Here is a 69,453-nt window from a genome sequence, read left to right as displayed (position 1 = left end):
CATCAAAGCAAAAGCAAATTACATTTTCATGGAGAACCAGTTACACCTGCCGTATTAAGACACACATATAATGAGTTTCAGTCATGACTCTTTTAATAACAGCTGTCGCTCGAAGTAAGTGTATTTTAAGGCTTATATGTATGGCTGTTACAGTCGTAGTATGGCATGGTATCTGATAAACATGGCAAATAACTTGTTAATCGTGAAATAGATGAATGTCATGACTTTAAAAAAAGGAAATAGATCAAGTTCAAATTACTCTCTCTCTCTCTCTCTCTCTCTTCCTACACCCCACAACCACTCTCTCTCATGCCCACGACAATTACTTAACACACGGAGAATATTAAGTCAACTGTTCATTTCATTCTATACAATTTTTATGTTAATCTGCTTGAATTGTCGTCAATTAATTTGTATCGAGTTCAAGCAAAATGTGCCCTTACACATTCCATGCAGTATCTGTCATGACTGGTGTGTAGTTGGCTACCTCGCATGTGTGCAATCAAAGAGCTGATGCTATTTTTATCATGTATGTTATTTTCAAACAAAACAGCCGATGCTGACGTTACTTTTAATCAAACGGTCAATATATATGTTGTCACAATCGTGTTGAAACTCTTATATGTAGTATTGAAGAAGTTGTCCTTGTGTGCATTTGCCGCTCTTGCCCTGCCCACACCTGCTGTTAGAATTGTGGATTGGTTTGGTCTCTCCCGTTTAATTTTCGGAACTATCTCAGCTTGCCCATCCATATTGATTTTTTTTTTTCAATGTCAGTGTATTCTTTTATGCTTCAGGTTTTTGTTACTTTGTGTTTGAATGTGTGTTTGTTTATTTGCGTTCGCACGAGTGTGTGTGTATGTGGTTTTTTTCCCCCCAGCAGTTTGAAGAACTGCTGTACTCCCGAATCGAGTGCCATATCTCCGGACATATATCAAACGGATTTGTACATAGCAGTTATATTGAAATAGTGACATGTTTGTATAAAAGAGGTCTGATTTTTGTATATATATATATATGTGTATGTAATTTTGTACAGTTTGAATGTAAATAATGTATAATTGTTAAACAAAAAGGTCTGGGAGTAGTTGATCCATTGTACAAAATGTCTTAGGTAAATGCACATGGAAGGTACACATTTTGTTCAACATTATACAGCTGATATATGGGAAACGCTGCATGCCAGGATTAGGGTCGTGAATGGGTATCGGCATCATGACTGCTGCTGAACAGAATGCAACAGTCATACTCCAAACACAACGCATATCGGTCATCCGGGATGCAGTTCCCTTTCCTTATATCCATTCATGTCCAAAACTGTAGAAGTGACGTTTAGATTCTTCTTCTTCTTATTATTATTATTATTATTTTGTTTATGTTCACATGACTGACGGCATGTTTGGCCGCGACTGAACCCAAGTCCTGGGTAGTCTCCAATTCTTGTAAAAAAAATATTGGCGATATTTTCCATCGATACACAGACATGTTGAACATTAACTGAAGCGCGTGTTAGCCGTATCTGTTGGCTTGAGTACCCTCCTGCAGGCATTGTGACAAAGGGCAACGGATAGACATTTTTTGTTTTGTTTTTGCTTGTTCACGGAAGATTTATTCCCAGACAACACAGAGGTTCTTTTACTCCGAGACCCGCTGTTTAAAAAGAAAATAAAAAGTGCTCGATGAGCCCAAAGTCGACTGGGTCTACTGAATAGTCAGTCTCCCCAGCTGAATGGCATTGTAGGGGCTCTTCGTTATGAGCCCAGGAAATGTAAGAACAATTTCAAGTCTCTGGGGTCCACAAACGCAGGCACTGAAGACACAAAGTGTCGAGGTCGCACATGTTTGCTTGTTTTGTCCATGTCGATCGCCTTTGCCATTGCTCGCATTTGGGTTGTAAGTGAGATGCGCATGCGCAAGATCCAAGATGCCCTTGGAACTCTCCAGGGGTCTGTTCTGAACAGTTAGCAACCTGACAGGATTTCAGATTGGAACCCGTTTGGAGATTACCCAGGACTGCGCGGAGTCTCGCTGGACCAACCATTGACGTGGTCTAAAAAAAAGTAGAAAACGGTGACGTAAAATGGCAGTGTCATTTCTCAGCGAAACTGCGTCGGCATGGCGATGACGTCAGACGTAGGCCCTCCTGGTGCTATTCCGCTTTTAAAATTTTTTTGTTTTATAATGATACTCAGCAGCCGCTGACATGAAGACTGTTTTCCGTGTGGATACAATGAATAGCTTCTTGCTTGCAGCGGTTCTTTTCAGTTTTGTTCCAAACCCCTTCCGACAGCACACGCACATACACACTTGCTCTTTCGCATTCCCGTTTATGACCAAAACACAATATACTGAATGTACAAGCTCGTAATGCAAGAATTAGCTTTTATGTGTGGGTGGTGAAAGGGAAGCGGATGTCATGAATTATCTCGATTCTCCAGGGGAAAGAAAAACTTTGGCTCAAAAAGCACGCACGCATATTTCGGTCCTCGAATGATAAGGCTATTATCCATCAGAACCCGAACATTTATTTTCCATTGATTCTTTGCACCATACTTATTTCTCAGTGATGTTTCTCTGCTTTTGGATATTTTTGTGAACGAGATGTTGGTGTTGTCACTTCCTACACTATTATTTAGTGATGCGGCCCCGCTTTTTTTGTTTTTGTTTTGTTTTTGTTGTTTTTTTAGTTCTCGCTCGAGTTTACATTCGTAGCATGAAATAAGAATGTAAGCGCATGAGAATATTCATGGTGTACATAAACAGCGTTCGCAGTTAGGTCAGTGGATCTCAATAGTTATGTTTGAAATACGATTCTTATAATGTTTAACTCTGATGGGACTCGCAATTGTCTGCTTAAAGGTTTAAGGAATTCAGTGCTTTCTTTAATAAGGCATCTTGTTGGTGGTGTTCGTAAGCGAAAATTCCAAGCATCTTTGATATCTTGTTAACTGCTTCAACTGAGGAAGCGCTGCACGTCCTACTCCACCCATTCTTTTTCTAGACGTAATATTTTCCCCGAAGCAATGTTTCTGAAAGATTAAACAACGGATTTTTAGACTTAAATCTCTCCCAATGTCTGTCTGTCTCTATTTTAATATAGCTGAAGTTTCTGCACTTGGGTATTTGCACAGTCCCACTTTCAAATGAAAGTCAAAGTTATTGCAAAAGAAAAGCAAAAGAACGAAAGTAACGAAGTCGTCTTAATCAGTTATTAATTTTTCTTCTCACCGACCGACTCGAACTGACGAACAAAAAAACCCTGCAGCTCCAGAGGCAGCAAATAAAACGAATCAGGTGTACAGAACACAAACATTGAATGTTTGTGGAATAGACCATCCAGACACGTCAAATCTGTGCTGTAACGCTGGCACTGCGTAACGTAGTTGTTCGTGCTTACCGCGTGGCACATTTAATTGTGCGTCACCAAGATATGACGTCAATAACTCCATTGTCTTTCTGAGAATGCCTTGGCCGTGTGAGTGTGGCTTTTTTCTTTCTGTTCTTCCTTTCTTCTAAACCGATTGTCCAGTAATCTTGCTAAGCTAGATATCCAAGATTATACTTATATTTGGAGGGATGGGCCAGGAAGTGCGCATGGATATCAGTAATAATGTAATCTCCATCGTCCCCTCAATGTTCTGATACCCATCACTGTCAGAATATAGCCCGTATTTTAGCCAAATTTGGCGACAGTAGATTTGCGGAAGGGTACGGGGAGTGTCAGATATGCGTGTTTTCGGCACATGTTCTCAGTTGTTTGTTTTGGAGGGTACAAAATGGGTGAGGGTGTGGATGTCGTGAAAATGACATCTGAATACTGTTGAAAATATATTTTACTTTAAATTTTAATGAAACCAAACAAAAGTTTCAGTTTCAGTAGCTCAAGGAGGCGTCACTGCGTTCGGACAAATCCATATACAAAACAATGTCTGATTTAAGCCACAAAGAATGTTTATCAGTTCATGACACAAAGTTATCTTGTCTCTGATTTTATTCTCTCTCTCGCTCTCTCTCTCTCTCTCTCTCACGCGCGCGCGCGCGAGAGAGAGAGACAGAGAGACGAGCACTTGGGTTGTAGAGGACAGGTTTTAATGACTTGTAATGATATGATTTAAATTGCTCATCCGTCGATTTTTAATTGCCTGTTTAGTGATTTCGGACTGTCTCATTTACCATTTCAAATGATTTGTGTCCTCTCATACTTTACGTCATCCTTTGGTCAGTTACTTTGAAATAATAACACAAATGTTGCGGGAGTTGATTTTTGGGATAAATATTGCTTGGATATTGTGAATGCTGTTGATTTGGTCTTTGTATTATGGAGTGTTTTACTATTTCTGGATTGTGTGAAATCGACTGGGGAGCGATGGTAAAGATTTGTCTTGGGGGTTATGATGGCAGATCTCTGTCCTGTACGGAGTCCATTCATTGCTTGATTCGTGGCATTGATTCATATGAGCTGGGAAACGTTTTGAGGTGAAAGAGTGCTGTGGTATGAATGTCGGTCCTCGTAATGCTTGGTTTTGTGGTGCCATAGGTTAAAGGAAAGGTGAGAATGTCAATTGGTGATTTATCATAGTTATTTTGACGGCAGATGCGTCTTTGCGTGTGACTTGATGATTGAGCGATCTTGTGGAACTGCCTGGGTCATGTGTGTCGTGTCAATGTTGGGAAAGTTTTGTAGTATTTGGTACCTAGTGTGTAACCCAATGGTTTGCTTGATTGTGTTGTACTCCTCCAAGTGAATGCCGAGGAAGTGTACTGGTGATGGGTTTTGTGGTTTGAGACTCAAGTGTTTGTGTATTGAGTGTTGTCCGTTCAAATTATGCAGACGTCAATGTCATGATTCAGGCTGCTGGCAGTCTGCGTTTCACACCGAAAGTTCTGTTGCTTGAGTAGTCAGAGTGTGCACTGGAGAGATTAACAGTTATTGTCAGTTAAACGATTTTCAACCCCGAACAGCGGTATCATAGGAAGATTTTCATCAGGGTGTAAATATGTCCCAGATATAAGATTGTCATCAGGGTGTAACTATGTCCCAGATTTGCTTTTTGGTAAATTCCTTGTTGAAAAATGGTCGAGACCTCCACTCCGACGTCAGCAAACAACTCAATCATGGTAAAGGAAAATATGTCAGTATAATTTGTTTTTCGTCTTTAATTAATATTCCCCAGGTAAAAAAAAAATCCAAAAACTTCCACTTCTGTACATGAAGAAATAAAACCAGGGACAATTTTTAAGTGGCCACAGTTTGCCCTTCAAGCGCTATGGAATGATATGCAGCATTACGGGACCGTCATTTGAATATTAACCTGTCCAATGTTGGCATATTAACATTCTGTTCTCACATGTACAGTTGTCTCAGTCGAAAGACTGTATAACACTCAGTGAATCCGAACAGAAAATCTAACCCTGGTTGTCCTTTCTCGGCTGAACTGGGAACGAAGGTTGTTTTCTCATATATTTTTAAGGCAAGATTCTAGCGCTGAGTGACCTTGCCGTGCCTAATCCACTCGATTTTATGTTATTTGAAAATAACAGTTTATGACCCCCTGATGACAGTGATCGCAGCAGAAGAAAATGCGTTCTCTCTCCGCTGCACTCTCTGACCCACTCCAGCAGCAGGGACGGATGGTTGTGCTGTCGCTGATTTGCCCTAAGCCGCTTGCGGATGAGTATCCCGGTGCGGTTGCTCTGTACAGATCACGGACTCCATGAAGTGTTGTGATGGTCTATGGTGCACGTCTGTCTCCCGCTGTGGAGACAGCTATCCATCCCCCTTGTGGAAAGAGGTGTAGCTTCTATCTCCACCCCCTTTTGCTTGGATTAGCTAGACATGGGCTTGGGGTTTCTTCACTATCGAAGGAATTTTTCTCCCCTCGAAGAGGGGAAGTTGCAACCCAGTCTTTTGGGGAGGGATTCTGAATTCCACTTTAGAGATAAATCATTCGTAGTTTTTTTAGGCAAGTTCCTTCCCCTTCTGTATCTCTTCTGTTGTATGTTGATGTTAACACATTGTCGAATTTCGTTGTCGAATTTCAGTGTGTGTTTTGTTTGAACGGACCATTGTAAACTGATGCGGATCAGCTCTGCTTTGTTCCGGGTTGGAAAAAGAAAAAGAAAAAAAGACGGCCGTAAAATAGCCCTCTTTGCAATAGTTCACCCAGAAACGTCAGATGTACACCGTTCAGTTCACGATCTGTTATTTGAAAACTTATTCACCTGTTTTCATTGTTCGTTTTGTGTCACATATGCGTTATCCTTTGTAACAACTCCTATCACTTCCCCCCTGTTTTTTGTTGTTGTTTTTTTTCTAAAGAATGACATACCGGTGTTCATCCAGTGTGCGTGCGTGCGTCGTGTGTGTGTGTGTGTGTGTGTGTTCATATTTTTGGAGAATAAGGAATAGAAGATGCGCTTTCATTTCAGTTATGTTTCATATTTCATTTGTTTGAAATGAATCATTCTATAAATATTTTGTTCTCTTGACATGGATTCTTTTTTCCCCCGTCGGTTTGTCACAAATGCTTTGCATCTGCCTGTGTACAGTGCTTTGCAAAACGATTTAGTGTTCCAGTTCCAGGAAAAAATAAACGTATTTCATGATAAATATAGTTGCATCCCCGCCCCCCCCCCTCCCCCCCCTTTTTTTTTTGGTTGAAAAAGAATGACATACCGGTGTTTATCTCTGTGTGTATGTGCGTGCGTGTATGTATATGTGTGTGAATGTTTTCTTGATGTGAGTGTAAAGAAGTGTGGCTTAGTCTTTACCCCTGTAGTTTGACTGGCTGGACGCTGGCTTTGGGTTTTCCCCAAAGCAGCAGCTTGATGTTCCCCTTGAGAGAACGTCAGAGACTATTCTTTTGGTCAGGGAATCTGGATTCCCTTTTGGGAGGAATCATCAGTGGTTTTTAGGCTAACAGTTTTTCCCTCCACAATCTCCTCAGTTAGTGTTGCTGTCCCATTTTTTAGGCACATTTCAAATAATCAGCGTTTTCAGTTCCTGTATATATTTTGTTTGAATGGACTGTTGTATAGTGATGGTTAGTTTACCTTTTGTCGGATTCACTAATGGCCGTTAAATAGCTCCCTCTACAGTTATTTCCCCAGTAACGTCAGGTGCAGACGGTTCAGTTCATAGTGTGTTGATGCCTTGTTGATAGCTTGTTCCTTATCTGTTTTCATTGCATGTTGATTCACGTGCGATACATAATTGCAGTTACACATAGCCCCGACTCATTTATTTCTTTTCAAAGAAGAATGAACTACTCTGTGTGTGTGTGTGTGTGTGCAGTACTCTGTGTGTGTGTGTGTGTGTGTGTGTGTGCAGGTTTTCTTAATGTCAGTGTAAAAGAGGCATGGCTAACGGTCTCCACTTCTGTGGATACATAGGTTGGTGGGGGGAGGGGGGTGTTGGTGGTTGGGGAGCAGGGACGAAGGGGGATTATCTGGATTCCTTATTATGGAGAAATTATTCGTAAGTTTTCGACAAAATCAGTTACTCTTTTCTATCTCATCTGTTGAATTGATGTAACTGGATCACCAGTCTGTTTAGGAAAGATTAACTAGTTACATATTTCTCTTTTTTTTTTCTTTTTAAAAAAAAAAGGAGAATGACATACCGGTGATTATAACTCTGTGTGCCTGAGTGTGTGTGTGTGTGCGCCTGGGAGAGAGAGTTTGCGTGCGTGCTTGTATGTATATATTGCTCTTCCCCAACAAAGCGATGTGGTGTGTTCCCTTGGAGAGAACACTGAAGCCCAGTCTTTTGGGGGTTGAGGGACAGGGACAAAAGGGGGCGGGGGGTGTACTCTGGATTCCTCATTATGGAGAAATCATTCATAGTTTTTAGGCAAACTTCTTCCCCTTCTTCTGTTGAATTGGTGTAACTGCGTCATCAGTCTGTTTAGGAATAATTACATAGTTACAGTTACACACTTCTCATTCTTTCTGAAAAAGGTGAATGACATACCAGTAATTATTACGGTGTGTGTGTGCCTGAGTGTGTGTGTGTGTGCTTGAGGGAGAGAGAGAGAGTGTGTGTGTGTGTGTTGCTCTTATCTTCAACAAAGTCATGTGGTGTTCCCTCGGAGAGAACGCTTAAGCCCAGTCTTTTTTTGGAGGAGGGTAGGGGTTGAGGGACAAAGGGGGGATCATGTGGTTTCCTCATGGAGAGATCATTCGTAGTTTTTAGGCAAACTCCATCCCCCTCTAAAATCTAATCTGTTGAACTGGTGTAACTGCGTCACCAATCTGTTTTGGAATGATTACATAGTTACACACTTCTCATTCTTTCTATAAAAAAAAAAAAAAGAAGAAGAAGAAAAGGTGAATGGCACACCAGTGATTATTATGGTGTGTGTGTGCCTGAGAGTGTGTGTTTGTGCTTCAGACTGTGTGTGTGTGTGTGCCTGGGAGAGGAAAGTGTGTGTGTGTGTGTTGCTCTTCCCCAACAAAGCCATGTGGTGTTCCCTTGGAGAGAACGCTTAAGCCCAGTCTTTATGTCTTTTTTTGTCGGGTGATGGAGATCGGGACGGTAGATTGAGGGACAAAGGGAGGATACTCTGGTTTCCTCATTATGGAGAATTCATTCATAGTTTTCAGGCAAACTGCTTTCCTCTCTTATATCTCTCCTGTTGAATTGATGTAACTGCATCACCAGTCTGTTTTGGAATAATTACATAGTCACACACTTCCCATTCTTTCTATAAATAGAAAAATGTGAATGGTATACCGGTGATTATTACGGTGTGTGTCTGTGTGTGTGCTTCAGGCTGTTTGTGTGTGTGTTGCTCTTCCCCAGCAAAGCCATGCGGTGTTCCATTGGAGAGAACGGTTAAGCCCAGTCTTTTTGTCTGTCTTTTGCGGTGTGATGAAGTGGGGGTGGGGGGGAGCGGATTAGGGACAAATGGGGGAGGTGTACTCTGGATTCCTCATTATGGAGAAATCATTCATAGTTTTTAGGCAAACTCTGTCCCCCTCTTCTATCTCATCTGTTGAATTGGTGTAACTGCGTCACCAGTCTGTTTAGGAATAATTGCATAGTTACACACTTCCCATTCTTTCTTAAAAAAAGAGAATGACATACCGGTGGTTATTCTGTTTTGTGTGTGTGTGTGCTTGAGAGAGAGAGAGAGAGAGAGTGCGTGCATGCATGTGTGTATGCGTGTATGTTGCTCTTCTCAAACAAAGTGGTGTGTTCCTTTGGAGGGTACACTGAAGCCCATTCCTTTTCTTGGGGTGGGGGGGGGGAGGGTCGGGAGGGGGGGGGGGGGGCGAAACGTGGATACTCTTGATTCCTCATTATGGAGATATCATTTGTAGTTTTTAGGCAAACTGCTTTCTTCTCCTCTGTTGAACTGGTGTAACTGCATCACCAGTCTGTTTAGGAATAATTACATGGTTACACAATTCTTATTCTTTCACGAAAAAGAGAGTGATATACTGGTGGTTATTATTCCATGTGTGTGTGTGTGCGTGCTTGACTGTGTTTGTGTGTGTGTGCCTGAGAGAGAGAGGGTGTGTGTGTGTTTGTGCATTAGTGTTTTAAGGTTCTCTTGTTGAAAAGTATTTGGTCGAAGTGCTTAAATTTAGGTATAGGCAGGTTATACACAGAGCAGAAGTTACAGGATGTGTTGTCTGTCAAACCCATGCCGCGATATTTGTATGTATTCTTAACTGAAGAGCGCTTAATTCACACAGGATTTTCACACACGATTTCCAGTGTTAAGAAGTGTGACCTCGGCTTCCGCCACTGTTGGAGATGCACTTTGGTTTCTTCCCTTGCCGTACCTTTGGAGAGGAAGCTGTAGCCCAGTCTTGTGAAGAGGAATTCTGGGTCCCTCTTTGGGGAGGAATCTTCCGTAGCTAGAGATGAGCTCTCATTTCCTTCAATTCCCCTATGTTTTGTTTTGTGTTGATTTAACTGAGTACATTATGTCAGTCTGTTAAGCTCGTTTCCTTCGACTATCGTTTTGTGTAAGTTTTTACTGTGTTTTGTCTGAATGGACAGTTTTGTAAACTGGCCATTAATTAGTATTACTGATCATTAATACCTTGTGCCGGATTCACAAATAATTGCTGCACCCCCTCCCCCCGCCCCGCTCCCCCCAGGCACCCACATCCCCAGTAACGTCAGGTGCAGACCATTCACTGCATGGTGTAATATCTTGTGGCTTGTTCCTTATCTGTTTCCATTGCACGTGATTTCAGTGTCGCTTATTAGTTATATAATTTAGCAAACTTCCCTCATTCTTTAAAAAAAGGAAAAGAGAGAATGACATACCGGTGTTTATCTGTGTGTGTGCGCGCGTGCGATTGCTTTTGTGTGTTTGTGTTCGGGTCCTTTTGTAATTTGAAGAACTGCCGGATGAACGATGTGGTTTTATTTTGTGCTTTTATTCTATTTCTTCTTCTTTTTTTCGGGAATAATTTTTGCAAAGTGTTTTCTTGTGTTATTTTGTCAGCAACTTGCTCCAGTCGCAATTCTTTTGAAGCTGCATATTTTCAGTGCTTTGTAAAACGCTTTTGTCCTCTTGTAATGCATCGGTACGGAAACACACCTACCTGATGTACATAGTATGTGGCAAGCCTAAAAAAACAACAAAAACAAAACAAAAACCACGGTGTCCATTTTGGTTAAAATATATGTACGCTCGCATGAGCTTTTTTTTGGGGGGGGGCGGGGGGGTGTTGGGTGTGTGGGGGGGTGTTCCCTAAATATTGGAGCATGTCGATCTATTTTGATGGAGAAAAGCGCCTTTTTGCTTGTACATATGTAGCTGTGGATGTAGTCATTGTACCTTCTTTGTCTAGATTAGTTCAGTTGTCAGTGGAGAGTTATTAAATTATACTTGTTGATTCGATATAACCTGTGATATAACTCAGCTGTGACTCCAGAGTTTTGCTTTAAACACCCTGGAATAATGTATGAATTGTGATCCAACTTTACGTATGTTTGTACATTGTGGCGGACATCAGTACATAGTTAACTATATATATATGTATATATATATGGGACACGGACAGTGAGGGACAACAGCTACAAGGAGATGGGGGAAGGAGGAGAAGGGTACTGCGTGCAGAGGGGGGAGAAGGAGAAGAGAGGTGTTCATGTGGGCTTTCCTTCTTCTTCTTTTTTTTTCATTCCCCAGCGACCTCCGTTTCCTCTCGGAGGGAACAATAAATCTTTTCTTCATTCTTTTTTTCCCCCACCTAACTGTGGGTGTTTCAGTGCACACACTAGAGTCTTTCAGGCGTTGACTTGAGAAGCCACGGCTTTGTTCTTTTTCGGGCGCTGAGGTACAGCTGGTTCGTTGTGCTTTCTGCATTGCCACCACCCTCCAGTTGTCTTTTCCTCTTTATGATTTATTACGTTTGTCGATCTCTGTCACATTCTATTTTAAGTCGTGTTTAATTTCATTTACCCCCTTTTCTGCGGCAGTGACCCATAATATGATGTAAGGGGAATACTCATTTTAGATTGTGATGATTATACTGGACTTTTCATGTATAGCGTGGTTTGAGGAAAGCAGTTATGTAGTGTTGGACTTCTATTTATTGGTTTGTTTGTATGTTTCTTTATTTTATTAATTTCTTGATTTCTTTCTTTCGGAATAAAGTTCGTTTGCAATCCATTCAAAAGACACTTTGAAACTGCTGCTCATGCGAGGTAGATTTTACTTGACAGTTGTGATCGACGCATTGAGTGATTTAACTACATTTTCCACGACAGTCTGTGATTCAAATAATACTGCACACTTGTAAATAGACAGTCCAACACGGATCTTAATGCATTGCACTGAAGTGCGTATATTTGATCCGATTTCGGTTGGCTCAGCGGAATAATACGGAGCATTGCAAAAACCTATTCACCTACCTTCAAACAATATACATATAAGTGCATTAGAACTGTACATATTTTCTTCAGTTTTTCCTTTAAATTTTTTTTTTTTTAATGTTTGTGTTGTTGGGAAAATACATGCGTTAAGTCAGTTGCTTGTTTGCCTGGGACTTTCAGCAATCACGACGACGACTGTAATGATATCAAAGAGGTGAGCAGTAAGTAAACATATTTCTTTTTCTTTTTTCTTTTCATCACAACAGATTTTCTGTGTGAAATTCGGGCTGCTCTCCCCAGGGAGAGCGTGTCGCTACACGACAGTGCCACCCATTTTTTTGTATTTATTCCTGCGTGCAGTTTTTATTTGTTTTTCCTATCGAAGTGGATTTTGCTACAGAATTTTGCCAGGAACAACCCTTTCGTTGCCGTGGGTTCTTTTACGTGTGCTCAGTGCATGCTGCACACGGAACCTCGGTTTATCGTCCCACCATTCAAGGTCTAGTGGAGGGGGAGAAAATATCGGCGGCTGAGCCGTGATTCGAACCAGCGCGCTCAGATTCTCTCGCTTCCTAGGCGGACGCGTTACCTCTAGGCCATCACTCCACTCCCAGATAAATATATAAACGCTTAGACGTTTGACTGATCACTGGGAGGACGTGGATCTGTTGGAGGGGGTGGGAGGTCAGTGAATTGGAGGTGGAAGCTATATATATATATATATATATATATATATATATTATTTCACTGTTTATTCTCTGTTTGGATTTATCCATGTTCTTGTATTATATCCTCATCAAAATACTGTCGATTGCTGTAATGACTAAATGTACCTATTCAAATGCATATATAGAGAACTCAAAGTTGTTACTGTTGCAGTTTTAAAGATTATCTCTGTGTCTGTGTGATACGCTTCGGAAAGTTCATCTGAGATCGAACTGAAACATTTTTTTTTTGTGTGTTGCCCACAATTCTTTTCTTTTTGTACCCACTTCCATCATTTACTTGACTTGCTTGATATTTCGTCTTTTTTGTGCCTTTTTATCATTATGTTAAAATCTGTTTTCTCTCTCTCTCTCTCCCATATCCTTTGTATTTCTTTTACCATTAAATTTTTTTTCGTCCTGCTAACATCAGCTCTCCTGTAATCCGACCCACACTGTGCCCTGTTTTCAGGTATACATCTCTGTCACTATAGACCATTCTTTCTGTTAGTGCTGCAAAATGAATCACATTGTTGCGGGTAAAACGCGTGCTGTCGTCTTTTAGATTTGATTACAACTTTACCTCGTTTCGTTGTCCTTTTTTAAAAATAATTTTTATGGGCTTGCATGTGAACACCTATGTATGTCTGTGCGGTTAGGATTTACTACCTTTGTTTAGTCTTGCAGAACCATATTGACGATGTGCATTCAAGTTGTTTGGGAGCATATTGAATAATTGTTTCATTTATTATGATGATATGAAGTGATTTCTCAGTTCATCTTTGAATTTCGAAACTTGAAAAAAAAAAAGGGGGGGGGGGACTTGTAAAACAACAACAACAACAACGGGTTTTTTTATGTTTTTGTTTTTTTGTGTATGTGTAATCACAGATTTTCAGTGCAATACGTGAAGACATGTAATTAAAGAGTTTGTTAATTTTCTTCGCGTCAGACAATACTCAGACGGGCGCAATAGCCGAGTGGTTAAAGCCTTGGACTGTCAATCTGAGGGTCCCGGGTTCGAATCACGGTGACGGCGCCTGGTGGGTAAAGGGTGGAGATTTTTACGATCTCCCAGGTCAACATATGTGCAGACCTGCTAGTGCCTGAACCCCCTTCGTGTGTATATGCAAGCAGAAGATCAAATACACACGTTAATCCATGTCAGCGTGGGTTATGGAAACAAGAACATACCCAGCATGCACACCCCCGAAAACGGAGTATGGTTGCCTACATGGCGGGGTAAAAAATGGTCATACACGTAAAAGCCCACTCGTGTGCATACGAGTGAACGTGGGAGTTGCAGCCCACGAACGCAGAAGAAGAAGAATACAATACTCATCCATGTGAAGGGCGACTTACAATTATCACTTTACTCTTTGTCCATCGGGAACGTACAATGGGCACACAGCAGGGTGCATACTGTTCGGACACGTTTGGACATATTTTATTGTTCATGCGCGCGCGCGCGCACACACACACACACACACACACACACACTGACACACACACAAAAAAAACCCAGTGTAAATATAAGAAGCCGTGCCATATTTCCCTGACCCTCCCATGCCACCCATATTTATTCTGCTCATTACCTATTTGTAGTTCGTGTCTTACTCTGTCCAGGATTTATGTACGAATTGATGATTATTCTCTAATGTTATGTCATGTACTCAGGCGTACACCAAACACACACACACACACACACACACACACACACACACACACACACATACGCGTGTGCGTTCGCATTCACGCTCGCATTCTCGCACGCATTTCTCTCTTTAACGCACACAAACGCACGCACCGCATACAAATAATGTGACCTGAAGCTGTAATGATTTCCCCCCTGTTTCAGCGTTGTGAAATAAACAGATACCTCGCTCATTGGGTCTTACTGAGTTTTGCTTTCTCTTTGTAACTCGTGTGTGTATGTGTGCGCGCGTGGATGCATGCGTGTGTGAACGTCAACAACGGTCACAAGCGAAAACAGGTAGATACTTGTGTTGACAACACACCGACACAGATCCACCCAACCACCTGCACTTATCTCTCTGTTGGGGAGTGTTTGGGGCTGTTAAACATGTATGAACAGCATACAGTAAGCTTTGGAATAATTATGTAGTCTAACCTATCTGGATCGGCAATACATATCCACATAAGGACCTCTAGGCGTTTATTTTCTCACGTGTGTATGTGTGAACGTCATCAACAACGGTCACAGATGAAAACAGGTAGATATACCTACTTGTGTGGACTGACACACACCGACACAGATCCATCTAACCACTTGCACTTACTATCCATCTCTGTTGTGGAGGTGGGGGTTTCAAGTTGGGACTGTTGAACATGTCACAGTGTATGAACAGCATGCAGTGAGCTTTGGAATTTGTAATCAAGCCTACCTAAGTGGATCCAACACATGCCCACTGACACAAATGAGGACCTCAAGGTGTTTATATTCGACGGGATCAGATCATTAAGACCACGATTCGTGCACACACACACACACACACACACACACACACACACACATCATTTCTACTGGCCAGTGAACAATCTACCATTCCACAAACCATCTTTTAGGTGATCTTGGACTTTCTGTTTGACAACATTCCCTAAGTGAGAGAATTCTGTTTGACAACATTGCCTATGTGAGAGAATTCTGTGAGATAATTCTCTCACTTAGGCAATGTAGTCAAACGGCAGAAAATACTTGCAAATACTACTGCCGGATAACAACATAAACACACGCAATGAAACCTTTTTTGCCTCCAGAAATTACGGAACACGTGTTTAACCAGTTTCAAATGTTAACATTTTTTGGAAAAAGTTATATATTTCAAACTATTCTTTATTAAAGTTAGCTAGCTATGTGTTAAATAGTCCAGTTGGTTGTTTATTGTAGGTCCCTACACTGGCATGAACCTCTTTTCAAATAATAATCTACAGAAGTAGTGCATACAATATTTGATTATAGATTTTTGTTTTTGGTCCTAATCCCGCTTCCCCCGTCCCGCCTCTCACACACACCCTTCCAATATTATGTTTTTTCTTTCTCCAATCACTGACACTCACCCTCTCCATTTTAGATTTTGTACTCTATCTTTTCCACATTCTGTTCTCTCTTTCTCTGTCTGTCTGTCTGTCTCTCTCTCTCTTCCTTTCTTAGTCCCCTCCCCCTTGTCCCCTCCACCTCAACCGCCCCCCTTTTCATTCGAATATACAGAAATGTCGATTTCTAATTAATAATAACAATCATCATTATGATAGAAATGATAATACTCCAAATGATAATAATAATATCATTTATTTTCAGTCTAATATCATCATCTTAGATGAACAGACTATAAATAAATAAACGAAACGAACGAAACACAGGAAAAGGGAAACCCCCGAACTGCTCAGACAGACGAGAAAAAGTCGGTAGTTTATGCCTGATCCTTGATGAAAGGGGTCGAAACGACGGTCAGCGTGGAGATTGGAGCCCACGAAAATAAATTTTTGCATTGAGTGCTTGGATACCTCATGCATTCAGAAACTGAGACTCAAACAGCCGGAGACCATTTCAAACCAGCACACCAGTTTTCATCGATATAAACAACCGGCGAACAGAAATAAAAACAGGAGTAATCACTCATTCGTTTCATTGATTAATCTCAGTGTTTCCTATCACCCACCCACACACAATCAGTTACAGTTCACGCATGCAACGTTCAGCTGACATTCACACATGCAGTGAGTTACGAATAACTGTAAATTCCATTGCTCGTCACAATATTAAACACAGTTACAAAAACAAAACAAAACAAACAAACAAAAAAAACAAAACAACAACAACAAAAAAAAAAAAAAAACCAACAGAGAGAGAGAAAAAAAGAAGCTATATGGATACTAATTTCGGCCAGAAATAAAAACGCTGTTTTTATTTTCTTTCGGTAGATGATACAGTGTGTGCTCTCCTCCTCTGTAATGCGTGTGTGTCAACTGAAGTCTGTCTGTCTGAAAGACTAGCATCCAGACCATGGCCACAATTCAAGGTTCAGCGGAGGGGGTAGGGTGGGGAAGCGGGCCGGATGGGGGCATGGGCCGGAGAAACAATATCGATTTGTGTACAGGACACTCGCTTCCTAGTCGGTTGCATTACCCGGCACAAGCCACCGCTCCACATTCCATTTGTCAAGGATCATGATGCCCGTGTTGTATGCTCAGTTTCACATTAACCCGGGAAACACACACACACACACACACACACACATACACACTCGTATCACGCACGGCGCGTGCTTTTTCTCTTGATGTATCCTAACTACACAGTAAGGAAGAGATTTTGTTAAGTAGTAGAGCTCAGTTCCCTCCCCCCCCCCACACCCCCCCTGCTCAAGCATCCCGTCGGAAAGTAATCAATAAGTGCTCTCTTGCGTGCCCATTGATGGAAAGTGCCAGCCAGAACTTGCTTGAAACTGAGTGCTTTGTCTTGTTTCAAGACGCAAAAGTTCACGCTTTTATTCATATACAGGATTGCTGACCAAGAGTGTGATTGCTGATTTTGGTTTCTATGATAAAAGAACTTTCCGGTGAAAACTAGATATCGCGTCAGTGATACTACTTCCGTTTTTATTTCAGCGAGAGATAAAGAGTTCAGAAGACGGTTTGTTGGCGTACATCTTGTTTTGTCATATTTCATCATTTTTTAATCAGAACTAGCGTAGTATAATGGCCCTACCACCAGGATGGAAACGAGAAGAAGTTGTTCGGCAGTCTGGTTTATCTGCTGGAAAAACTGACGTTTACTATTACAGGTAATTTTTTGTTTTTTTGAAACCACAATGAAATTTATAAACTGAAGTAATGCATCGTGACAGTTCGAAATTCATGCGATTTCGTGCGATTTCGCACTTTCATTTTATTTTATTTTTGATTTAGATCACAATGAAAAACTGAAGTAATGCATCGTAACAGTTTGAAATTCGTGTGATTTCTCACTTGTTTTATTTTTTTTTATCTAGATAGTCACGATGCATTACTTATGTCTTTTATTGTGTATCCTTAGACAGTTCATAAGTTGAGTGAAGTTTGAAGGCAGATATTTGCATGACATACATTTTAGGCCTATAGTCATTTTGATGTTTCATATTTTTAAAAACAAGTGAACATGTAGAATGCGCCGTTGCACTAGCAGTGACTTTTCACGAGAAACACCGATTCAGACTAACACTAAACAGTAGCAGTACCACAACCACTGTACCAGTACCACTCCCATCCATGCCTTACTCCAGTTCAGCAACAGAGGAACATAAGTGAACCACACTATCATGGGCTTCGGCTTTCAGCAGCTTTCAACACAAAAAATCTTAATATATTTGAATAGATTCTTTCATGAAATGAAACCTTCCAATTTGTTTGTAAATTTGTATCTACATTTGTATAAAGGAAATTATTGATAAATTTGTAATGAAAAGACAACATCCATTTATTTATCATGCTATATTTTGGACAAAAGGACTGTTTTTGTGTTATCATTTATGTATTTATTTATAAAACTTACTACATTTTGATCCACAGCCCAGATGGTAAGAAGATCAGGAGTAAGCCACAGCTAGCTCGCTTGCTGGGAGACACCTTTGACCTGAGTGCCTTTGATTTCCGCACTGGCCGAGTGATCTACAGTGCTGTTCGTAAGAGCAAGAGACAGAAGGGATCTGCATTTGATTTTGCTCGGGGTATGAGAATTTTAATTATTGTTAATTACTTAATATAGTTCAGTCTACTTTTCTTAATCTTCGTATTAAAAAAATCAGTTCATTTCAGTTTCACCTACCATAAAATGTAGAAGAATTGTTATTTGAATTTGATAGCCAATGTCATTTTATTGTAAAGAATGTTGTCTTTAGTGTTTATTACTATTACAGTATTAGTTATTGTAATTATTTGATTGACATACAGATTTTAATATTTATATATCATTCTAAACTCAACATGCTTGAGTTGCATCATTTCATTATTTTAATTGATAAAACTTTATATTTACAAATGACATCAAGTACAGGACATGTTTTGAAATCAATGGTTCTTCTTCAACAAGTTCAAGTAGAGTATCCATAATCAGCATGTTGATTTGTATGCTTCTTTCACCAGAAGTGATGGTGCATTTTCCATTAATGGTGACAAAAACAAAAAAATGCCCTCCCCCCAACATATTTTCCCTAAATTGTTATGGGAGTAGTTGCATGTGCTGCTGGCACCAAGCTACCAAGAGTTGCCTGTCATCCAGCTATTCCAAGCCAGCTAGGATTAATGCCAGCATTGAACACAGCCTTGCTGTGTTTCACATTTTAGATGACATTTGGTGTTGACATTCATATATCAACTTTACAAAGGCAATGAAAATGATAAGAAGATATAATCATGAAAATGCATCAGTAAACCATTCAACCATTCTTTTTTCTAGCAAACTTTAATTAGTTTGTCAGTATTTTTTTTCAGTGGTTTTACATTTATTTGATAAACTGTATTTGTAAGAATGCGCTGATTTAATTTGTCTGAAATAAATTCCGTGAATATTTGTATTAATTTATTATATATTCTAAACAAAATGTTTATTTGTAATTGTTTATGAAATGTGTTTAGATAATGTGAATAGATAACATATCTTTTAATTTCATTAATTCAGTTGGAAACAGTATATAATATCACATCATCGTACATGTATTCTGCTTCTGTCCCCACAGGAGTTCGAGTGGACTCCAGCTTGGTGCTACCAATTCGTCAGACAGCTTCCATCTTCAAACAGCCAGTGACAGTTATACGTAACAATCCAGAGAGTAAAACCAAAACAGACTTGAAACATGGTGTTCAAGAACAGCCCAGACAGGTACATGATAGATGACATATGTTGTTTTTTGTTTGTTTGTTTTTTCTTTTGTGTTTGTGTGTATTTTGTTTTTTGACAGCTGTGCACTTTATCAGTTAGAGTTGTCTCTCGTCACTCCTTGGCCCAGAAACCAAGTGGATTATGACAAGAAGATATACCTGACTTTGTATGTATGTACCACTGCTGATTTGATTAGAATCTGCAGTATGAGAGTGGCCCTTTCAAGGTAGTTTGGGATACCATAAGATTATGGTTGGACTGGTGAGTCCCTGGAAGCCCCAAGATCTTTGAGCTGACATAGAAGCCCTGTGGGATAGTTATTTATTTACTTATTTCTTTTTATTTCATCTTTTGTTGTTGTTGTTGTTGTTGTTGTTTTTTTGTTGTTTTTTGTTTTTTTGTTAATTTATTTTATTTTATTATTATTATTTTTAATTCTTATTTATTTATCTATTTATTTATTTTCTCAAGGTCTGACTAAGCGCGTTGGGTTACGCTGCTGGTCAGGCATCTGCTTGGCAGATGTGGTGTAGCGTATATGGATTTGTCCGCAGTCACGCCTCCTTGAGCTACTGATACTGATGTAGAAAATAATGTGATGGTATCTTTTGCCCTGTAGACAATGCAATGACACTTTGTGCATTTCAGCTGTTCTGGGAGAAACGACTGCAGGGCCTGCGGGCCTGTGACAGCACAGAGGAGGCCATCCAGTCCATGGAACTCCCCCGCAATATGAACGGTTAGTATGGGGCGGGTATTTTATTGTACTGTATTGTATTATATTCTTTACTCTTTGTTACAACAGATTCCTCTGTGTTAAATTTGGGCTGCTGTCCCAAGGCAGAATGTATTGCTACAGTGCAGTGCCACCCTTTTTTTTTCTGCCTGCAGGTGTTTTTGTTTTCTGTTCAAAGTTGATTTTTTCTTTTGTTGCCATGCTTTAAACATTTTTTTTTTTTTACATAAGGTAAGTGCATGCTACACATGGGATCTTGGCTATCATTTCATCTTATGGAAGGGGTGGCGATTGTACCAATCACTATGGCGTGGCAGTTGTATTCCATACATCATTTCTGGTAACAGTATGTTATGAGGTGGGCAATGTGTGGATCATTAAGTACCCCCGAAGGCAGAGTATGACTGCCTACATGGCGGGGTAAAAATGGTCATACATGTAAAAGAATGTGTACATGGGAGGGAACATGGGAGTTGCAGCCCACAAACGAAGAAGATTAATTCTCGTGACGGTTGCTGGGCTGTAAGCAAATTAATTTAAGTAATGGTTGCTAGGCTGTAAGCAACAGGATTTAAGTGAGTTTATTTGATGCAGGTGTTGGCCCAGAGCTGACCACAGAGAGCGTGCTACAAAGCGTGTCAGCTTCCCTTCACCTGAACAATGTGCCGGTGACAGGCCAGAGCAACAGCCGCTCCCAGATCCAGAAGAACCCTGGGGTGAACATTGACACCAGCCAGCCCCACATCCAGCACATTCTGGTGTCCGAGGAGGACATCCAGCGACAGGAGCAGAGGGTCGTTGAAGCACGGCGCCGACTGCAGGACGCTCTTCGAGAAGAAATGTAACCCTCAAGGAATGCAGCTTTGGTTGTCATTTAAAAAAAAGTTTTATATGTGTGTGTAATCTGTGTTGTGAACCTGCTGGAGGAGTCATCTCAACTGTTTTGTTGGGGTGGGGGGGAGGGGGGGGGGGCAGTAGTTTCAGGTAAAAAATGGTTTTGTCTGACAACTTGTGTCATTATTGGTGACAGAAATGATTGTCTTATTTATGCTAGTGACGAAAATACAAACTGTGAGAATGGGTTATGATGCAGTTCACATTTTCTGGTAAGTGAGTGGTATGTTTACAGTGAAAATGCTTGAATGATAGGTGCTATACCTGTTAGAGTGTTTGACTTTGAATCTAGAGATCTCGAGTTTGATTTCTGGTAGTAGCGCCTTGTGGGTTAAGAGAGATTTGTTTTTTTCTCTTTTTTTTGGTCATCTCCAAGGTCAACATCTTATGTGCAGACCTGTTTGTGCCTTTACCCATTTCATGTATTTACACTGGCAGAAAATAGGACCTGCTCATTGCAGTTCCTGCAATCTATGTCTGCATTAAGTTGGTTATGGATGGAAACATAATCACACGGAAGAGGCATTTCCTTGAAAACTGAATGCTGCTACATGAATAACTGGGTTTCTTCTTCTTTTTCTTTGTTCATAGGCTTCGACTCCCCACATTCACTTTTAGACATTAGTGGGATTTTACATGTAAAACCTAACTGGGTTTAGATGGTCATGCATGAAAAAAAGGAGGAAGGTGGCAGAATGGTTAAGACGCTCAGCTGCCAATACAGAGAGTCCGTGAGGGTGTGGGTTCGAATCCCGCTCTCGCCCTTTCTCCTAAGTTTGACTGGAAAATCAAACTGAGCGTCTAGTCTTTCGGATGAGACGATAAACCGAGGTCCCGTGTGCAGCACGCACTTGGCGCACTGAAAAAGAACCCATGGCAACGAGAGTGTTGTCCTCTGGCGAAATTACGTAAAATGAAATCCACTTTCATAGGTACACAAATATGTAAGCATGCACTCAAGGCCTGACTAAGCGCGTTGGGTTATGCTGCTGGTCAGGCATCTGCTCAACAGATGTGGTGTAGCGTGTATGGATTTGTCCGAACGCAGTGACGCCTCCTTGAGAAACTGAAACTGAAACTGAAAAAAACTACTTGTAGAGAGGAATGAACGTGGAAGTTGGAGCCCAGAAATTCAGTAGAAGAAGAAATTCTGAATAGTGTGGTAGATCACAAAATCTTACTTGAAAAGTGTTCGTAAGCATAATTTATTGACTTGATTTAAAAGTCAGTGTGGACATGAAATTGATTTGACAAGAATAATCATATTGTGAAATGTGGTTCATATATGGAACTCAGAGAAAGACAAGCATGTGAGGTTTCCCCCTGTGGGGATTCTTGGGGTCTTTCAGTATAAATAGCATCCCCATCTTCTGGAAATTCTGTGCTAGAAATTTCCTCTTTTCTATCGCTCCTTGTTTCTGCCTTTTTTTCTTTCTTCACTGTTGTCTCCTTTTTCTGTCTTCCCAGTCCATTCCTCTTTCTTTTTTCAAGCAAGCCTGGACATTTTTTTTTCACTCTTCAGCAGTCTATGATGTACTATCTGTGCTGTTTTGCTCTGGCGATTAGGTAGTGAGATGTTAACATTGGGATGGGCACTAGCTGCCCATTCTGCAGTGTTATTTGCCTATTACGGCATTTTTTAATGTATTTTTTATTTGGCTTTGAATTATTGTTTTTTTCGGCTTTGAAGTATTGTTTTTTTCCTTTTTTACAATTTTTTTGCAATCTGGGAATGATAAGCGGAATGACTGGTGTCCTCAGCATGGCCTAGTCTTATTTGCTGTAAGGAGCTAAATGGTTGGGATACTGTGTCATGGACTTATGTGGGTTTGCCTCAGTGTTTTTATGTAGATGTGACAGTTATGTCATGATGCGGTTGAGCATTTGTATGGTTTGACGGTCCTGATATGGCCCTGTGCGGTCGGCTGGACTATAAGCAACAAGAATAATGAAAATAATGTGAGGCTTAAATTTGTCTTTTTGTGTTCAATGCTGCTGCCCTGTAGTGCCTGTTGTAAACAGGAGGAAAAAGTGTTTCTGGGAACTTGAGAAAGGAAAAGCTTTTGTAAGCAGACAATGATTTAGATCACTTAAGTAATTTGAGTCCTGCAGCACAGCCAGCAAGCATGTCTTCCGTTCATATTCTTCAGATATTTTTGTTTGTGTTTTTTAATCAGAATGTCTTGGAAAATAGATCAGGGGGACAGACAGCAGTACATGGGAACAATTTTGTGACATATGTGATGGTCATGGTAAGTTTCTCTATGGAAATCCTGGCTTCTTTTCCTACGGAAAGTTTTCTACACCAATTTTTGTTGATTAACGTATGTATACAAAGTAACTACTTGGTTTTGGATATCCATGTTTGTGTGAGTGCGCTTGTAGTAAACTTGGCATTTTTATCGGCAATAGTAAGTGGCCTGGGAAACAAATTTGAGAGATTGATAGATATGAATAGACCTTTCCAGCCATTCCCATGATGATGATGTGCTTTGCAGGATGAGGGATCAGAGGTCAGGAACATTATTTGGCAGCGTAGAAAAAGTTTGATAAAGCTTGTCTTCAGTTTTTATCAAACTTGATCTTGTCATTGACTATGGAACAGTTTCAGTTCCGAGAAGGTGCAGACTGATCCCTAGTTATTTATACACTACATCATATGTTTTACCGTACTGACCCCTTCCCTGTCCCTGCTGTCTATACCTTTCCCTTCCATCGCCTGGGCAGCTATATCACATCTTTATAATCAGAACCCCCCAGTGTTACAACAGCAGAATCATCAAAATGACGATGGTGGTGGTTGTACTGTGAAAGAATGGTAAAACTGATAGGCAATGGATGAATGAAGTAGTGACATTGCAGTCACTTCTTTTTATTTGATGAAATCAACCATAAAACTGATGCATAACCATCACAACATTAACATTTTTTTTTTTAATTGTTAAATGAACATACTGAAAATTCTGTCAAGTCATGGATTCAGTTGTGTCCCATGTGCTTGTTTTGACATATTGAAAACAAAACGATCTCGAAGTGCACATACTGGAACATCATTAGTCTCTTTTTTTTCTTTTTTTTTTAAGTGTTGGGAAGTTTCAAACTGGCCCAAGATTTGACTGAAATAGAGTGTTTGTGACTTCCTTATATTAAGATTTTGTAGACCAGTTTTCATCGTCACCTTTCTATTTTACCCCCTTTTTATAACAGTTGAATCAGCACAAAAAGTTATCATAAAAAAAGTTGAAAATTTCTGGTTGCTGAGGCAGTCTTTGTTATAGAAATCTTATAACAATCTCCCATATCTTTCAGTGTTAGAGGTGGCAATCTGAACATGATGGGAAAGAAATTAGCAGTTTGACATGAAAAATTATGAACAAGAAAAAGAATGACACGGTCTAGATAGCTACTACCTTTTTTTTTTTCTAATGATGATTTAGTCAGAAGCAGAAGATGGCAGATTTTGAAAGGAGAAAAAAAAAGGGGGCAAGAAAATGAATGACTCAGCCTAAATAGCCATTATCTTTATTTTTTCCCTGCAAGTTTGGAAACGAGCATTAAATTTGAAGAATGGAATGTACAATGGAATGGGGCTGAATATTACTAGTTAGTGAAAATGACTAAAAACTTTAGTTCATTTTATATTGATATTCTGTTCAGAAAATTGCCTGCATGTCTTTCATCATCTTGTTTTAATTATAATAATAATAATATGAAATTAATGAGATTGTAGGTAGAAAAAGGTATACAGTCTGGGGCATCTCCATTTTCAGTGTTTGTGTGTTCACTGGAAGCACTGTCTTTACAGCATTGAAGTATGGGTCAAGAGTACATGATTTAATTGCACTTACAGTGGTGTCAATAATATCAGGTTTTGGCCAGATGTTGATTATCACGTGTATTCATATCTCCAAGTGTTTGTGGTTGGCTGGACCTGCAGTGTAAACTGGATGATGATGGGTTTATGTCTGTCATACAGCTTTTCTCCCTGCTGATGAATGTCACAATTTATTTGCCCTTCTTCAGTTCGTGTATTGTCAGACTGTACTTAATGTTAACCATGATATTGGAGTGTTGGCCTAGTCAGTATGAGCCTGCCTAGTAAACAAGATCTGAGTGTGCAGGATCAAAGCCCTCACTTGCCAGAATTTTCTCCCACTCCATGAGACCTTGAGTGGTGGTCTGAACATGCCTTTCTGACAATACATAAACTGTGGTCCCATATGCAGCATGCACTTACTAGATATATAAAAAAACCTCATTGTAACAAAAGAATATCCCATCCCTGGTAAATTTTGTAGTAAAATTGCACTCTTATTTTCATGTATGTGTGTGGGACTGAAGCATGACCGAATGACACAGTAAACAAATGATGTGCGCCTAGAGGCAGCTCTCAGTTGGCTCTTCCTGGGTAGGCAGTCAGTTGTGCAGATGGCTAAGTAAATCACTTAGTTTCTGATTGAGGATTATGGATAGGCACAATATAAGTACCAATAATAATATAATAATGTTGGAAGTCTGCGAGTTCATGTCTGCTGGATTCTAAGAGTTTGTTCTGAGCAAGATTATCAATTGATGTTGGCTTCATCGCTTCCATTCTTCATGCTGATTTTAATGTGTCACAGTGTTTTGGACTCTAGTATCGTGAAAATGTGCTCAATCGTATTGTAACATGTTTTGAGCTTTTTTCTTTTCATCTCTGTCTCGTATCATTCTTACAAGCATGAGTTCTTTTGTTTTAGACCATGCAGTGTGCTGTGCATTGTTCATGGTATGCTGCTTTGTTGTATTCTTGTTTCATCATCCTGAATAAAGTGAGAAATCTTAATGGTTTTCTTGTCATAAATTTTGTGTTGTCATGTGCTGAGTAGTTGTTCACTGTTGAGATTTTCAGGGGTTTTTGGGTGGTTGTTTTTTTAGCTTCCAGTTAAGGATGCATTTACTGTATCCTGATATGCCAGTGAGTAGTCCAAAGGATGTAAATAATAAAACTGAAAACATCTCTGGAATGTTGTATTCTGGTAGCATTTTTCACTGTGTCATTTTTTGGTAGAATTTTTAATTCCATTATTTAAAATAAAATAAAAAAACTATGTGTGAATGTATATGGTTTTTATGGTTTGCATGTTTGTACCAGTAAATGTGAAAGTGAGATCAGTTTGCAATCATTGACATTGTGTTATTTTTCTTCTGATGTTTCAAAACATATTTTGGAAAAAAAACACAAAAAAACCACCTCTGGTATGTATGCTGGTTTATCAGTTACTATTTTACCAAAATATTACAAGCACTGTAAATTGTTTTAGTTCATTCTGATCAAGCATCCATTTAATGGCAATCTCTCTAAAACTGCCAAATTCTTTAATAATGTTTTTTTTAATCCATGCAGTAAAGAGTGCATACATACATAATGCAGACATACACATAACATGTCACACTTATGGACTGAGTCATAATATGAACAAACAAATTTATTTCATAATAATGCAAAATAAAACATTTATAGACATTCAAAATACAAGGTCTGTTTCTGCTATAAATACGTTGACACACCAGTGAAAATGGCCCAATCCAGTGTCTGAAAGTGCACATCTAAGAACTTGGTCAAGAAGCTAAGAGGCATCCATTCAATGCTTTAGGCTGTTAGGATTTTGGCTTATTCAAACATTGCAGACGCAGACTAACAAAATGGCACAGAGACTATATGAATGAAAGGAATTCTCCATCATCCTGCAAATTTTGAATGGTTAATCTTGTCCCAGACTCTCAGCACATTTTCAGTGTTCACAGAATACCCATGTAAACTGAAAAACTTTAATGCAAGGTAGGACAAAGTTTGGAAAGTAGGCAGGGTTTATTTTTATTTCATGTGTGTCATGTTTGCACACAAGAGACCACAACAGTTTTTAGGATCAGCCTTATTTCCACGAAAATTTGGGGAAAACTATACACCAGATTCAGGAGTCAGCTGTGATAGATGATGGGCTGTGCTGCTACCCTCCTTTTTGGTAAAACACTGCTGAACTCACACAGTAAAATGTGCAACTATTTAGGCCGACTACTTCCAAACCATTGCTGTATGGATGTGCAGTTTTTGTGTGTGCGCGCTAACTTCTTATGCATCCAGTCTGGACGCACCATAGTATTTTGTTTACAAAAAAAAGAAGTGTAATTTGAACAACTAATCTACAGAGTCTCTTCCAGTACTTCACACCACCAGTCTTACTCTAACGTAAGTCTTTCCAGCCAGGTCAAACCAATGAAAGTGAAAAGGTACCTCAATTTTTGGCGAGTCCTGTCAAGGTCTTAGGTGTAGGCAGATTCACGGGGGACTGTCTCTGGAGGGACAGGGTGGCAGTCTCAACTTTGTATGGATGCTCGTTCAGTCTTTCCCATCAACAAAGTGATTATTGTCGTCAGTATGGGGCTTAGTAGGTGGTGTCCTGTACATGTTAAATCAGAATAGGCACTTCTGTGCACCACTGAAGTGACTCACCAGCAGTGCAGGGTCTTCTCTGGTATGTGGTCTCCTGCAAATAAACATCTATAGTTCCCTGTGGACCACTGAGGATGGATTTGTATGGGGGACTTGAGGTAAGCAGCATGGAAGTCATGCCACTACAATGGGACAGTGAAAAAAAAGCCCAACAAAACAAAAAATATAAAACACATAATGCTGTTGTTTCTCTAACCAGTGTTTCATCACAACACAAGTAAGCTGTAGCGATTACAGATGGTGAGACTACTGGAAAAAGACTCTGCAGGAAATTAGTTTTTCTTTGTGTGCGCTTATCAGAGCCAGGACTTTTTCCCTTTTCTAAATCCACTGCCGTTTGCAGATGTTTAGTTACAAATTCTTCTAAAAATGTGTCAACGTGTGTGTGTGAATGAGAAAAAATGTTTATCAAGTTTGTCGAACTAAAACCCAGCTGACAGTATTACCTCAACAACAGTCAGCAGAATGCTAAAATCTCTTCGTAAACCATGAGACTAAAAAATTTCTGCTTTTTTGTGTGCCTCTGCGCAAGTCCATTGCATAACTTTCTTTTCTTCCCATGCACATTCCTTCAGCCTAAGTGGACAAAGTGGTTAAAATTACCAAAGCAATTTTTTTAATGTTCTGAAAGCATGCACAAAATCATCACGAATAAGATTCTTCAAATAAGATGGTGGGTAACTATTTGATCGTGCACAAATTCCATGCTTTTTGAAAAGTTTTTAACAGTTCAAACAGAACTGGTGGTGGTAACTTCCTCAGGAACACATTTCAAACAAACTGAAAAATGAAAGGACCTCTTTTTTTGTTAAATTACTAGGCATTTCCCACCTGAATCTTTTCATAACTCAGTGATGGCCCATCCTCTCCCCCAAATGTCTGCACATACCTGTACCAGTATTCTGTCAACCAGTGTATTTCATCTGTGACAAGACTTGTGGTTTTCGAAAATAACTATTTGTTGGGGACACTCGATGGCAATTTCACTTCTGGTTAAAAACAAAAAAACCCACCTAACCTGACTAAATCCTGCTTTCTATAGGCTGTGGCACAGGCTGTATATCCGAGTGTAGAGGGGAAAAAACAAAATCTCCTCACTGCAGTCAAAAACGTATCTGTGAGAAAGTGCAACTTAGTTTACGAATGAAATTCAAATGTCTTTTGTTCTTTGGGATGTCATCCAATCCCCCAGCACTGACAGTGACATGACAGCGAAAGAGCTGGCAGCAAAAGAGTTAAGCACACACCACCAATAAATTAATGCAGACCTACTTGTACTTTTCATTAATCTTAAGATCATTTGACAAATTGCAAGCCACCATCCTCAGCCACCACAAACTTTCTGAAAAATGACCTGTTCAACAAAGACAACTATTTATTATTATTCCTCAGAGGTGAAAGCCAATAATGAACGAAGCAGGCCCCTTGTCCCTGGCACTTCTTGTTAACAACGGTCAGTTAAGGATGTGACAAACATTCCAATCCAATGGCCATGTCACTTTCACTACGAAACCATATTCGCAATTCTACATTTCACATACCATCTTTTACACAAAAAAGCTATAAAGTCTCTCTCTGTTTGCAGCACTAGGCTCCACAAAATCCCCAATTTTTTTTTCTTTTAATATTCATGCACAAATTTTACACCATTCTCATACAACCTTCTAACACTGTGAAGTAACTGAAAAAAAACAAAACAACTGACCTGACATTACCCACTCCCCTCCTGTTTCGCACACACACATATGCTTGCACAAACATACATAAGCTACAGTCAAGCTACAGTTGCAATTCATTCTACAAGGTGTGCCACCACCACAACAACAGAACACTGGCCTGCTGCTTGCAGACCTGTCATTGTACCTGCTGCTGGCATGGGCAGTCTGGGCAAAAACGGCTCACCTCATGCATAACCCTGTAGCATTCAGTCACACACCACCGTCACCATTTAACTGCTCACACTCACTCACCCAACAATCTGGAATTGAAACACACACAAAAAAAAAAACGGAGCGAGACTGTACTCTGAGCTATCCATAAAAGCTTGTCACATGATCTCAGGGGAGCAGAGGAGGAGGGGAAACACAAACATTACTTCTGAAATACAACATTTTCTGCTTTTATCGTGTGTGATTCATGAGAACCAAGATGGTAGTCCAGTCCCCAAGCTGGTGGACAATAAGGTACATCAACTTTAAAAGGACAGACAAAATGAAGGACTCAAACAGATATAATACATGTTTGACACAAGTCAACCAGAGCCCTAGCTGCAGCGGCAGTCCAGTTTGCAGCTGGCTCCAGAACAAGATTGGTGAAGACAGACGCCAGGGGGCCGGCACTGGTGGACTCCACAGCTCTGGCCACTGGAGTCCTGGAAACTGGCCGACTTGTTGACCATGCTCTGTTTCTCTAGGCCCATCACTGAAGCCCTCCTCAAACCAGAACTCCAGCAATGCACAGACATCTTCACACACAACCAGTAACCTTCTTCATGCATCCGCCCAGAAGTCCCTGTCGCTCTTTATTGATCCAATCTTACACGTAATTTTTCTGTTTTTCTTTCTTTTCTTTTTTTTAATTCTTTTTTTTTCATTAAAGAGAGCAGAAAAAGTCTAAATGGAACTTTGTTTCTTCATTGCTAGAGAAAGGGAGGAGGGTGGTGGAAAAGCAGGGAGAGGTACTATCAGCACTCCTCGTTGCCCGAGTCAATGTCTTCATCTTCGTCCTGATACATCTCCTCGTCTTCCCCATCATCCACATAATCATCATCGTAGAAATCAGCATCCACCTGATTGTCCTGTGTGGGTCGACTGCTGACACAATACTCTTGTAGTGTGGTGGGAACTGTGACACCATCCTTGGAAGCATCTTCTTTCGTGCCCTGAACTTGTTTCCTGCTCAGGTACATCACACACACAAACACACCACTCTGTTATCTGGTTGTTTCAAAATTGGACAGAATTTGTTTTACACCCTAAGTATTTTTCTCACAAACTATACTTAACACCAGCATTCTTCATACCACAATTCTGTATTTTAGCATGATCCTTCAACTTTTAACAATCTTAAAGTATGAAATAAAGTTATGAATACCAGTCTGTAATGACAAACAACTTTAACGCTTTTCATTTAAAGAAGAAATAAATCTATTCACAGAGATAGATAAACATTTTCTAATTTCCTAAAATGAAGTTTTCATGCATAAAGGTTTTATTTCAACTAATGCTTAGGAAAAAAACACACACCACATAATGAAAAAAAGCAAACCTTCACTGACTGAAATTTTCACAAAAACAAACACCCCCCCCCCCCCCACCCCACCCCAAAAAAAATCTTAAGAACTCCATAACTAAGACCCACATTTCATGGGCTCATTTAACTTAACCCCCAAAAGTGTTCCACTCACAGCCATAATTTTGCAAATGAAGGTAAAAGATACAAGGACAAAATACACACATACATAGTTGAACATCATCATCAGTGGACAAATACAACCTGAACCTCTGCAAAATGGGATAAAAAATAACTCACACTAAAAAACAAAAAAACAATAAGTCCAGTTCAAGAGTATCCAAGATACACCACACAATATTCAATATACTTTAAAAACTATGAAAAGCAGTCAGATTTGTGAAAACATGGCTTTAAATCATAAATATGAGATTAGTAACACGATGTTCAATGTTAATTTGCAGAAAATGTTTGGAGATGGGAAGCGGTTGTCTGAGACTATACATCACATAAATACCCACCTGATGATGTTTTCGTATTCTTTCTCTTTACCCTTGGTATCTTTCCACTTGCGATACATGACTGAGGCATCGACGTTGGCAGGGGAAAATGTATTGGGTTCGTTCAACAATGATATGATGCTGAGGAGGATCGTTCTGGTGGAAAAGTACACAACCACAATGTTTATATACAATTACTATAGAAATATTTGTAATCAGTGTGAAAAAAAACCAAACCCACAGAGACATACACACACTCTCTCTCTCTCCATATATATGTCCCTTGCGTAAGCTAACTACCACAATGCAAATTACCAGATAATACTTGGTCAAGTTTTCTGGTTCATAATAAAAATTAATCTCTTGAAAAGGAAACAAGTACATGTATTTATAAGCATTTTCAAGTGCTATGCAGATGCACAAAATTATTGCTGAAGAAAAACCAAAACAATAACTTGCACACATATAAGTCCATCACACAATACTATTGGCAGAAGCAGACAATTAAAAAAAATAAAATAAAAAGATGCTGGTCTTGCCCAGACCAAAAGTGGAGAGGAAAGAGTTTGCGATAAATTTGGGTGCACACCAGGTTCTTGAACTCTTTGTCTGGAGACTGGAGTGAGATGGGATGAACCTATTCTGACCCTCCTGTACTGACACAATGCCACCCCACCCCCCTCCTGCCCCCCATGTCCCCTTCAACGCAACTGTGTGGAGAAATGGAACAGCAGAGAGAGAGAGAGAGAGAGAGACAGAGACAGAGAGTGTGTGTGTGTGTGTGTGTGTGTGTGTGTGTGTGTGTGTGCGCGCACGCGCGCGCATGTGTGCATGCTGGAAAACCTCCAGTATAATTAAAGGCCCCATCTGGTCAAGATAGACAGATCACACAGACATGCAATAGAAGGAATAGCGATTGCAACGACAAAAATTGGAAAGTATGGAGGATAAAAAGGAGGCTGCACTATTTCTGGGAACTGCCCACTGGAATCAGACATTGCCTCTTCAGGGCTCTCCTGCAGATCAGTAACTCAGCAGAGGGGAATGGAGGTTGTGGTAGTTGCATAACAATAAGAGCAACTTCAACTTACTCTGGGAAGACACACCAGTGTGAGGTGGTGGGGGTGGGGAGAATGGGTTTTTATCACCTACAATAGGCATGACAAGGAAATGGAAAGACATATACTATCATGTGTGTGTGTTAGAGTGAGAAACCCATTGTGCACATGAAATGTGTTTGAAGGTGTTTACATACCACTGCTTTCAATTCAGGTACATCAGTACCTTTTATGAAACAAACTAGTTGCACTTACTGTGATGCACTTTTAAATCCCCACCCACTGTAATGCAAATTAATAACAAGTAATTTCCGATACGTCTGCTGATACATCAGGCTCCACAGGCTGAGTTCAAATCATTCAATTCACAATCTTTTATGATGCTATGCAAAGCATTTCTCTTTTGTCCCATGTCTGACACAATTTTCTGACAATCATTTCAGCTTTAAAACTCCCTGGTTAACTTTAAAACAAATTTAGAGTTCAAATCATTCAATTCACAATCTTTTATGATGCTATGCAAAGCATTTCTCTTTTGTCCCATGTCTGACACAATTTTCTGACAATCATTTCAGCTTTAAAACTGCCTGGTTAACTTTAAAACAAATTTACCTTGAAAGAATTCACATTCACTGATTTGGACATCTGAAAATACCAAATGTTTGTTTGAATTCTTTGTCTTATTACCAGCCATCCCCAAGTGATCAGTTGAAATCTTCATTAGTTGATTTATGTTCATAACTATTAATTTTTATTGAAGAAGGCATTTCTCCCCCCCCCCCCCCCCCCCCCCCCCAAAAAAGATAAACATATTCAATTACCAAAATTCTTTTTTTGTTGTTGTTTTTGTGGGTTTACTTCCATTCTATTTTCTTTCTGTGCCAGTGACTGTTTCACATTCTGAAAGAACTTACAGAGATCTGTCACATGCACAGAAACCATTTTGAAAAATGACTCCCACACTACAAGGATGTCGTTCTATTACTATGAATGATTCCATTGCCCTCTTTCACACCCACACACACAAGCACGCACACACACACCACAATAATATACAAAATAGAAAAGAGGCAAAAGAATATGTCCACCCACCTAACAGTCTGTGTTGGGTTCCATCGCTCTGAAGGCAGCTCACCACTTTGAGGATCGTCCACAGGAGGATGTAAGATAGATATGCACACCTCACCATTCTGAAACATCACACACACACACACTTAGAATTGCTATTTATTGCTTTACAGTTCACAGAAAATAAACCCAGTGTAACAGACTCTGCAGACACATAATCAATACTGGAACAAACTCACAACACACATGCAAGTGGAGAATTCATAACTGATGCTGAAACAAAACCACTGCATGAAAGCCAAAGGCCACAAAGTCTGTGACAGAATTGTGGATCATCCCCCCCCCCCCCCCCCCCCAAATTATCAAGTGAATTACACATGACTATGTATGTACAGTCCAAGTCTGTTTCAAGGTTTACGGTCGACTATCACTATATCCATGGCTGTGAATTTGCAGAATGTTTCACCAGTCTTTCAGACAGATCCCAAACAAAATGGATAGGTTGGGGGTCATTAGAACTGATTTGTTTGGGAGAGAGTGGGCGGGGTTGGGGAATGCAAACTTATGTATCTGTTTACAATATTATGTAAATGGCAAAACAATCCAGTCACAAACATAAACTATCTCAGTCCAGCATGTTCTCTGCCCTCCTTCAACTGTGATGTGAATACATGTCCAGATCAACTGGGATGTTTGGTTACAACTTACATTATTGACCTCTCACACCTGTTGTCTGGTGAAGGCATCATCTAGACATCTGTACCACTACCAGATGAAAATGACAGTTTTGTCAATGTGAACAAGTGTATGGGTGTGTGCAACAGTATTTGAGCATGTAGACACGTGGGTGCACATTTAAACAAGTGGTGGGGAACATAGTCTGCGATTTATAAACTGTAAGTTTGAAGGTTTTGAAAATCTCATTTTGAAATGAGACCACCATAACTTATTCAAACTATCTTGTCTTGTCAATTGCCTTTAGTTTTGTTCTTTTTTTCAGTGTGATTCACTTGTTAATAAATGACGGTCTTCGAAATTAAACAAACTGAAGTGGAACGGGAAAGAAAAGAGCAAGTACTCAGACATACACAGTCACTTCAGACATATCTTAAAAATAAAATGGAACAAAAGTTGCTGCCAGTCTTGTTGATTAGTATAGAAAAGCATGAATTCAACTTTTTGTAGACAGCTATCAACTAGGAAATCAAGAAAAGGAAATGGAGCTTGATTGGCCATACCTTATGCAAATCTCCAACATCACCAGACATTCAATTACAAGGGAAATAAAATCAAAAATGTGGGCAGATCACAGCAGACATGGTGAAGATGCAAAGAGGATAAGATCAGACAAGGCATCTAGATAGATGGACATGGGCCCAACTGAAGAGGACAGCCCACAACGTCCATTGGAGCTCTATGCTCTTCCTGGGAACAGGAATTTATATAATCAAGTCAGCATTCTTCCTTACATTCTTTTTTCTTTTATGGGGTCCTATTCCAAAGCGGGCTTTTGTGCCTTTGGCCATATTTAAGTTTAACCAGTTGAGTGCCTATGAGACCGCAGCTGAAGTCCAGCAAAAAGTGTTGCCATAGTGCCTATAAGATGTTCACTGAGCTGCATGCATTTCATTTTTCCTTCATCGGAGTTTGGTACAATGAACATAGACTCTGATATGGTTAGCTGAATGTGTCTGGATAATAAACATAATATTTAACTGAACATTCATCAGGTGGAGAAACATTTTTTTTTTTTCTCAACAATAATTTGCTAACTAGACAACTTGAAGCACGCCTATACAGAGTGTTTGCCTAACATGCCAGAAAGACGTCGGACACTTTATCAAGTTAAGACACTAGACAGTGATCCTCGTCAGCAAATTTACTTAACTTTGCAAGCTGTGCTGATGATTATGTATGAAACTGTCAATGGGAGATAATCTTTTTTTTCTTATGATTTGTTTGACAATGACGGTGACAAAACTGAATGTTAATTCAAAACATGTATCCGACTCTTTCTTCAGTCCATCTATCCAATCACTGAATCAGACATCATTTATGAGCAAGTGACCATGACTGACAGTGAAGGTGTGGTACTTTCACGAAATTTGAGCAGAGAGAGAGGACAGATTATAAAGGAGTGGTGTTAGACAATAGGTTGGAAAGCCAAACAAGAGGGCGGGGTAAAGTGGGCATGGCCCAGCTGTCAATGATTTGTCTTTTCACAGTGATCAACTGCCCGGAATGGTAACAGCCAGTCATCCATGATTTTCTTGAAACCCGGGGTTGATGGGCAATAGATGGGAATAAATAATGTTTTTCCTTTTGCATGCTATTTTGTCACTATCACGTGACTGATTTATTTACAGAGGAAACAAACCAGATGCACAACAGACACTTTGTAGTTTGTCGGATCAGTTACAGCCAGAAGGTTGGGAATATCATCAAAGCGCTCTTTCCTCAAAATCTCTGGCACTGAATAGGTTAATCCCAGATTTTAGGCAGCCAAATTCCATTTTCAGGGGTGTGCATGTTGGGTATCTTCATGTTTCCATAACCTACCAGACACTGGACTGGAATTTGGATTAAGGAATCTTAAAAAGGTGCATTTGATATTTTGCATGTATGTACACAAAGAGGACTAAGGACTAACAGCTCTGCACGTTTTTGTTTTTCAAAACATTTTTCAAGCTGCAATGAACATGTGTTCTGCAATCACCAGAGAAGCTGTCTGCTATGACTCTAAACTGAAGCCTCTCCTTAAGTGGAGGCCCCTCTCTGCCTTGTCAGAACTGTCAAGGGTGAGGGAAGGGGAGGGTGCTGGGTTACTATCATAAAGAAAAATCTAATGCTGTACAGTAGCACTGGTGACACTGACAGCTGCATGCAACTTATTCACACAACCAGCAACCAAGCAAGAGGGTATGGGGAGGGTATGTCCAGTGGACAAGGTTGTGGCTTTAAATGCCTACGGCAGTGGTTGAGTGTATCGAAAGTGTGGTGATATCAAAGACACAAATGGCTGCCTACAAGTTTTTGTCACACTCAAATGCAGAAATGGTGGCGGACATCGGGTGTATGTGGGTGCTGGGGTGATAGGCGTGAGAGGGTGGGTAGGTGGTAACTGGGGAAGATGAAGGGTAGGTGGGTGATGTCAAAATGCTATAAAAAAAAACCGATAAGGAAAAAAAAAAACCAACAACAAAAAACCAACAACCAAAAACACCAGAGAATCTTTCAATAGATAGCAAAGTAATCTGTGGTGATGACCACGCAAGTTGCAATACCACTGAATGATTTATACTGATTAATAATTCTGAAGTAGGCTGAGATAACAAAAAGAGTTCATCAAAATAACATCTTTTATTGTTTACAATACTGGCAGAAAAGTTAGGTAGAAATAGACTATTCAGAAACATGTGCTCTGTATGATTATATATTTAAAAAAAAAATAATTAAGGAAAAAAAGACCATCCACTTTTGTCAGTTGACTGGTCAATATCCTTGTAGAAAATAAATGCCCTCGATGAAATTTGGAACAGATGTGCTGCAGATCAATACTTGTGGAACATCCAGGCTAAAAATTAATGGGTTGGTTAAAAAAGAAAGAATACAAATAGATGGAAGGTCTCTGCTCTTACTGAACCCTAACACACAGAACCTATAAACAATTTTTTAAAAAGAAAACTATTTATTCTAAGAGGAGAAATGAAATAAGAAATAACATGGTTTCAACTAAACTGACAGGTCAGAATTCTGCAATGTATGCCAATAGCTATACTGATGTGCGTTTTTCTTCTGATTTTCCATGCAAAAAACAAAAACCAAAGCAAACGACCAGCCGCCGTGGCGAAGTGGTTAGCGTCGCGGACTGACGGCTGGGAGGACGCGGGTTCGAATCCCAGCGGAGGTGGGTTTTTCGGCCCGTGGACGGCTCCTACCCAGAGTTGAGTGTGCTGTGGGCTTAAATGGGGAGACTGGGATCACACAGTCGAGTGTCATCCACTTCAAGGATGCGTCTTTGGGTGTGTTGCTCTAATTACTTGACCAACACTGCAAGTGTCTGTATCTCTCGGGCCTGGTTAACGCCGGGATATCATTATGACAGGAAGCGTAGAGTACAGCCTTGTCACGCAGTCCCAAACCAAAATGGACCTCCATAGCAACATCGTCATCATCATCGTCATCCTCCTCCTCCTTCATCGTCATCAATATAAACAAAATAGTCTCAAAGTCTGTGGCCTTTCATGCCCTGCTCTCATGGTGACCTCAGTTTCGATACCCCTCCACTTCTGTGCTTGGGGTGAGTCCTGTCAATGTCGTCAGTATCGGCGGATTCGTCGGGGGCTGTTGTTTGAGGGACGTGGTGGCGGTCTCCACTCTGGGGGGGACGCTCACTCAGTCTGGCTCCGTGACTAAGCCATTATTGTCGTTAGTAGGGGGCTTAGTAGGTGGTGTCCTAAGTACGTAAAATCAGAACAGGCACCACTGAACACCACCGAAGTGACTCAGCAGCAGTGCAGGGTCTCCTCTGGTGTGTGGCCTCCAGGCGACCTAACATCGATGGTTCCCTGTGGACTGCAGACGCTGGAACTGCGACGGATGAACCCGGGTGTGGCCGTGTATGGGGGAATCTAAATGAGCAGTGTGGGAGTAATGCCACTGAAACGGTGCAGATGATGGGGCAGCAAAAAAAAAAAAAAAAAAAAAAAAAAAAAAAAAAAAAAAACCAAAGCAAACTGAGATGCAAGTATTCAAGAACAAGATCATCTTTTTGCAAATAATTTGAATGCAATACAACTGGAGAGAATGCAAAGATGCCTTTTTTCTTTTCTAAAACAGTTTCAAATGTACATACCTCATTACCTGATACAATCAAATTCATTAGATCCAAGTGAACACATATAATATAGAAGACCCATGCGACTGACATTTATTTTATGAAATGTTACAACTTATACAAGACAAATGTTTACAATTTTTCAGATACACCTTTACATTTATATACTATCAGTATCATCATTCATCTACGGTGTGTATCATGTGTACATCATGTACTGCATGCTAAACTGAGAAATACTGAAGCCAAGAACAAATGAGCATGAACTACCTCTACACCTCCCCCAAAACTCTTCTTCTTCCTCCACTGTCCTTCCCTCCGCTTTAAACCCATTCATTCATTCATATCACAAACTCAAAATATAACAGAATAAATTCATTGATGTGTCTAAATTTGATAATCACACAGAAAGGAATCTTGTCAATGCAAACACGGAACCTGCTACTATACAGTGCAAGTCAAGAAACACCAACTGACCCAGTCAGTCTGCTCTCGACGCACCATATCACAAGGAACGAGGATGATGTAGATTAAGAATGTTAGCTCTCACTCAAAAGCCAAAAAGTCAAAGCAGCTACGTTCACATTTGTATTGTTATACTGCAGCCAAATGTAGTCGATCAATACTTTTGGAACAGCCATGGTGATCTCTGGCATTTTGGCAGTGCGAAATGCAACCTGTTGTTTCAAAGTCTATCTCTATTTCTCTCTCTTTCTCTTACCTGAGAATGAGAAATAATGACAGTAGATCTATCTTTTTGTGCTGAAACATTTATAGAATATCCCTTATCTTCGTGAAACTGCACTCTTCCAATTTCATGGATCTGTTTTAAAAAAACATCAACTGGGAAGGTGGACGGAGGTGTTAAAGTGAAAATTGGCAATGTTCTGAATCTGGCTGCCTAGTCACCCTGTCACCAATGGAAGTCAAAATTGGTTGCTCAAAGGATTAGTGGAGAGAGCATTTCCACTTGCTGCCTAAAAGATTCAGTGTGTGTGTGTGTGTGTGTGTGTGTGTGTGTGTGTGTGTGTGTGTGTGTGTGTGCGTGCGTGTGTGTCTGCATAAATTATATGTGCAGACATATCGTGTAAATCATCTTTACATGTGTCTGAGTTCCAAGAGTCACTTCAGATCATAGGGATAACCATCTCAGAAAAATAAGGTTAGGTAAAGGGTGTTCACTGGACTGAGTGAAACCATGACATGGTGTGACTCAGAACAGTAACTTACTTGATAAGGTGAATATCAAATCATATGGCACTTCGTAAGTCATAGATCAACTCACTTGAACTCATTCACAAACTTCTGAATGCAAGCTCAATGTTTACCACTTGCCTAAATTGTGGTAATTGAAAGCTTACCTCATAAACATTTGGATGCCACATCTTGGTGATAAAACGAACGCTTGGAGGCGAGTATGGATAATCTGCTGGAAATTTCATGAGAGCCTGCAGAGAAAACAAAACCATTAAACAAAACCTTTAAACTTATGACTTTACATAATATGAAGATGGATACCACCTCACTTACCTAGTTAGACAAGTACCATGTATTTGGTATTGTGGTAGTGGTGTTTTTTCAGAAAGTTCACAAATTCTGCAAATCATAAGCGGGAGAACAGTTAACTGCTCAGTCTAAAAGTGTTAAATGATCAAATCAAATGTTACTGACATGTTCTACACGAACAACAATAGTCATGCAATACTAAGTCTATTCCAGTAATTCTCACCATCTAGCAATATCAAGTGGTTTCACTAATTTCAGCCAGCTGAGACCAAGGAATAAGTTTACCTTCAAATACTAAATTAAAGGTAGTACTCCCATAAGACAGAAGCTGGGCACTCCTTGTGGTGATTTTCAACTGGTCTGATCCCTTTGACTTCACATCACATTCATAGATTTTCCCTCTGAGTCAAGCCAAGAGATTCAGATCTAGAAACAAGACCAGGGGCAGCTAGCTGATAAGAAATACTCAGACTCTGCTTAGTAAATTCAAAAGTAAACAGCAGGTTAGTAAGCAGACAAGTAATGTCAACACCCCCTGAAAAATTCAAAGTGCACAAGATGAAAGATACCAGAGCGATTCCAACTGCATGTATTCTGATTTACGAAAATGCATGCGAGATGAATATTTGCCTGTTACTGGTGTTAGCAGCCATGATAGTGGCTCCTTTAGGATTGATTTGTAGTGGTAACAAACTGTTCTCAACTATCTTGATCTATCTCCTTCATGGATTTTCTGCCTTCAAGTTCAACTCAAGGAAACAAACTGTTCTCAACTATCTAGATCTATCTCCTTCATGGATTTTCTGCCTTCAAGTTCAACTCAAGGAACACCAACAGTGAATATCAATTATCAAATAAATATACACTGTATATATGATAATCAAAATCTATACCCTCCCTCTTTCCTCTTATCTCAATTTCTGTTGTAGAGAACACTGGGGGCTGTTTTCTTTCATTTTGTTGTTGTTATTTGTCTTCATGTTAGGGGATGGGGTGACGGAAGTTGTGGTGGTGACAGGAATCTTATCATTCCCAACTACAGTTAGTACTTGTCTGATTTTTTCATATCTTTTGATCAATTACTGTAGCAACCTCAAAACATCGTTATCAAACACTGGCTAAACTGTTACTTCAAGATATTCAATTACTTATCACTGTCTTGTCTTGATTTAGTATGTATTTCTTTCAACTAATCTGAATTATGTCACAAATGAATATAATCAGGTGAGAATGGGCAGATGATTTATAAATCCAAATTCACTGTTCACGTCACGACAAAGTCACATGTCGTTGTCACCGTCCATGGAAAAATGAAGGAAACAATGGATGACTCAAGGCCTCAAAACAAAGAAATCTGTCAAGATGTAGTCGTCAACACAGACTCCAATGACAAAAATAATACGATGAAATCTGTATCTTTTATCCAGTTAATCCTGACAATGGACTACCTTGAAATATCCGCCTTCGTAAAGGGTGCCAGGAGGTCCAAAAATTGCGACTTCCCATTCGAAAATATTGTCATCGTTTATCAACTTCACTCGAAACCCTTCCACAGGCTCAGCCTGAATCTTTTTCAGTTCCAGTTGTAACGCCTTCACAGCACCTCCCGCTGGACTCTGTGCCATTGCTGACACCTACTCGTTGACACTGGAGTGACCTGAAGCCTACGATGAATTTGGTAAAACAGAAAAACTGAACAGAAAACAAAGGTTTTACTTTCCTAAGTTAGCAGTGCATCCAAATATGGCGTTCGTGACATGACGTCACATTCAGTTGGTTGGTAAACAGTAGTCGTATAAAATGAAAATATACTATTAGTTTAGTCTTTGTTATGTTTCAATACTTTGGGGCACTTTACACAGAAAGGTAAAATATAACAAAATCACAACCAATCTGAGTATAATAAGGAAACCAGTTCTGCGACAACTGAAGCCAGAGTCCACTAATGCAAAATATGGCAAAAACATTTTCCTCCCCTGACAAACTGCATGAATGAATGACGCCACGGACTTAAACACGTCCGTGGAATGACACACACAGCGATTGCTAATCATGTTATGTTTTGTATATGCCTTGTGTCTTATTAATTCAAGAGTTTCACGGCAAGGAAATCTATCCTAGTCTATTCTCTAAAATAAAAAATAAATAAATTAAAAAATTCATGCCGGGTTGAAATAGAATTCATAGACCATTCAAGTACTTCTTCCACTTAACGACCAACATCAGTATGCTGATGAAATTTGTCGTGTTGTGGGAGGTTGCTGTTGGGCGCAATTTAGCTGGGCTACCGAGGGATGTTCTGTTAACTAACTGATAGGGGAGATGGGTCGCAGTCACGGTCAGTCCACTGGTGTATTGCATCAATCTCCAGCTTGGCCAATCCAGCAACCGTAGCAGTCCCCGGGAATACACCCGACTGGCACAGCCCTAGCCTTCTACGACACTACTGACCAGTGGAAAAAAAAAAGAAAGAAAAAAAGTGGGGGTGGGTGGACTTGCTTGCTGGCCGTGGGGCGGTGCGTGTGTGTGTGTGTGTGTGTGTGTGTGTGTGTGTAGGGGGGTGGGGGGGGGGTTACCTAAACAGAGGTCAGAGTTGGAGGGAAGTGGGTGGGTGCTCGGGTGGGGGTGGGGGAGGTGGCGGGGGCGTGGGGTGGGGGAGAGGGGAGTCTACTCTGTTGTGTCACAGGCAGGAGGCGAGTCTAGACTTGAAGCAGTCAAGTGACTCGGCTGTGACAACCTCTTGGGGCAGTGTATTCCATTCCGGGATAGTACGAGGGTAGAAAGACATCTGTCTGTACTGCGTCCTGCAGGCAGGTATGTCGTAGTTGCAGGTCAGTGTTGTTTTTCGTGGAGCTCAGCCTGCTGTCTGATGGTGTTGGTAGGTAGACTGGGTTGGTGGAGATGAGACCATGGTGGAACTTGTAAAATATCTCCAGGCGATATTTTTTCCGTCTGACTTGTAGAGGGTACCAGTTGAGGGAGCTAAGGTTGGAGCTGACACAAGACGTCTGCCGATGTCGGTCTGTGACCCATCTTGCTGCTCGGCGCTGGACCTTTTCTATGGCCTGGATGTCACTGGCTGCCGGGTATAGGGATACCACACAGATCCAGCATACTCAAGGATAGGTCGAACAAGGGCTTTGTACACAGTTTCCTTTGTCTTCACGTGTCCTATCTTGAAGTTGCGCTGAAGAAAGCCTAAGATCTTGTTCAGTGGCTTTGTTGGTTGTAGAATTGATGTGGGATCCCTAGCGTAAGTCGTCTTGGATGTTCACACCAAGATATTTTGTGGTGTTGACGTTTTCAAGCGGATGGCCATGAAGTTTGTAGTTTGGTGCGATCTTTTTTCTCAGCCTTTCTCATGACTGACACTCAAGGTGGAGCACTTTTGAGGGTGGAATTGCTTGGCCCACTGTCTCTCCCAGATGGAAAGGGAAACTAGGTCTTCTTGGAGTGTGTGCTGGTCAGCTTCCTTCTTGATTATTTTGTTGCACATGGTGTCGTCTACAAATAATCTGGCCTTAGATTTGATGGTACTTGGGAGGTCATTGATGTAGAGAAGGAAGAGACGAGGGCCGAGGACTGAGCCCTGGGGAACACCTGAATTGACTGGAATGTATTCTGAGGTGACTCCCTCCATCAAAACTGCTTGCTGCCTGTCCTCAAGAAAGCTTTTGATCCAGGTGTTGCGCTGACCTCTAATTCCATAGCGCTGAAATTTATGGACAAGCAGGATGTGGCTGACCTTGTCAAAGGCCTTGGAGAAGTCGAGGACAATTGTATCCACTTGCTTTCCTTTTTCCAGCTCAGTTATGGTTTCGTCAATGTATCCGAGCAGCTGTGTTTCACAAGATCGTCCTCTCCAGAAGCCGTGCTGTTCTGGGCAGAGGATACCATTGCTCTCCAGGTACGTCATGATGTGGCTGGTGACAATGTGCTCCATTATTTTGCAGGCTACACACGTGAGGGAGGTTGGTCGATAGTTCTCTGCCTTGTACCGTTCTCCCTTCTTGAAGACAGGTGTGATGTAAGCCTGCTTCCAGTCGTGTGGCAGTGTTCCGATGCTGAAGGAACTGCGGAAGAGCAGGGTGAAGACTGGAGCAGTCTCCTCAGCAACTGTCTTTAGGAGCCTGGCTGTGATGCCATCAGGTCCACAGGCTCTTTGGGGGTTCAGTCTGAGAAGCAGCTTTCTTACTCCTTCCTCTGCGATGTTGATGTCGCTGCATATGGGGTAGTGGGGTAGGTCAGGTGGTAAGGGGCATCGTTGGTTGAAGTCATCGGCTGTGGTGTCTTCCTTGCAGCTGAAGACAGACTGGAACTGTGGCCGGATTTATCTGCATAGTTTCAGTTTCACTGAGTTTCTCAAAGAGGCATCACTGCGTTCGGACAAATCCATATGCGCTACACCACTTCTGCTAGACAGATACCTGACCAGCAGCAAACCCAACGCGCTTCGTCTCGTCTTGCGTGCACTGGCATGCGCAGCCCATTTGTGTACCGACTCAATCAACAGTATCATGCCCTGCCGTGTCGGAAAATTTTGCCTGAGGAAAATACTTCTGTCACAATGGGTTCTTTTTCAGTGCGCCAAATGCGTGCTGCACACGGGACCTCGGTTTATCGTCTTGATCCGAATGATTAGACGCTCAGTTTGATTTTCCGGTCAAACTCAGTTGGGAGACTAAAGGCGACTGAGATCGGGACAGTTCGAACCCGGCAGACCGGCTTCATGGACACTGCACGGGCAGATAAGGGTCTTAACCATTCCTCCACCTTCCTCTGTGTAAATAAAGACTTTTGCACAATCACGACCCCCTCCACTCCCCCTCTACCTCCTTACGTCTGCTTACACCCAAACTGCCAGTCACAATCACCAGTGGCACAAGTCTGTGTGGTAAGTCTCGTGTGACCAGCTTTTGTGCTGGTTATGCGGCCTGGTCTTGTCTTGTTGCATACGTCGTTCGTAGGCGTCTAAAAAGACAAATTATTATGCAACTGTGAAGAAGAGTGGACGAAATTCTACCGTGTCCGTGCAACACTTGTTTGCCCCGAATCAGTCTCTCGGAGGACTTCACTTGTGTTTCTTCTGGCAGAGCATAAAGAGAGAAAGAAAGAAGAAAAAACAAAACAAAAACTGGTTTCTATTCAGGTCGGGCTGTGTTGATGGAACTACCAAGCCCTGTGCTGTTTTTGATTGCAGATTTTTTTGTTATCTTGGTGGTCATGCAGTTGCTTGAGGCGTTTCGGACACACTGCTTTCAGTTTTGCCACGGTCTGGCAGGGTTCGTGTCGGGTACCTATCAGATAGTCTGGCAGTGTTCGTGTCGAGTACCGATCAGACTGTCTGGCAGGGTTCGTGTAGGGTACCGATCAGACGGTCGGGCAGGGTTCGTGTCGGGTACCGATCAGACGGTCGGGCAGGGTTCGTGTCGGGTACCGATCAGACGGTCTGGCAGGGTTCGTGTCGGGTACCGATCAGACGGTCGGGCAGGGTTCGTGTCGGGTACCGATCAGACGGTCTGGCAGGGTTCGTGTCGGGTACCGATCAGACGGTCGGGCAGGGTTCGTGTCGGGTACCGATCAGACGGTCTGGCAGGGTTCGTGTCGGGTACCGATCAGACGGTCGGGCAGGGTTCGTGTCGGGTACCGATCAGACGGTCGGGCAGGGTTCGTGTCGGGTACCGATCAGACGGTCGGGCAGGGTTCGTGTCGGGTACCGATCAGATGGTCAGGCGGGCACCAACCAGGTACCTTTGACTTGAAGTTGCCTTTGATCAAGTTGGTAGCACAGATGCACGGTACTGGACTCGATCGTTCAAGACAGCCAGTGTCACCCTAGTTGGGGATCCCATTATGTGACTGGCATGTTCTAATATTGACCACACACGTGCAATGTAACCATGCTATTTCGCATTTGCGTTCCAGTATTCCATGTAGTTTATCCCAGACATTCTGCACATGGACAGTACCTGGTGGGATCTTTGTGCGAGACTGCAATATGACGTCATCTGCAAGGAATCTGATTTGATGCAAATCCCAGCTCTGACTCATCTATATAAGCAGGAAAAAGAAGACCATCAAGATGACAGGCCCAGCACACAAACTGTCTTTTTTCAGAACGACCTTTTACTGTACATGACCCAAAACTGAGGTCGACAACTATTTGTCTGCATTATTTTCATCACTTCTGATGCTGTTTTGTGTAGTTTATGGAGGAAGCGCCTTAGAAGAGGCCTTCTCGAAGTCAGTAGAATACAGTCACATCTGTCTTACATGCTCTGATATGCTGCTGTGTCCTCTATTGTTGATCAAGCAGATCTCAAGATATCTTATTGCATATCTTATTTTTGAAACAAAGATCTTTTATTTCTGAAACTATATCGGCAGCAAAGACAATGTTGTTTCGGAGAAAATACAGTTTCACTGGGATTAGGTGGAGTGTGCCTGAAAAGCTTGCAAAACACATACATAAATCAAGCACCAGATGGGCCATGTATACCTGGCCTCACGTTTTCTGTCTCTCGCTTTTTTTTTTAATTCTTTTTTTTAATTTTTTATTTTTTTTTTTTACGAGATGCATCAGTGCATTTGCCCTTAATGTAAAATGGCTAGAAATTTACTGAAAAGGAACGTCACTGCTGGCGCTCATTCTGTGTTGATATAGAGTGTTGTACCTGTGTCATTGATGTGATTTTGGCCGGGGTTGAAGCTGGCTAGTAGTTTTTAGACCATGTTAATTAACACAAATACACATGTCAAGCATGTCCGCATTGGACTTTTGCACGATTCCAGCACCGAAGTCTGTGAGTTTTCTTGTGAAGGCACTGGCTGCAGAAATGGTAATTCACAATGCCCTCACATTAAAAAAAAAAAAAAAAATCAAACGAAGTACGAAAAAGAGGAAAAGGCGAAAATGACGGAGGAGAAGAAGGAAGAGGAAAAACTGATGTAACGTAAAATAGAAAAAAGAAAAGTAAAAGAAAGGAAGAATGAGAAAAAAATCAACTTGGAGATATAATCCTAACTCAAGAGATTGAGAAATAAATCAAATGATTATTTCAAAAGAACAATCAGACAAACATTGAATTTGTTTTTTTTAAAAGTTGTCTGCTTGCAAAACTGTAAACAGACAAACACAAAAACAATGCAAAAACAATAACAACAACCAGAAACAACAACAATGAACAAAGCGCGGCTAAACACAACAACAACAACAAAAACACCAAAAAACAAAACCAACAAGAACAACAAACAAACAAATAACATACAAACAAACTCTCAAATAAATAGAAAAGGGGAACTAAAAATGTAACTGAAAAGCAAAACAGATTATAGCATTATAATCAGCACTTCTCATGATGAGGGAGAGAGAGAGACAGCGGGGAGCAGAGGAGGCAGGTTCATGGAGAGACGCCGAGAGGTCGGAGGATGAGGGATAGGGGTCAGGTTGGCAGAAAACGTGAGGAGACAAATAGCACTGAATACACACACACACACACACACACACACACACACACACACACACACAGAGACTGAGAGAGAGAGACAGACAGACAGACAGACAGGCAGACAGACGAAGAGAGAGAGAGAGAGACTGAGAGAAAGAGAGAGAGAGAGAGAGAGAGAGGGGGGGGGGGGGGACAACAAAATACAATCAAAATGGAAAAAAAAAGCAAAAAAAAAAAAAAAGCACTAAGTGTTCAGCCGGAAATTTTCAAATAAGAGCCCATAGTGATTATCTTTTTTATTTTTTTATATATTTTTTTTAAAGCAGATGGATTGTTTTTGTCTTATAGATAATTAGTGATTTAATCCCGCTTTAACTCATTATCAGAATAGACAGTTCTTGGGCGAGTGGTGTAGGCTATATATTATTTTGTCCTCGAATGTTCCTTACTGTGAGTTTCAGTTTCAGTCTCTCAAGAAGGCGTCACTGCGTTCGGTCAAATCCATATACGCTACACCACATCTACTTGGCAGATGCCTGACAGCAGCATGGCCCAACGCGCTTGTCAGGCCTCGAGTGCATGCATTTATATTTGTGTACACATCAGAGTGGATTTTTTTAACGTAATTTTGCCAGAGGACAACACTCTTGTTGCCATGGGATCTTTCTCACCCACAGTGCGCCAAGCGCGTGCTGCACACCGGCAGGACAGCCTCGGTTTATCCGTCGTCTCGTCCGAAAGACTAGACGCTCAGTTTGCCATTTTCCTGTCAAACTTAGGAGAAAGGGAAACTCGGAGCGGGATTCGAACCAACACCCTAATTGACTTTGATTGTTTTACACTGACTTTGATTGTTTTACGCTGAGTCCCAATCTGCTGAGAGGCATATATTCTGACATCTGGTTGTACACAGCAGTATAAGCATTAAAAGATCTCTGACCTGACTCAATTTTCGTGTATGTTGATCAAGAAAATGTTTTATTCTACTGAGCTGAGTGAAACATTTTTTTCGATAGCTCCTAGATAAAGAAGAGATATGATTTGGCCGAGGGAGATTATTGTCAATATTTAGCCCAAGGAGTTAATGAACTGAAATCGACTGACTTCTTCTAACACTTTATCCAGTCAACGACTTCGTCATTTAATTTTTGTCAGTGTTATGTTTTGACGTGTGTTTTTTTTCTCTCGTGTTTTAAGGCTAACGTAAACTTGGATTTTTGAGGACTGATGAAAGGCGATATGATTTAAATCATTCCATTCAACAAGATGATCTGCATCCTTTTGTAAACCGGCGGTTGACTATGCACACTGTATCAGCATTTTTGTCTCTGTGAAGAGTGGTACTGATCGTCAGCAAAATGTTCGCGGCAAGGTGAAGAAACATGCAAAGGAAGATCATGAATGTGAACTGAAAATAAAATTGGTGCGAAAACCAATCCCTGTGGATGGACAAAAGCATGAAAGCGGACACTGTACAATCCGTTAAAAACTACTTGTCTTTTTCTTCTTCTTTTTCAGTTTCTCGTACAGCTGAGTAAGGAAGGACTGATGAAAAAGGTTGACTGATTCTATGAATAAGCCATGAATGGCAAGTTTCCTTTAGAGAAGATCAATGGCAAGTTTCTCGGACAGAGAGATCTAGAGAGGGGGTGGAGGAGGGAGTGAGACGGAGTGAGAGAGACATAGAGTGAAAACTCGGGAGAGAGAGAGAGAGAGAACACGAATGGGGGTTCAGGCACTAGCAGGTCTGCACATATGTTGACCTGGGAGATCGGAAAAATCTCAAGAAACAAAAACAAAGAACTAAAGTGGAATAAGCAAAAGCAATAAGCATAAATGATGTGGAGGAAATGAAAACTGTATGGAAACAGAGAGAGAACACTCCTTCGAGCAACACGGATGCTAAGAGAATGATTTAGTCGGAAGGCAACTGTGGTGTGCAATGTTTCTTCTCTCTCAAGTCAACTCAAGTGCTCATTTCCGTTCGTAGACATGGCTGCTCTTCTGACAACAGACGAAGAAACGGTATGTTTTTGATTGGTTTGTTAAGCTGGTTTGTAATGTTACGGTTTGAATTTTGCAAACTCTTAATAACCAGGAACATCCTTTCTTGTCATTTGGAACAAATAGTCTTTTGCTGAACTTGCAGGTGCCTAAAAACTGACTCAGAGAAAATGGAAAGCGCTCTCACAATGAGGGCTCTGTCTCAGAATCAGAAGCAGACCAGTCTGCCTAATAATTAAGTGAATGCAATGGACGTCTTGACATGGTCATTTAAAGACAGGTTCCAAACTCGTACACCAATAACCAGCAAGCAGACCTTTTTCAGAGCATCTAATTTTTTCCCCCTGTTCAAGTTGTTGCATAATTTTCTTGGCATTCGTTTGTGTTTCTGGCGCAAGGTAATAACTCGTGATGTTTTGTTTTTGTTTCTTGATCTTTTTTAACAGAACAAATAAGACAACTGATCATGGCTGCTTGAATTTGTTAGTGATGTTTGTCATGAATACACAACCCCAACGCAGCTTTATCGTCTGTTGGAATTATTTCCATTTTTTCTTCTTGTTCAGTGTTGATTCCTGGAAATGTTCGCTGCTTCATGAGAATCCTGCATCGTTTTAGTATTCATCCGTTTTTATTACATAGCATTTAGTTATTAGTTATTATGAAAAAGGCATACATGTATCATTTTATGCTAAATCTAGTAACTTTCCAGAGTGGTGACTGCATATATTTGACTCTGAGGTATGAATCTATGGTTATTTGGTATATCATAGTTTCTATTTCATTGCCCCAACTATTTCCATGCAATGCCCATTTGCTTGGATTCGTTGTAAACTGCTACCACGAGTTTCAGTGCTATGATCATCAGACTTGGGTAGCCTTTCCTCATGTGGTGGCAGAAAGGTTGTTCTCAAGACAAACCATGCTATACATAATTCTCAGTTGAAATTAGTGTGAGCAAGCTATAGGACATGGGTCAAAAGTACACCCAGCCCCTGCCAGACACTGAGACAGAAGAGCCCTTTCAGACAACTGACATAGATATGATGATAATAGCTTTAATATGTCATAAAGATGAATTGCATCAATTTGATCATGTGTAGTGATCAAAAGTGGACATTTCACCAACACACACAGACACAGAAAAAAGAGAGCATGATTAAATTAAAGAGGAGCAAGAATCATATAAGTTTATGTAGAACTGAAAACATTTCAGTTCCATATATTTGCTTTAAAACTTTGCAATTAACAGTGACTACATTAGTACATAGCAATTATTTGTAAAAGTATTTTGAAAACCAGGATGCTAACAAAACATTAGACATATTGGACATTCATCCTACATACTGTCAATATTTTCAGCTAAAAAGAATATTATTTTTTTTTAGATTAAAAGAAAGTCCAGCCTACTATGCATGCAGTTTCACACATACTCGCTTGCAAGGGATTACACATGCATGTGCACACACAAGTGCATGCGCGTGTGCACACACACCTACACGCACACACACCTAGATCCAGTTTGGAGCCAGAAACACCCATCGCTGCTTGTGCCCATGACATGTGGAGTGATGGCCTAGAGGTAACATGTCCGTTTAGGAAACAAGAGAATCTGAGCACGCTGGTTCGAATCGCAGCTCAGCCACCAATATTTTCTCCCCCTCCACTAGACCTTGAGTGGTGGTCTGGACGCTAGTCATTCGGATGAGACAATAAACCGAGGTCCCGAGTGCAGCATGCACTCAGGGCACGTAAAAGAACCCACAGCAACAAAATGGTTGTTTCTGGCAAAATTCTGTAGATTTCTGATGTTCAAGTGTTTCTTTGTCTACTGTGAGTGTCCCTGATTTGGGCTGCTTGAATAGTTTCCTGGCGAACTGAAAGGGGTCTTGAAAGAAGCAGTCTTGTTTCTTCTTCTTTTTGCTCCTTTTCCTCCTTGCTGATTCTGCTTTACTGAGGGCACTGTGCTTTGCTTTCAGGTCTTTCCAAAGTTTCTGTCGGCCCTGCTTCTCAAATTCTGAAGCTGTCTTCATCGTTTTCTTGAGTTTTCTTTTTGCATTTTGGATGTTGTCCATTTCTCGTTGTCACCTGGATTTTTGATGAGGTGCTCTTGTCTTTGGTGCTTTCACTCCATAGGTTTCCCGACAGGCTGCGTACACAATATCTCTGTAGGTGGCTGATTTGTGTTCCAAGGTGCTCTTTCCTATCAGTGCATCAAGTTTTCGAACAATTTTTTGGTCCATCTCTTCCCATTCTGTTTTTGCACTTGCAGGTGGCAAGTTTAGTTTCTGGCGTTTGGCTTCAAGATCTTGTACAAATGATTCGTCTGAATTATCAGCGTGGATGTCCTTGGCACTGTGGTTTGAATCCTGGCCTTGGTTTTCTGACGTCCTATCTGCTGGTGCAGTGCGCTGCTGAGCATTTGTCAGATTCTTCATACAACCCTTTTTGGTCCTGTGGATCTTCATGACATGATCAGTGGAGAATTTCCGCCCACAGACACATGGGAATTCTATCAGTTCTGAAATCATAGTCTGTTTACCATTTCCAGTCGTGATTCTGTTGGCGCCAATAGATTCATCATTCTCTTCCCCTTTCAGTGAATCCTGGGAGCATCTCTTCTTTGAACAACTTGTAGCAATTGATTAAGGGTAAGGTGGGGTGCCAACCCACTGAACCCAAGAGTCTAGTCTTTCCCAGTGTCACTAGGTCTTTCCCGAACGTCATTCAGACTGTTCCTGAAAGTCAATGGCTTACTCATGTCTCAGTGATAAGAAACTTTAGGGAGAGCTGGACAGTACAAGGTCTTAAGAAGCCCCCCCGCAGTCAAGTGTTTCAGCCCTTAACTCCTTATACTCTAAGGGTGTACCAAATCAAAGGTGAATGGATGATATGATCAAACTTAAAATTATACTGAAAAAGTGAAAGGTATTTCTGTAGTTTAATGATTAATGTTAAACATGACATAACTGACTTTCTACTCCAGGTACGAGTTAACTTGTACCACGATTACTTCCCCAGTGGACCAGGTAAAGGTATTCTTGTACCAACATGCTATTCTAGTTTAATTTATTCTTGCTTGGCACAGTTTGCGTTCTATATCTAAGCTGAACCATAAATGGATTCCAGAAATGTGAAAATGAAGCTTTGTTAGAGTGGTCAAATCAAGAATTCTCCATTGGTTTTTGCAGTTTCAGCGAACCACCCTAATTTAAAAAAAAAAAAATTTTTTTTACTGCATTGGTTTCATGTAGTGCGAGCCTAGGGTAGGTGAATCAGGCATGCAGTTGTGGGGTAGAAGGGGCTAATGCAAGTCTGTAAATTCTATACTAAATGCAGGTTCTAATGACAATAATGTGCTGAATATTTTGTAACATTTTGAAACTGCATGGTATATATAAAATGGAGATTGTTTTGTTCATTTTGTTTGGTTTGCATGATGTAATTTTGGCAGGTTGATTTGTTTTGATTGTTGTTCTTATGTTGTTCCCTGAAAATATGTTCCCATGAACACAGTATATGAACAAAGCTATGAAATATAAAGAATATTTCTTTAAAGCCATGCATTGTCCTATTTGATTTTTACACACACACACAGAGTCACACACACACACACACACACACACACACACACACACACACACACACACACACACACACACACACACACACACACACACACACACACACACACACACACACACACACACACACACACACACACACACACACACACACACACATATTAATATATTATGTAAATATAAAGATTACTTAAGTGTGTGACAGAGGGGTTAAAAATGCTTAGAGTGATGCCTTAAAACAGAGGAAAAAATCACAGATTTTACTACATAGACCCTTCCTCAGATCCAGCTGCCTGACTAAGCGCGTTGAGTTATGCTGCTACTCTGCTAGTCAGGCATCTGCTTAGCAGATGTGGTGTAATGTATATGGATTTGTCCAAATGCAGTGAGCTTCCTTGAGTAACTGAACTGAACTATGTAATAAATACTGACAATAGTGACATAAACATTTTGAAAATCTGTCACAGCATCACAAAGTCAATATGGGTCAATGAGGTTCAAGTACTTGCTTGTCATAATGTCATGTAGACCCAGAATGACATGACAGTAATCATTTTGGTGATTCATATCACTCCTACTTGAACTTAAAATTTATTTTATTTTTTTTTTTTTACTTCTCCTATTTCTACATACAGAACTTTAGAACAGTTTGATCAGAAGTCAGAAAGTTTTCTTGCTGAATATGTTTCCAGTATCATTATTTATCCTGCTGACTATCAGCTTGCATTGTTGATTCTGTTTGCTGACCTCAAACCAAAGCAGCTTAAGCAGGGCTAGAATTTTTTTTTTTTTTTTTTTTTTTTTTTTTAGTTCTGGAGACAAGTGGATGAAAAAAAAAAAAATCCTGTCCTCTCAAATTACCACTTGCCTTCCCTATTAAGTAAAGAGATGGTTCATAAAAGTAACTACTTGTCGTGTAATGACAAATCAGACGAGAGAAATGATGAATAGCGATGATGAAGAATCTTTCATTCTTCACCATCTGAGCTGTCTTCCGCTTTACTCTTTTTCATCATGTCTTTCTGCACTTCTCATGTGAAGTTCACTTTTTTCATCATGTCTTTCTGCACTTCTAATGTGCAGTTCACTTTTTTCATGTGTGCGATCACAAAATCGTATCAACAAACAGTTTTTTTCAAATACTGATTTTAGAGCAGACTCAGCAGACTTTTCCTATCATTGGTAGATTGGGGGATGTGAGGATGGGGGGGTGGAGGTGTTCAGGTAAAAACTGGAGGGCAGAAGAGTGAATGGTCTGCACTGAAGCTGACTGCTCAAGTCACCCTTTCACTGACACTAAAAGACTGGTTGTCCAGTGAACAAGCAGAGAGAGCATTTTCGCTTGTTCACCAGAAGGTTTATTTGTCCCAGTAAGTTGGATGGGTGGATGTTTTGAGCCTAGTAATGATAATTGAAAATGAAAAGGTACTGTCAAAGGAAACACCAAATGTTGTTCTTTTCTGTTACAGTAGTAGGTACCTTTTCTCTTTACCTTTACTTTTTAGTCTGAGTTCGCAGGAAGAAAAAAGAACGCACAACCCCCCCCCCCCCCCCCCCCCCACCCCCAAAAAAAAAGGTTAAATGAAAATGAGTTTGCGATGACCAGAGCAGTTTTCTGGGAGAGATGAAAGAGTCACTGGATCATTAAAAGGTCAATTTCTTTTTTTTTTTTTAAAAAGAGAAGAAAAAAAGCAGTATCAAAGAGCAGCAAGGACAGTGTTCATTGGTTCACTGTGTGTGTGTGTGTTTGTCACTTTGTGTTTATGTGTGTGTGTGTGTGTGTGTGTGTGTGTGTGTGTGTGAGACTGAGAGTGTGTGTGTTTGTACATGGCTCTATGTGTATGTCTGTGTGATTGCAGGTGGTGCAGCAGTTTCTGGAAGCGGTGAACAGGGAGCGTGTGGCGCACCACCAAGGCGCTGTAACATGGGGCCAAGCCATCAAGTTTCTGATGGCCAGAAAGTTCGACCTGAAAAGGGCCTGTGACTTGTTTTTTGCTCATGAGGTGGGTGCTGTGCTGCTGTCTCCATCCACTAGCCGCTGTTGTCTGCTTTTGATCTTTCATTAACCTTCAGCCTTGTCAGCTTCAGTTGCCTTATCATGTGTCTGCTGTGCCATTTACTGGAGTTGCCTTCAGACAGTGGTAAACACTAAAACAGTATGGTTGACCAAAAATGTCAAAAGGATTAATTGGCAAGCTGTCTTCTTGAAAAGTGCTGATGTTGGTGTCTCGCTAGTTTAAAGAAATATAAAGTGGCTTAATTAAAAAAAAAAAAAAATTGTTGAGGAGTTGTTTGTTACTATGGGTTGTTTTATTTTTTATATTAAGTGCATGTCACCCTGTCAGGTCATAGCTAGATTGAAAGACAGATTCATATGCTTGACAGTTATGTGGGTGAATAGAAGAAATTAGTTAATGCATATTAAAATCATGATAACATAAGGGTTATATTATCAACAGGCTGGTTTATATAATAACCAAATAAGATTCAGTGGAAATGACTTTGGAGTGCACTTCCACTTACTTCATGCAGGTTACCGAGTGCATGCAGACTGTGTTGGAAAGTAATTTGATTCAGTCATTTTCTTTCTCCTTTTTTGTTTTCTTCTTAACAGTAACTATTTTGAAAGCATTTTGTTTGTCTGTGTCATACACAGCACCTTATGGCAAGGGTGTATTTGTAAACCATTGTCATACAATACTGACACCGTTTTTACTTTCAGTTGTGAAAATTGAGGGTGTTCAGTGTAGTTTGATTTGAAAAAGATGCCTGATGATACCTGACCTCTGGCAGCAGTGAGATTCTCAGGTAGTTGCTCTTAGTGTGGTACAGGTAGTACAGTCTTTGTCTTCACAGAATACCAGAGAACAAGAGGATCTGCAGTTCATTGACCCTTCTGACAGACAGCTTCAGCGAGAAGTCAACACAGAGAAATTTACTGTGCTGGTAAGTTGTTATTTTGTATGGGGTGCTTCGTGTGTGTGTGTTTTTTTGGGGGGGGGGGGGGGGGTACTTTGTGTATGTAAGTGTGTTTGTATGTGTGTTTGTGTGTGTGTGTGCATGCATGAATTTGATACATAAAAATGACTTCGTTTACCCATTCGCTCAAAACATTTGTTTTCTTCATCTTTCTGTTGACAATGATTCGCTAAATGATCATTCATGATCTTTGTCATCAAAATCATTTTCAGCTCATTATGGCAGTGAATATGTTTGATGAACTGAACTGCATGGTTTATACATAGAACACGTTGACCATGCAGATTATACAGTATTAATTTTGAATCACTTTACATGATCTCTTTGGTCATTTTACTCACACATGAAGCTTTTTTTTTTTTTTGAAAGAGGTAGTTATTAAGACCAAATTTGAAAGATGTGAGTGCAGAGGTTTGACGGAGCAAAAGAGTTCATTCAGAGTATAAAGGTCCAGAGAAAGAGCAGCAACGTACTGGGGAGTGTCTGAATTTAGGAACGTGGAAACAATGGATCTGAAGCTAATAGCAGAGAACAAGGTGGGGGTGTATTGGGGGAAAGCAGTCACACACAGGGATAGGGGAGGGGCAGTTTTGTTCACAATCATAATTTGTTCACATTCATAACATAAGAGCACTGCATCCTGAACTTATATTTTGTTGTGAAGTCATATTGTGGAAGAAAGAAAGAAAGAAAGAAAAAAAAAAAAGTGTGTTCTCTTTCTCAGCCTGGACGAGACCGATCAGGTGCTGGGTTGGCTCTGTTCACTGCTCGTCTCCACCATCCGCCCCAAACAACTCACCAGGTGGTGCTGAAGGGGCTCATCTACCAGCTGGATGCTGCACTGGAGAGGTGCGTATGTGGTGTGGGATGTGGGTGGTGGGTGGGTGGGTGGGGGGGGGGGGGGGTTAGTTTGTTTCAGTTTCAAGAAAGTGTCAAAGTGTGTGGACTGATCCATATTTGCTACACCACATCATCTGTTAAGGAAAAATAGAAAAAGGAGGAGCAGATACCTGACTTAGCATAAACCCAGCATACTGGTCAGGCCTTGAGCCTAACCTTGGTTTGTGTAAAACCTTAACATGAAATGATGTAAGTTCATAAACAAAATCAGCAAACAAGTAAAAACATTTAAAAAACCCCAGAAGAAATGGGCAGGTGCTGTGCAGTTTGCATGAGCGGGGAGTGTTTCTGTTTTATAAGGATTTCCAAATTGGCATTTTGGTGCTATACCACTGGACCCATTCTGCACATTTTTCAGTATTACAAGTATCAGTGAAGACAAGCATGTGAAGGCACTGTTTGATGGGGAGGAGGTGGTGTGAGCGAGAGGAGTGATTGTATGTATTAGAAATGTTTGTTTTGAGAAAGCCTTGTTAAGTGTTGTAGATTTCTTTCAGTTCCCCCCACCAAAATTAAAATCAGTAGGGAAACAAATGGCATCTGATTTTGTTTCTCTCGTTTCTTTTTCTTTTCTCGCCTGCTTTTTGACTTTAATGCTTTTTGATATATGCTGTATTTCAAAGTTTTGCTGACTTAAAGTTGTACAGTATTTCTTGTTTTAGGTACAGATTTTTCTTTGTACGCTTAAAAAAAAAGTGTTACATTAACATCATTCACACTTTCTTTTCAGTTTTTGTCGTTGTATATTTATTTTCATTTGTTGGAATTATATTTACCCTTCCAGATAAATATTAACCACTGCTTGTGTTTTTTCTTTCTTGTTACTTTGTCCAGCTTTGACACTCAGAGGAACGGGCTTGTCTTCATTTACGACATGACAGATTCGAAGTACGCTAACTTTGACTACGATCTCAGCATCAAAATACTGTCATTACTAAAGGTAACTGAAATAGTTACGTATTTTGTATTCCATCTGTCCTGATCATTTTACATGTATGATCGTTGAACATGCTTTTGTAATGAACATGAAGGCTTTACTTTGTTTAATGTAGCTATCTTTGTAGACGTTCATTGTAAATGTTAGTTCAGTGTGCTCCTTTCAGTAAACATGAAATTTTATTTGAAACTTATGCTTCTTGAATCATATCTTTAAAATCATTTTGATCATTGGTTTCTTGATGCTTTTTTTTTCTTTCCTTTTTTTGCCTCATCTGAGGTGTTTCAGTGACGTGACTGTCACATCACTCTTCTTTGAGTCTGCCACACACGTCCCTTCCACAGTCACACCCACGCTTGTTCTCTCACAGCCTTGCCTCTCCTCTTCAAATATTTTTCAGATGTAGATCAGTCCCTTGTATTGATTCTTTTTGAAAATTTCTTTTCAGGGAGCTTATCCAGCAAGGTTAAAGCGAGTGTTGATTGTAACTGCACCATTGTGGTTCAAAGCTCCATTCAAGATTCTTCGTCTCTTTGTCAAGGCAAAGTTGAGGGAACGTGTAAGTATACTGATGATGTCTTTCTGATCACAGTGGTAATTAAGAAAAAAAGTCTTGAAACATATGTATGCACAGCTGAATGGTTATGCAAAGATTCTTGGTAACATTTTTAAATTTAGTAAATGCCGTGTGGTTTCTGAGGTTGTTTTTAACCTTTTGCCTGCTGCTGTCAAGTATGATTGTCAGTGAAAGGCTGTTACTTTACTGAGATTTAGATTTTAGGTCAATATGTCTAGTCACTATTCTTCATTTGAATTTCAACATCATAGGATTGCATCACCTGTTTTTCAGCAAAATGAATAACATGAATGAAATGTACACAAAAAAGTAGGAAATGCAATTAAAATTGATGCACAAAAGTTCATCAGTGAAAGTGTTCAAGACTTGCAGAAAATGGAGGTTGGCTCGACATGTTTTTTTTTGTTTTTTTTTCATTTGCAGTAAATTATGTTGTCCCCTTATTTTGTTGACTAAAAGAATCAGTCTTTTTAAATTTTTTTTTATATATATCAGAAGAATGGTAATGAGAAAGGATCAGTCTCTTCATGTCTAAAGATTAGTACTGACACTGTCCCAGCATGCACCCTCTTCCACTAACCCTTCATGCACTTAAACTCCCTGCCCCTCCCCACCACCACCACCTCTTGTACTTACACACACCATGCATGTCCCCACCCCCCAACCCCTTCATGAACTTAAATTCTCCATCCATTCCCACAACCACCCCCTCATGTATTTAAAACCCTATGTCCCACCCCACCACCACCACCTCATTTTTGTTACAGCCTACCCCCTTCTCACCACCACCCCCTCATGTACTTAACCCCTATGCCTCTCTCCACCACCACCCCCATAGGTATTTAACACTCTGTGCCCCTCCCCACCACCACCACCACCCCTTTACTTGACTGTTATGCTTACAAAAGGTCCGTGATTCACGTCAGAAAAGAACAGCATTGCCCCTCATGTCACTCTGGGAAAGAGATCACAACATCCACATATATTTTCTGCGGTTCCAGGTGTACACGGTGAGCCTCCAGGAGCTGAACCAGTATGTGCCCAAGGAGCTGCTGCCCAAGACGCTGGGCGGGAACCAGGCCTCGGTGCACCCCGTGTGGCTGCAGCTGTGCCGGGAGGTGGCCACGGGGCTGCACCCGGACATGGACACCTACTTCATGGCTCCCAAGGCACCCACCGCCTCCTCCAGCCGGGGGTCGTGCAGCTCCGTGACCCCGTCCTTCTCCAGTGACACGGACCAGTTCATCAGTGACTTTGACTCTGTCAGCTCCAAGGACACGGTGCATGAGAAGCACAACCATGAGGACCGGGAGAAGGAGAAGGGCGACTGGGACCACAAAGATGACCTCAACTCCAAGAAGCGGAGGTCCTCCACCTCCAGGCGCAACTCGGAATCCCGCAAGCGGAGCTCTGAGTCGGGGACCCTGGACCACCACCATCACCACCACCACAACCACGCCCACGAACCCCCGTCGTCGGAGAGCTTGCCTCGAAAGAAGCGCCCCCTGTCGTCAGGGTCGAACATTCTGGACGATTCCATCCACATGCCAGAGAGCACCGGGCTGACCCTTGACATGCTGGTGGAGCATGTACGGACGGTGAAGAAGAAGGGCTTGTTCAACGAGTACGCTCACATCCGCATGGAGCCGCATGCTGGAACGTTCAATCACTCCAGGTGGGAAAGTTTCGATGTTTTTTCTTTCTATTATAAACTGTCTGGCAGTCACACAGTTATATGCTGTATCTTACATTAAAAAAAAAATTCTTGGTACAAATTCTAAAATCATTAAGTGTTTAGAGCATAGATTGCATCATCATGTCAAAAATTAAAACATTTATGGAAGGTTTTTTATGGTGTGTGTATGGTGTGTATTCTACTATTTCATTTATCTGATCCACTTCCATGAATCTAATCTGGGCTTAGAAATCTACCAGATGAAAATATATGTAAAGTATGATGACCCTTAGAATAGAATATGAAAATTGTTCACACATATTAGATCAAATAATAAAGGCAAAGTCACCCACATAAAAGAACTGACGGCAGCAAGAGAATTATTATGTTTGACAAAATGCAGGAGAAAAATCTGCTTTGGTGTTCAAATAAAAAGAGAATGCAGACCTCTTGATAAAATAAAAATAAAATGCAGACCCTCCTCCAGCCTTCCACCACTTCCTGTACCCCTAATGGTGGCGCTTTGCTATGGTGATGTGCTCTCTGTTGTGACAAACAATCACCCCCATGAAGTATTAGTATCAGTACAACTTCACTGATACAGTGTCAGTAAGCACCCCACCAGCCTGCTACTTCATTTAAAGGAGAGGTGGTTAAAGAAACCACTGCTGAACAGCCTGTCCCTTGGCTAACACACCATCATCAGCTCGTAGCTCAAGTTAGCACACAGCTAATATTCTGCAGCACCCACATAGCTGACAGGGCAGTCTTGTGCATCTGCCAAGGATGTAGACCTGCAAATACCAGGTGTCGCATCCTTTGTGTTATTTATGAGCCAGTGACAGTTGACAGAATATTACATTATAATTTACAGTTGATGTGATAATGAGTTATGATGTAATTCTAAAGTACTGTTTAGAGCTCATTTTTGTTGGCTACATGTTACAATGGATAACCATGGATTGAAATTCTAAAGTACTGTTTAGAGTTACCATGACTGTGTATTACAATTGATATGATAACTATGGATTAAAATTCTGAAGTACTCTCTGATTGTAATTGTAAGAAAGGTAAATTACTTTATGGGGTTCTGAAGATGTCAGACATTGAACCTGACTGCGAAATCCTTGATGTTCTCAGAATGTGAAGTATTGAATTTTACTAACTAGTGTGAAACATTTGATGTTTTCAAATACTTCAGCACAGTAAGTAACTGTGGTTGGTTGCTGCCAGGGCACGCCACAACTTGCCAAAGAATCGCTACACTGATGTGCTGTGTTACGATCACTCCCGAGTCATGCTGCCCATCATTGATGGAGACCCCACTTCAGACTACATTAACGCCAACTATGTGGATGGCTACATGCAGAAAAATGCCTATATATGTACTCAAGGTGAGGAGCTTGGCTGCCTTGGTGACTGTGTTAAGAGGTCTAATCCTTTCACCACTTGACTGGTCATTGTACCTCTCAAGTGGATTCAGTGATCAGTTTTATTATATCTGTTGATTTATTGATGGAATTTAATGTATAGAGACTGGATGCTGGAGAATGTTTGGGTGAAGATGGTAGAAGCCAATGACTGTTTTGTTGTTTGGGAACTAATTTTTTTTTTTGATTGAGTAGATTGACTGTACCTTAGTATATAAAGATGAGAAAGAAAAGCCAGTTGTTTTCAGTCAACATTGGTAACTATAATCAGTATAAAACCAAGAACAGTGTGTTGTCCCTATGTATACAAAGAAGATTATGAAATGCCCAACATTTTCAGAATTGTAATGCAGGTGTTGGAATACTTCAAATTCCTGCTGTTTTAACCCGGTGTTCGGTTGTCTGTGTGTGTGTGTGTGTGTCCGTGTCCGTGTGTCTGTGTGTCCGCGGTAAACTTTAACATTGACATTTTCTCTGCAAATACTTTGTCAGTTGACACCAAATTTGGCATAAAAATAGGAAAAATTCAGTTCTTTCCAGTTATCTTGTTTAAAACAATATTGCACCTCTGTGATGGGAAAAAAAAAAGAAGCCTAATTATATGCAAGCTGCATTTACTGTTATATTTATATTTTTTGTTTTCTCTAAACTTGGCACTTTGACCTCTTATTCTGACATAACAACAAGAGGAGTCATTATTATCATTTTTTGTTCAAACAGGAACTTCTTTTGCTAAGCATGGAATTTTTATTTATTTTGCAAACGTTTTGGTGCAGATAGTAAAGAAGGGAAATTACTCTATAATTAATGCTAGGGGACTTAATTTATCACAAGTGAGTCTTGAAGGCCTTGCCTCTCTTGTTGATTTTTGGTTTCTCACAGTATCTGTGTTGAAACTAATTTTGCTGGAACGCATCCATTGGTGAGATATTCTATGAAGCTGCTTATCATTAATGTGCATAGATAGCAACATGCAGTTTATAGTAAACAAGCCATTCTGGTTGAAAGTGGGGACACGAAATCATTTTGATGTCTGATATTTTGTACATTTTGGAACAACCGAACCATTGTATTGAGATGTTTGTTATGTGAGCCTGTTTAAACACTCCATTATCTTCAGAAAATAATATTGTTTTTTGGCTTCTTTAACTTCAAGTGGCTGTATAAAAACAGAAAAGTAAAATCTTGATTGGTATTGTTGGTGAGAATATCTGTTAAGGACTCCGGGCAATTATTTTTTTCATTTCACACAGTTATATTGTGCTTCAGTTTACGCTCAGCAGATTAGCATTTTTGTCACAATAATTTTGATATTAAATCAGCATGTTTAAAACTCCACATGTTTTTGCTTTTGTTCTTGTTGTTGGTTTCCGCTTCAAGAAATTAGCAAACTGAAAGTGTTTATTATCTTGAATGTCTGCTTTCAGGCCCGCTTCCTAAAACATTTGTGGATTTCTGGCGCATGATCTGGCATCAGCAGTGCCAGGTGATTGTCATGACAACCAGGTAGGTTAGTGTGCACTGCATTGTCTTGTGTAAATGCTGGCACACAGGTGTGTCATTGTCACTGTGAAGTAGTGTGGCTGTGCTCATATGTGTATGCAAGTTAGATAAGCTACCCTCTGTGATTTGGTCACAACTTTTGGTGAAAGTATGTGTTCAATAAGGGCTTTAGATTTTGAAAGAGAATATGCCATGATTTTTGTTTCAAGTTAAAAAAAAACAAAACGACCACCACCACCACCTTTATAAATGCAGTGGAGGACTCGCACATCTTCATATTTATTAATTCATTGGCCCATGTGTGTAAACAAAATGAGTCTGTAATAAACCTGTTTTGGTTGTCCTTTGTGTGTGTGTTTGTGTGTGTGTGTGTTAAACTGTAACACTGCCATTTTCTCTAGGATTGCTTTATCTTATTTTAAATTTTTTTGGTTATTTTATTTTTTATTTTTAAAATTTATTTTATTTTAATTTATTTTATTTTATTTTATTATTATTATTATTATTATTTTTTTTTTCCAATTTTTATAATTTTTTTTTTCTGAAGGCCTGACTAAGCGTGTTGGGTTACAATGTTGGTCAGGCAGCTGCTTGGCAGATGAGGTGTAGCGTATATGGATTTGACCGAATGCAGTGACGCCTTCTTGAGCTACTGATACTGATACTATCTTGAAAAAATATGGCTTAAAAGTGGGGAAAAACATTTTCTGCATATTCCCATTTTCATGACAGTGCACTAACGGGAAAGGCACAGGAAGCTTTTCTTCTCTCTTTGTTTGTTGAAATCAAGCCTAGATAAATTACACTGTTATTATTATGTTGTTTCTTGATCAATGATGAACTGTTTTGGTTATTTTTTCTTCAGCATCTGAATACTGAAAAGTGGGGCTGCTGAAACTGAGAAATGATTTTGTGGTTAGGTCTGGTAAATTGAGGTACGTGCATGTTTATATGTGTTCTTTGCTTTTGTAATGAGTTGCGCAAAGCTTGCTTCATCGCCTGCCTTGTTTGCAGAACGATAGAGCGCCAGCGTATGAAGTGTGGACAGTACTGGCCCAACGAAGAACACACGGATGAGCAGTTTGAGGAATTCATCGTCTACAACAATTCCGTACAGTCTGTCAACAGTTACAATGAAACAAAACTCATTCTTCACAATACTAATGTGAGTTAAAACAATAATAATAATAATAATGGTATTTATATAGCGCTGGATCTTGTGCAGAGACAAATCAAAGCGCTTTCGCACCAGTCATTCACACGCATGCATAACTCTAATACTGCAGAAACTAAAGACAAGGAAGGGCAGGCAAGGGAGGCTATTTTGGGAAGAGGTGGGTTTTAAGGCCAGACTTGAAAGAGCTGAGTGTGGAGACTTGACGAAGCGAAAAAGGAAGTTCATTCCAATCGCAAGGTCCAGAAACAGAGAAAGAGTTGAATGTCTTGACTAGCCTTGCCTGAAAATAATTGGATTTGTGTGTGTGTGTGTGTGTGTGTGTGTGTGTGTGTGTGTGTGTGAGACACATTAATGAACATTTTCAACAAATGTATAAATATTTCTGTATGATTAGCTTGGAAAAGGTAAATTACAGGGGTATGCGTTGGATCAGCTTAGAACCCTACAGATGTGTGATGCTAAAACATTCAAGAGAATCTCTTGAAGCTACTTTTGAAGTATAGTAAGTTTAACCTTCAAAGATAGATTTGTGCAAGCATATATATATACATATGTCTGAACTTACCTAGTTCATGAATGGCACTTCCTGATTAGTCCTTGATACATAAAGTACATGAGTTGGAGTATATCCATTTTACATAGATTTCTGAAATAGCATTTAAGTCCTGCTCATTTTACTTTTTCCCCTCAGGCTTATTCACAGTTTATTGGTTTTGCGTGTTTGTTGAGTTTTGTCCTTTTGTCTGTAACTTTTTTTCCCCTCCTTTTTTTTTTCACTCATTTTACTTTGTTTTGGTATTAAGACACACCCTTTGGTTAATTAAAGCCCCCCCCCCCCCCCCCCCTCATGGATCCCGGCCACAAAGAAATGTTAGAGTGATTTCTCTTTTTTCTCCCGACTGTTGCGGCGTGGCAGACGGGGGAGACGAGGGAGATCACCCACCTGCAGTTCACCACCTGGCCGGACTACGGTGTGCCCCCGGCAACGGGGTTCCTGGACTTCCTGTTCCATGTGCGGGCGGTGCAGGAGAGGGCCACCCGCTCCATGGGGTCTGCGTGGACAGGACACCCGCTGGGCCCTCCCATCGTGGTGCACTGCAGTGCTGGCATCGGCCGCACAGGTGGGGGAACATTGTGTGTGTGGGTGGGTTGGTGTAGGGGTGTGTGTTTGTTTTTTTTATTTTTTTTTTTTACTTTGATTGGGTACATTTGTAGAAGTCTGGTCAGCTATATACACAACAGAGGGACTTACGTGCGTAGCTTTCTACACAGCGCGCATTGCTGCTGCTACTGTGATGGTGGTCCTGCACCCTTGCCAGCAGCTGGTCTTTGCTCAGGTTGTTCCAGCCAACTGCTGTTCTTAGGAAGAATGAGTTCTTAAATTGTTCTGTTCTTGTTTTTGGAACCTCTGATATTCTGTTCTTTTTCCTGACTGACCACTCCACAGTGTTGCTGGAGACAGAATCAGCAAAGCACCGAGGTTGAATGCGATGTCTGCTTGTTGCTTGTTCTTTGGTGAACTGGCCAGGTGGTATGGCCGGCACCGACCCCTCAGCCACTCAGTTTAAGGAGAGACGGTGGTCTTGACATCTCTCTTGCAGGCTTGGAAGCTGTAGTTCTTTCAGCATGGTTGAGACACAGCTGGGTTCTTTGTGTGTGTGTGTGTGTGTGTGTGTGTGTAACACCGATGCCTGAGACAGAACCAGCTGGTTGAACAGTTGGAAACTCTTTTTCTTTTCAAGTCAAACACCAACTGATTCACTGGTGTACTGCTGTCCAGCTCAACTGCTGCTGAATACTGTTCGAAAGCTTTTATATGCCCTTCTATGATTTTAACGTATATATATATATATATGTGTGTGTGTGTGTGTGTGTGTGTGTGTGCACATACAGATGCTCTCATGAGCAGCCTCAGACACACACCACTGTGTGTGCATGTGTGTGTGTGTGTGTGTGTGTGTGTGTGTGTTGTGAAGAAGAATGCATTGGAGAAGTGTCACACAGACCTTTTCCTTTCCTTTCTGTTGTTCTTTGCTTTCCTTCATTTCTGCCTTGCCAGTCCGTTCACCTGTAGTGTTTTGCAAGAAAGTGGCAGTCGTTTTCTGGACAAGCTAATGAGAGGTTCCTACTATGTTGTGTTTGCTTTTTGTTTGTTGTTTTCTGCCTCGGATATGTGAGTTGTGTCCTGGCATGTTTGGTTTGTATTCCTGTTATACATAATTTTATGTATTGTATATTTATGTTTATGTTCTGACTCCTGTTGTTGTTGTTTTTTTATTAGAATTTTCTGACAGTTCATTTTGGTTTTTGCAAAGGATAGAGAGCTTTTGGTTGATAATATATTATGTAAATGTATGTGTACCTAAAGCACACTCGCATACATATGCACAGTACCCACGCACATGTTGCATACTTGAATTAGAATGCAATAACAGTGATAAATATCCGGGTTCATTCCATGTCTTGGAAGTCTTGAAAAATGATGGGAAAATGATAGAACCATTTCCTGGGCTGGAAAAGTCTTTTAAAAATATGTTTTGCCCTTTAAGCTCAGGAAAAATGTTGGAATTTTAATAAAATCCTTAATCAGTACCATTTGAAAAACAGGTTAATCAGTTAATGCATTAGAAAAAAATCAATTGAAAAAATTAAACAGATGAATTCGAACACTGATACTGGGATATCCACCAATCTCTTTTGTCACTGGTGTTGCAGAACTTTTTTGTTTGATATAGAAATTTTGTTGTCAGGTCAGGTTATGGTCTGGAGAAAAGTATGGAATTTTGTTTGGTCATATTTGTGGGAACTCTGCTTTTTCATGTATGCGCAGCAACAATGATGAATGAATAAAGGCATGTTATTTAAGTATTGAGATGTATGATGTGTATGATGAGTGTTGAGTTGTGTGTGATGTTTTTGATTGTTATAATCATTATCATGTTGTGTGTGCAGGCACCTTCATCACCATGGACATTAGCCTGCGGCGGCTGGAGGACGTGGGCACCGTGGACATCCCGGCCACTGTGCGCCGCATCCGCAGCCAGCGTGCCTTCAGCATCCAGATGCCCGACCAGTACGTCTTCTGCCACCTGGGGCTGGTGGAGCATGCCCTGCGCTGTGGCCTGCTGCCTGACAAGGAGCCCCTCGTGCTGGAGGACAGCGAGAGTGAGAGCGACTGAGGACCTGGGGGCTGACGGGTTCAAATCTTCATCTCTCGAAGCGAGGGTGGTGGGTGTGGGTGGGGAGGAGCTCATGGTCTAGAGGTTGTTGTTAGTGTGAGGATACCACCAATCTTCCTGGAGGGAGATGATAAAGACCATGGTCTAGAGATTGTTGTTAGTGTGAGGATACCACCAATCTTCCTGGAGGGAGATAATAAAGACCATGGTCTAGAGGTTGTTGTTAGTGTGAGGATACCACCAATCTTCTGCCAGGGAGGGAGATGATCAAGACCATGGTCTAGAGATCGTTGTTAGTGTGAGGATACCACCAGTCTTCCTGGAGGGAGATGATAGACCATGGTCTAGAGGTTGTTGTTAGTGTGAGTGAGGATACCACCAATCTTCTGCCAGGGAGGGAGATGATAAAGACCATGGTCTAGAGGTGGTTGTTAGTGTGAGGATACCACCAATCTTCTGCCAGGGAGGGAGATGATAGACCATGGTCTAGAGGTTGTTGTTAGTGTGAGGATACCACCAATCTTCCTGGAGGGAGATGATAAAGACCATGGTCTAGAGGTTGTTGTTAGTGTGAGGATACCACCAATCTTCCTGGAGGGAGATGATAAAGACCATGGTCTAGAGGTTGTTGTTAGTGTGAGGATACCACCAATCTTCCTGGAGGGAGATGATAAAGACCATGGTCTAGAGGTTGTTGTTAGTGTGAGGATACCACCAATCTTCTGCCAGGGAGGGAGGTGATCAGGATCATGATCTAGAGATCATTGTTAGTGTGAGGATACCACCAATCTTCCAGGAGGGAGATGATAAAGACCATGGTCTAGATATCGCTGTTAGTGTGAGGGTACTTTCAATCTTCCAGGAGGGAGATGATAAAGATGATGGTTTAGAATCGTTAGTGTGAGGATGCCACCAATCTTCTGCCAGGGTGGGAGATGATAAAGATCATAGTTCAGAGTAGTTGGTAGTGTAAATCTGAAGGTTCTGGTTTTAAAATGTGGTGAACATACCTATCTTCCAGGGAGGTGATGAAGCTCATTTTTGATAGTATGAAACAGTAGGTTCTGGTATCCAGGAAAGCTTCTCTGTGGCAGTGTTGAATGTTGCATACACACCTGCAATAAAAGCAAAACAAAACTAGTACTACTGGTCCAGTATGACAAAAACTCGCAAAATTGGTTGTGAGTGACATAGAAATTTAAGCAAGTGATCTTTCCTCATTCCACTCTCTCAGTTAAATTTCCCCAGAGCGCTGACTGGTAGATAGCCCTGAAAGGTATGAGGCATCAGGGCAGTGGTGGTTGTGGTGGCAGGGATCTGCAGGTTACCCATAACCTGTCACTCAGTGTGTCAGTGGGTCAGCCCTCACATAGCCTTCCTTCTTGGCTGAGCCCTCCCATAGCCTTCCTTCTTGGCTGGGATCAACACAGGCAGGTTACATTTTGTGATGTGAGGAGGACTGTCAGGTGAGAAAGTGAGAGAACTAGCTAGTGTGAATTCTGTAATAGTGGAGCTGTGAAGTGCCCATTACTCTATCAGCTTTGTATTGGTTGTATTCCAAGCTGAGACAGGATTCTTCTTCTTCTTCATTAAGTTGATTGATGAGCGTTGCTTGGGCTTTAGCTTTTTGTACTAACTTGTGAGCAATGAGGCTTGTTTTTCAGCACCTTGCTGCCTGACCTGTTAGCTCTTAGATCTCTTCATCAGCACTGTATTTGAATCCAGAGTTGTTTTGTTTTTTTTCTTTTTCAAATTCTTCTCTACATTGGTGAAGAGACCCTTAGCAAATGAAGTTTCTTCATCGCATTCTGTTTTCAGTATTAATAACTGTTATTGACCTGGCGCCGGTACGGAACGATACAAAACAAATGTTGTCTCCACAACAGCAAGGGATTTACTGGTTCTTGCTCTTGGAGAGAAAAACTTGTGGACCAAGGTTGATCAGTCGGGAACAGGTGTGAGAGGGCTTGGTATCAGGTTTTATAAGGAGTCATTGGAATTAGTGATGTGTGTGTGTATGTGTGTGTGTATGTGTGTGTGTGTGCATGTAAATGAGGGCACACATAGATTACTGTTTATTCTGTTTATTTTGTTTGTTGTGGTTATGGGAAGTAGATTTTTATGTTTTGAAATTTTGAATGGAGAGGCATCGTTCTAAACTCAAGCTGGCTGATGATGCTACAAAAAAACAAAACTGTTGTCCGTCTGAAGTGAGGAATATATAGCCAGTGTTTTGATTTTGTATCAGTTTTTTGTTGTTGTTGTTGTTTGTGCAGTGCACTTGGATTTGAACTGCTTACAACTGGCTTTCTCACATACA

The 69,453-nt window shown here is 40.7% G+C and overlaps 3 protein-coding genes across 3 annotated transcripts in view; 2 read left to right on the top strand and 1 right to left on the bottom strand.

Moving 5' to 3' along the window:
- The first annotated feature begins 17,165 nt into the window (after positions 1 to 17,165).
- LOC143296939 (methyl-CpG-binding domain protein 2-like) lies at positions 17,166 to 26,137 on the top strand. The gene is made up of 5 exons (XM_076608975.1): positions 17,166 to 17,345; positions 18,109 to 18,266; positions 19,275 to 19,417; positions 20,066 to 20,156; positions 20,748 to 26,137. The coding sequence occupies exons 1-5, from the start codon at positions 17,260 to 17,262 to the stop codon at positions 20,996 to 20,998; spliced, it is 729 nt and encodes a 242-aa protein (XP_076465090.1). The 5' UTR covers positions 17,166 to 17,259; the 3' UTR covers positions 20,999 to 26,137.
- Positions 26,138 to 26,489: 352 nt separating this feature from the next.
- On the bottom strand, positions 26,490 to 41,501 carry LOC143297524 (ubiquitin-conjugating enzyme E2 R2-like). Its single transcript, XM_076609924.1, has 5 exons — positions 41,189 to 41,501; positions 39,596 to 39,682; positions 33,422 to 33,519; positions 31,293 to 31,427; positions 26,490 to 30,434 (listed from the first exon to the last, which is right to left on the bottom strand). The coding sequence occupies exons 1-5, from the start codon at positions 41,363 to 41,365 to the stop codon at positions 30,224 to 30,226; spliced, it is 708 nt and encodes a 235-aa protein (XP_076466039.1). The 5' UTR covers positions 41,366 to 41,501; the 3' UTR covers positions 26,490 to 30,223.
- A 7,675-nt stretch (positions 41,502 to 49,176) lies between these two features.
- LOC143297464 (tyrosine-protein phosphatase non-receptor type 9-like) overlaps positions 49,177 to 69,453 on the top strand; it is a 27,260-nt gene continuing 6,983 nt past the window's right edge. Inside the window, exons 1-12 of the mRNA XM_076609861.1 lie at positions 49,177 to 49,213; positions 54,636 to 54,779; positions 55,633 to 55,722; positions 56,480 to 56,604; positions 57,490 to 57,595; positions 58,041 to 58,151; positions 59,171 to 59,844; positions 61,078 to 61,238; positions 62,702 to 62,780; positions 63,792 to 63,942; positions 64,871 to 65,075; positions 66,907 to 69,453. The exon at positions 66,907 to 69,453 is cut by the window's right edge and continues 6,250 nt beyond it. Coding sequence (XP_076465976.1) covers positions 49,181 to 49,213; positions 54,636 to 54,779; positions 55,633 to 55,722; positions 56,480 to 56,604; positions 57,490 to 57,595; positions 58,041 to 58,151; positions 59,171 to 59,844; positions 61,078 to 61,238; positions 62,702 to 62,780; positions 63,792 to 63,942; positions 64,871 to 65,075; positions 66,907 to 67,133 — 2,106 coding nt within the window. The 5' untranslated portion in view covers positions 49,177 to 49,180 and the 3' untranslated portion in view covers positions 67,134 to 69,453. The remainder of the gene's footprint in view (positions 49,214 to 54,635; positions 54,780 to 55,632; positions 55,723 to 56,479; positions 56,605 to 57,489; positions 57,596 to 58,040; positions 58,152 to 59,170; positions 59,845 to 61,077; positions 61,239 to 62,701; positions 62,781 to 63,791; positions 63,943 to 64,870; positions 65,076 to 66,906) is intronic.

This window comes from Babylonia areolata, chromosome 22 (genome assembly GCF_041734735.1).
Source record: "Babylonia areolata isolate BAREFJ2019XMU chromosome 22, ASM4173473v1, whole genome shotgun sequence".
NCBI lineage: Eukaryota > Metazoa > Mollusca > Gastropoda > Neogastropoda > Buccinidae > Babylonia > Babylonia areolata.
The sequence above is the reverse complement of the archived record's forward strand: the minus strand, read 5'-3'. Positions and strand labels throughout refer to the sequence as shown.

What these genes read in the sequence shown, in the direction of transcription:
- LOC143296939 (XM_076608975.1), top strand. Translation starts at nt 17,260, where the DNA reads ATGGCCCTACCACCAGGATGGAAACGAGAAGAAGTTGTTCGGCAGTCT. An exon ending in ACTGACGTTTACTATTACAG is followed by an intron (nt 17,346 to 18,108) that starts GTAATTTTTTGT and finishes TTTGATCCACAG; the next exon opens with CCCAGATGGTAAGAAGATCA. An exon ending in TTCAAGAACAGCCCAGACAG is followed by an intron (nt 19,418 to 20,065) that starts GTACATGATAGA and finishes TGTGCATTTCAG; the next exon opens with CTGTTCTGGGAGAAACGACT.
- LOC143297524 (XM_076609924.1), bottom strand. Translation starts at nt 41,365, where the DNA reads ATGGCACAGAGTCCAGCGGGAGGTGCTGTGAAGGCGTTACAACTGGAA. An exon ending in GGCATCCAAATGTTTATGAG is followed by an intron (nt 33,520 to 39,595) that starts GTAAGCTTTCAA and finishes GTGATGTTTCAG; the next exon opens with AATGGTGAGGTGTGCATATC. An exon ending in AACCCAACACAGACTGTTAG is followed by an intron (nt 31,428 to 33,421) that starts GTGGGTGGACAT and finishes CTTTTCCACCAG; the next exon opens with AACGATCCTCCTCAGCATCA.